Below are 72,089 nucleotides of genomic sequence, written 5' to 3'. Positions count from 1 at the left end.
CTCCAAGCTCGATCCTGTTGCACCTCGGATTTCCAAATTAAAATGTAGCTGCTGAATGCATCAGCCTAGTTGGCTGCCTATATTGCACACGCTCGCAGAGATATAGTTGGTGGGTCGACAAATGAATGGCTTTGTATTTCCACATATTACAGAGATATAGCTATTAGGGTTGCTATATGAATGGTTTTGTATTGCACAAGAATCGAGAGTTACTGGTGGGGTTGACTTATAAATGGCTTTGTATTGCACCACATTACAGAAATGTAGCTGGTGGGGTTGGTATACGAATGCCTTTGTGTTATAATATATTACAGAGGTATAGCTGGTGGGTTTGACATGTGAATGCCTTTGTATTGTACCAGATTAGAGAGACATAGCTGGGAGAATTGACCAATGAATGGCTGGTATCGCAATAACAGAGATGAATTTGGTGGCGCTAACATATGAATGGCTTTGTATCGCGCCATATTATAGAGATGTACCTGGTGGCGCTGATATATGAATGGCTTTGTATTATAACATATTACAGAGATATAGCTGGTGGGGTTGACAGCAAGAATTGCTTTCAATTAGGGTAACACTCACATCCTAATATCTCTATCAATGTGTATCCGCTCCAGATATAGGAAACCTTTAGACACTTGATCTCATCTTTTCAATTTAGGGATGATACGAATTGCACAAATGTTAAATGCTTGAAACTTTTGAAGTATATTGTGGGAACACATAGAGAGATTGACGTAAAAAAAGAAAAAATGTGCCCTGTCAATAGTGACGTATCAAAAATTGCAAAACAATTGACAATCTTCAATAGTATAGAGTGAATATAATGAGCAGTATTGATACATGCCTGAATATGTTGTTAAAATTATAGTTCACTATATAAAAATACCTCCCAGCTTACACCTGGTTGACACTGAAGTTGGTAAGAAAACCAGACAGAATGGTTATCACTAAGGATAGGAATCTAACTTCTCTGAGTATGCCCCATCCTCCAGAAGGAACTGTGTGTAATCTAGATGTACATTTAAACAGCAGTCTTGATAAGCACCTGAACTCGAGGAGTAAAGGATAACTTGCAAAAAGAAAGGCCTCCTAGTGTACCCAGAGTTCTTCCTGGATAAAAAGCAACAGGCCAGGAAAATGTGCATTCCCACAATCACAACATTAAATAACAACCAATGTCTTAATTAGTTCAGCTTCAACCTGGCTTGACCTCATTTTACACATGGTTTGATATGATTCATCATGGAAAGCACAATCATTTTTGCCATCTGTGTACATACAACACTGAAGATCATGTTCTTTGATATTCCCAGACAAGGACTCATATAAGCTCTTATTAAAAAGAAGGCTGAGCACTAAAGAAGAAGGTATAAGACTATGGGACAGATTTACAAGAAACTGAAGCATCTGCAGAGATGTGTTAGTTTCCCTGCGCCAGCCTGCAATACCCTTACGCCACCATGGATGCGCCCGTATTTACAATACAGCGCACCATGGCGCAAGGATTGACAGATGAGTCAGAAAATCTGGCACATCTGTTGACCCAAATGTCACGCAGTGCTGGAGTCGTGTGGCAAGGACGACACAACTCCAGCAATGCATGTTGAGGCCTATACTTATTGTACTGCGTCACTCCTTACGCCTGCTTCAAGCGGGCGTAAGGTTTTGACACAGTGGCATCCAACAGGTGGTGCAGTGAAATCTTGTAGATTTCACTGCGTCACTTTTAGGAGGCTTTACTGCACACCCTGCACACATTATACCTGATGCATTGTTTAGGCCGCCGGCTTCCGCCGCTGTTGCGTCATTTTTGTGACACAGTGGCGGTCTAAACAATGCGGCCAATTTACAATGTGACGCATCTAGGGACATGTGTCACGTGGTAAAGCTCTGCGTCACATTATACATGCATCAGGTATAATGTAACACAAAGGCAATGAGAGGGGCCCCTTAAACACCAAAGGAGTAGGCCACTAATTAGACCGTAGTCAGGAGAAATCCCCTTTGGGCAGCTTTAGTATACCAAGGCAAACACACTCATACAGACAAATATTTCACCAAAACATAACACCACCACCATCAAAGGCCAAGTGCTCACAGATATCAAATTATTTTATTAAAATTAATCTAACATATGGTCTAAATACAATACATTATCATACAATTAAAAAAAAACACTTTGAGTTAAAACAATCTGATATATATTGCACAAAAAGAATTATAGGGAGAACCTGCAAGAAAAATAATTTCTAATCATCAATCAAGGCCCGTACATTTGATCAAGATCATTTGTTCAATATAAAGTTCATATACAAAAAGCTTTAAAAGTGAATGTAACAAATGCCTCCACAATCTACAGTACGCCTTTACACAATTGCGTTGACTCGTTTCGGTGGGTATCACTGCTTAAACCACCTTCCTCAGGACAAGAAATAATATCTTCAACGTGAACATATGGATCTATAGACAATCACAAAAACAAAATAGATATAAAGAATTCAGTTAACCCATGATAGATGTACACTAAATACAGTGATAATGTATGCAGAGTGGGTGTTCCCACGCAGGAAAGCCTCGTAAAAGCGACGCAGTGAAATGTACAAGATTTCACTGTGCCACTTCTAGGATGCCACTGCGTCAAAACCTTACACCTGTTTGAAGCAGGCTTAAGGAGTGACGCAGTACGGTAAGTAAAGACCTCAACATGCATTTGTGGAGTTGCGTCGTGCTTGTGACACAACTCCAACAATGCGTGACTTTTGGGACAAAAGATACATCAGATTTTCTGATGCATCTGTCAATCCTTGCGTCATGGTGCACCGTATTGTAAATACGGTCCATCCATGGTGGCACAAGGGTATTGCAGGCTGGCGCTGGGAAACTGACGCATCTCTACAGAAGCATTCGTTTTTTGTAATCTGCCCCTAAATGGACAATGACACCTGAACCATAGATGTGAAGGACGATAATTAATAAGTCAGGTTTGTCGAAGATTGTGAGAAGTTGGCCTGGTATATGATGTTCACTAGTTAAAGTGACCACCTTGTACCATGCCAAGCAACCCTTATGGTGTGGTTGTAAGTCAACCTTTTCGGACTAGCTGCCCTAGTGGTAGCGTAGGCTAAGCAGTCTTTGAGGCTAAACTCGTGAAACGTGTTAAGCAAGCTGTTTTACCAAATGCAACCCCCTTTTATACCAATGAAAGGACACCACACAGATATATATTCAAAATATATATGTATTTATTTCTCAAAGTAACCCCTAGTCTCTTTGTGAGCACAGGAGCACAAATCGTCAAACAAGATTACAGTAGAATACACAGAAGTTGCACTTTATATGGATAGGCCCTGGTGGCCGCTCAAACCATATACTAAAATAGTGGTATAAGTACCACAAACAGAAAAGGGAAAAGGCCTAGGGCCTCTAGAATCGCTGGGCCTACAAGGAGCTAACTTCAGTTAGTGACCAGGAGGTCCACGGGTTGCGTGTGCAGAGCAAATAGCCACACGCGTGCTCCCATAGGCTTTCAATGGGTGCGGAAAAAGTACGAAGTTACTGCAAAAAGGATCTTCCGGATGGACTATGAACTCAAGATTGGAAACACAGACACTAGAGATGATACTCTACACTGGGGCACCGGAGTGCCAGCTTTACCTCACCCACAGGAAGCGGGTGCGTAGGTGTCGAAGTGCGTCGGGTTTCTTCTATCTGTTCAATGGAGCCTGTGGACAAAGATGCTGCAGGCGATCGGTCCGGAAGAGATGCGGTGGATCCAAGAGTGGATCGGAGTTGTAGAAGACCTGTAAGCAGAGGGGACAGTGTTCACAGTCACTAGCCAGTGACCAGCGTGGCACCAGGTGGGTACCAGGCGATGTCGGGTGCAAACAGGAAGGAAGGTGTAGCTTGTCTCTGCAGCCACGTGGTCCCTGAAGGTCGACGACGTCCAGGAGTCGGTTCACGAGCTGTCCCACGCAGGCTCTCGCTGTCGGCGGTGTCGGCGACTTGATCGAAGCAAACAAGCCTTGGCAAAAGCAATTGTTGTGGAAAACAAAATAAGCTGATGGTTCTGACCAGCAAGGCCAGAGGGATTGCTCCTTTAGAGAGGAGCAAGGGCCAGTCTGGAGCAACCAGACCAGTGGTGTAGTTCTTGAAGTTCGTTGCCAAGATGGCCACTAGCCAGCGGGCCAGCAACTGGTTAGGCGCGTCGAGTGGCAAAATGCAGAAGGGCCCCACGCAGATCGTGGAGATGCTGGAGGACTCACCTTTGGTGCAGATGCTGCTCGGGTGTTGGGCTTCTCAGATCCCAAAGCACAACTTGGAGGGAGCCTCGGTTGTTGCGCTTTCAGCTTGTCGTGGTCTTTTCAAGATGGCTGGCTCCACGTGTCTCGGTGCCTCCACGGGTCTCCTCTTTTCAAGGACTGTGGATCGGGCGGTGAGAGGTCTGGAGGTCCAGGTCTTGTCAGTCTCTGGGCTCGGGCTCCGGCGGGAGGCGGCGGCAAAGCAGACGTTGATTCGCTGGATGGTGCTTGCGTTAGCAAGGTGGTCACTCCCTGACCACAGGGGAGATTGGCTTCAGTCCTCTGTGCGGCAGAGCATCGAAGTTCCCGTCTTCTTCTTAGTTTCAAGTTGATTCCAGGATGTCTGAAGTCTTAGGACACAGCTCCTACCTTTTAGCGGATTCTAGGGGCCGGACTACCTGCTAGGTCCCTCCCTAAGGGTGGGACCAGGAAGGGGGGTGGTTACACCCCCAATCCTTTGTCCAGCTCGCCCCAGGCCCGGGAATGGTGTGCCCCAGGACTGTATTGAACTGGCATTTGCACCGAGGCTCCTTGTGAGCCTCAGGTGTGTCTGGTTTCTATCAAGCCCTACCTGACCAATACACAAAATCCTGTCTGGGGTGGTGCACGCACCTCCCCTGGCAGGAAACCCTTTTTCCACACCTCCCAAGCTGGAAGGACTCCCAGCAGCAGGAGGGCAGACTTGTGTCTGTGGTGGCAGCATCGATTTTGTGGAGCTGAGGCTATGTCTGATTTTATCCGGGTTTCAGGTACTGTACATGTCGTGTCCCTCTAGAAGGGTGGAATGCTAACCCCGTCGCCAGAATTGGCGAGGGGTTAGTATTCCAATTCATATGACACCTTACTCGACATGTTTTGATAAAGCCAAACCAAAGATAGCATTTAACCGCGAGGTTCATAATGCACTTAAGAGTATATGGTATGACGATATCTGGAAACAGTAGAAGGAAGTTGTTCCGACCACTGCAGACAGGCTCAGCTCATGCCAGAGCACCATCTCACATGGAACCAAGCACTCTGCCTTCAGGATTGTTAAGGCCTGCCATAGGAGTGACTTATAGGTTAACATGTGTCCCCTTTAAGGTTAGGTATAGGTATACTACACCTAAGTAAGAGGTGGTTACACCAACTTACCCCAGCTGAGTGATCAGCCAGTTCTGTCAAATTTGTTAGACCAGGCCAGGGGTGGCATAATACATGCTTCAGCCCCTGGTAGGCCTTAGATACACCAATGCCCTGGGTACCTAGTGTACACTGGTACAGGGGCTCACAGGGTGATCTAATTCCAATGGGTTATGCTCCTAGGGTGCATGGAGTCCATTTTAGAGTGAGAGCAGACAGGCTGAGACCCTGAATGGCAGGATCTCAGGCCTACTAAGTCGAAAAACCAGCTAGACACTAGGCAAAAAATTGGGGGTAACCATAGTCAGATATCCACCTTCCTACACAACCCCCCCCCCCCAAACGAAGGGAGATACGGCTGACCTTGACCAGGTAAGCCTATATTGCCCAAGTGGCCATAGAAGGAGGAACCAGCACTGGTATGGTTACCCCCTGTCTCATGGTCCACTAAGCAATCCCTCACCCTAAGGGTATCAGAGGGTCTCCACCAGAGGGAATCTCTACCTTTGGTGTGTCTTGGCAAAGTAAATGGCTGGTGTTGAGATGGAGTACTGAAGTGAGTGTCCTCAAAGTGAGGCCTCAGCTTCCTCCAATCATCCTCCACCATGGATGCCTTTCTTTCCTTAACTGAGTTGCACTGTGCTCTCAGGGTCAGCCTCTGGCTACCTAAAGCTGGAGGCTGGGTCCCTTTTGTGGGCTTACAGGAGGGACAGGTCAGGTTTGGGGCCCTAAGGTCCCATGTTTGCCTGTGCCCAACAGAATCCCTCTGGGGGAGGTCCCTAACTACCTGAAAAGGAGATCCCTCAGGAATGTTTTTACCCATCACCTGGCTAGGGCTACTAGCCAGGCAATCCTCATTCTTTTGATGGGGGGGTTCTTGAGGACAGGGGCCCTCTTGGGGTCCACTGGCCTCCCTGACCTCTGCAGCCCTGGGCTGACTGAGGCAGGGTAGAGAGAGGCAGGCTACCTGCACCAGACTGGGTCCCACCTTGGAAGGGGCCACTGACATCAGAGGCTCTGCCAGGCCAGGCCTGGCTACCTCTGGGGCAGTTCCTTCACAAGGGGTGAGGTCAGATCCCTGAGGAGGCTGACCTTTTCCTAATGTCTGGGGAGAGGGAGACTTTTCTTCCTCCCCACTACTCTCTGTTTGTGTGGAGTGATCCATAGTTTCAGGCTTCACTACACCTATGTCAGTCTGAGTATAGGCTGAGACCATTACAGCCTTGCCAACCTTTTCAGGGAGGCACTCAGTTTGGGTTTGAGCTGTGACTGTCACAGCTCTGCTAGTCTCTACAGGGAAGTCTGTCTGTGCCTGGGCTGTGGCTACCACTGCCCTTCCAACCTTTTCAGGGGGGAAATCTATTTGGACAGGGGTTGTGAATGGCACAACCCCACTACCCTTTTGTGAAAGGCCTACCATTTTAGAATGGGTGTCTTGTTCAACTCCAGCCCAAGCTGAGAGTTCCAAGTCATTCCCCAGTAAGCAGTCTACAGGCAAGGTTGGGGACACTGCCACCCTTTTAGGGCCAGTGACCCCTCCCCAGCTGAGACATACCTCTGCCATGGGATGACTGTTCTGTTTGCCATCAATGTTAGTCACCTGGTAGGAGAAACCAGGCAAAAGCTGAGCAGAGGGAACTAGCCAATGGGCCACCATAGTGATGCTAGCTCCAGTGTCTCTGTAGGCCTCAGCTTTTGTACCATTGATGTAGGGCTCCTGTCTGTACCTACCCAAAGTGTTGGGACAGGCAGTGAAGTTGGCAAACCCCATGCCACCATCACAGACAAGAGTAGTTGCAGTAGGGGAATTGGCTCAGCCAGGGCCCCCCTGTGTTCCCCAAGTAAACCCACCCAGATTTCTGGGGGCACTCCCACCACCTGGGGGATTACTGCTGACAGTAATAGGTGGTGTTACAGTAGTAATTGGAGGAACAGTTTTGTTTTTAGCCTTTGGGCAACTGCTGTCAGTTTTCCAATGCCCAGGAATTTTACATTCATGGCAGTAAGGCTTTTTAGCTGTGGTAGAGGAGGGAGCTTGGGACCCACCACCCTGTGTGGAGTTTTGGGGCCCTGAGGAAGATTTCTCTTTTGCTTTATCCCCCCCCCCCTTCTCTTGAGGCTTGGTGGTATCTTTCTTTTGGTCACCACCCTGGTTTTTAGGCCTGATCCTGGTCCTGACCCATTTATCTGCCCTCTTTCCCAATTCTTGGGGAGAGGTCAAATCTGAGTCTACCAGGTGTTGATGGAGAAGCTGGTTTTGACAATTACTTAAAATCTGCTCTCTCATCATCAAATTGTACAATCCTGTATAATCAGACACCTTACTTCCCAGCAACCAGCCCTCCAAAGCCTTAGTGGCACATTCCACATATTCAGACCAGTCCTGAGTCTGTGTCTTCTGGGTATCTCTGAACATTAACCTGTACTGTTCAGTGGTTAAGCCTAACCCATCAACTAGGACGCTCTTCAGGGCTCTGTAATTTCTGACATCCTCCTAGCTAACAGTGAGGAGTCTATCTCTGCCTCTTCCTTCAAAGGAGAGCCATAAGATTGCTGCCCACTGGTCTTCAGGAACCTGCTGTACTTTGCAGGCTCTCTCAAGAGCAGTCATCCACTTGTGGATATCATCCCCACTTTTGTAGGGGGGCACAACCTTGGACAGGTTCCTATTATCAAAGACCCTATCTTTGTCCCTAGGGACATTGCTGCCACCAGTGGGTATAGACCCACTCTCTCTAGGTTGCCTAGCCTTGTTCAGTTTCTCTTCCATCAGGGCTACCTCTAGCTCCTGTCTCCTGATTCTCAGCTGGGCTTCTTGCATTCTGGCCTCATGCTCCCTCCTCTGAGGGGTGGTCATCCTTCTCCTGGAGTGACCTTGAGAGCCTCTAGAGGTATGAGAAGCATTGGATTCACCTGAGTGATTCCTTTGCCTCCCAAGCCCCTGGTTAAGTCCACTGGGGAGATCCAATGGGGTGATCCCATTGTCAGTCCCCAATAGCCTTAAGTTAGCTGGGCCACGTATAACACTTGGCACTGGGCTAGTTCTCCCTTCATCCTCACTACCTACTGTATCCCCACCACTTTCCTCCTCTGTAGTATGATTCTCATCTAAGGGATGGCTATTGGAAAGGGGTACTTCAGTAGCATCTTCAGAAGGGGGGCCTCCTGTTCCTGTCCCTAAGGGGGCTAACTGGGAGGCTTTCCTGAGAGCTTTCTGATCTTCATCAGCCTGTAAAAGCTCCCTGAGTTCAGCAGAAGTAGGATTCTTGGGCTGTTTAAGGCCCCTGATATTTGCCAACTGCCTGAGCTCATTTTGATTAAGGGTAGCAAAGATGGATGGTGCCCTCTGGGGGTCACTCTCAACAGAGATGGGTACAGTGGACCCCTCTGCCCCAGCCATTGCTCTTAAGTGTGGGTGGATGTGTTGCAATCTACCTACACTTGGGTTTACCTACTAAACCTATCTAGTAGTTGTAGTCAGGGTGTGCTACTCCCTTTGCTCTACAACAACTTAGTTCAGTAGAACTTAAGTATATCTAATCTTGTTTTATATGTACCTACAGGTACCTATGTGATCTTTCAATTGGTAACCAAGAGATTACAATGGTAAAACACAGCAAGCTCAAATCCAACCGCTGCTCACCAATGTGAGAAGTTGGCCTGGTATATGATGTTCACTAGTTAAAGTGACCACCTTGTACCATGCCAAGCAACCCTTATGGTGTGGTTGTAAGTCAACCTTTTCGGACTAGCTGCCCTAGTGGTAGCGTAGGCTAAGCAGTCTTTGAGGCTAAACTCGTGAAACGTGTTAAGCAAGCTGTTTTACCAAAGGCAACCCCCTTTTATACCAATGAAAGGACACCACACAGATATATATTCAAAATATATATGTATTTATTTCTCAAAGTAACCCCTAGTCTCTTTGTGAGCACAGGAGCACAAATCGTCAAACAAGATTACAGTAGAATACACAGAAGTTGCACTTTATATGGATAGGCTCTGGTGGCCGCTCAAACCATATACTAAAATAGTGGTATAAGTACCACAAACAGAAAAGGGAAAAGGCCTAGGGCCTCTAGAATCGCTGGGCCTACAAGGAGCTAACTTCAGTTAGTGACCAGGAGGTCCACGGGTTGCGTGTGCAGAGCAAATAGTCACACGCGTGCTCCCATAGGCTTTCAATGGGTGCGTAAAAAGTACAAAGTTACTGCAAAAAGGATCTTCCGGATGGACTATGAACTCAAGATTGGAAACACAGACACTAGAGATGATACTCTACACTGGGGCACCAGAGTGCCAGCTTTACCTCACCCACAGGAAGCGGGTGCGTAGGTGTCGAAGTGCGTCAGGTTTCTTCTATCTGTTCAATGGAGCCTGTGGACAAAGATGCTGCAGGCGATCGGTCCGGAAGAGATGCGGTGGATCCAAGAGTGGATCGGAGTTGTAGAAGACCTGTAAGCAGAGGGGACAGTGTTCACAGTCACTAGCCAGTGACCAGCGTGGCACCAGGTGGGTACCAGGCGATGTCGGGTGCAAACAGGAAGGAAGGTGTAGCTTGTCTCTGCAGCCACGTGGTCCCTGAAAGTCGACGACATCCAGGAGTCGGTTCACGAGCTGTCCCACGCAGGCTCTCACTGTCGGCGGTGTCGGCGACTTGATCGAAGCAAACAAGCCTTGGCAAAAGCAATTGTTGTGGAAAACGAAATAAGCTGATGATTCTGACCAGCAAGGTCAGAGGGATTGCTCCTTTGGAGAGGAGCAAGGGCCAGTCTGGAGCAACCAGACCAGCGGTGTAGTTCTTGAAGTTCGTCGCCAAGATGGCCACTAGCCTGCGGGCCAGCAACCGGTTAGGCGCGTCGAGTGGCAAAATGCAGAAGGGCCCCACGCAGATCGTGGAGATGCTGGAGGGCTCACCTTTGGTGCAGATGCTGCTCGGGTGTTGGGCTTCTCAGATCCCAAAGCACAACTTGGAGGGAGCCTCGGTTGTTGCGCTTGCAGCTTGTCGTGGTCTTTTCAAGATGGCTGGCTCCACGTGTCTCGGTGCCTCCACGGGTCTCCTCTTTTCAGGGACTGTGGATCGGGCGGTGAGAGGTCTGGAGGTCCAGGTCTTGTCAGTCTCTGGGCTCGGGCTCCGCGGAGGCGGCGGCAAAGCAGACGTTGATTCGCTTGATGGTGCTTGCGTTAGCAAGGTGGTCACTCCCTGACCACAGGGGAGATTGGCTTCAGTCCTCTGTGCGGCAGAGCGTCGAAGTTCCCGTCTTCTTCTTATTTTCAAGTTGATTCCAGGATGTCTGAAGTCTTAGGACACAGCTCCTACCTTTTAGCGGATTCTAGGGGCCGGACTACCTGCTAGGTCCCTCCCTAAGGGTGGGACCAGGAAGGGGGGTGGTTACACCCCCAATCCTTTGTCCAGCTCGCCCCAGGCCCGGGACTGGTGTGCCCCAGGACCGGATTGAACTGGCATATGCACCGAGGCTCCTTGTGAGCCTCAGGCATGTCTGGTTTCTTTCAAGCCCTACCTGACCCATACACAAAATCCTGCCTGGGGTGGTGCACGCACCTCCCCTGGCAGGAAACCCTTTGTCCACACCTCCCAAGCTGGAAGGACTCCCAGCAGCAGGAGGGCAGACTTGTGTCTGTGGTGGCAGCATCCATTTTGTGGAGCTGAGGCTATGTCTGATTTTAACCGGGTTTCAGGTACTGTACATGTCGTGTCCCTCTAGAAGGGTGGAATGCTAACCCCGTCGCCAGAATTGGTGAGGGGTTAGTATTCCAATTCGTATGACACCTTACTCGACATGTTTTGATAAAGCCAAACCAAAGATAGCATTTAACCGCGAGGTTCATAATGCACTTAAGAGTATATGGTATGACGATATCTGGAAACAGTAGAAGGAAGTTGTTCCGACCACTGCAGACAGGCTCAGCTCATGCCAGAGCACCATCTCACATGGAACCAAGCACTCTGCCTTCAGGATTGTTAAGGCCTGCCATAGGAGTGACTTATAGGTTAACATGTGTCCCCTTTAAGGTTAGGTATAGGTATACTACACCTAAGTAAGAGGTGGTTACACCAACTTACCCCAGCTGAGTGATCAGCCAGTTGTGTCAAATTTGTTAGACCAAGCCTGGGGTGGCACAATACATGCTTCAGCCCCTGGCAGGCCTTAGATACACCAATGCCCTGGGTACCTAGTGTACACTGCTACAGGGGCTCACAGGGTGATCTAATTCCAATGGGTTATGCACCTAGGGTGCATGGAGTCCATTTTAGAGTGAGAGCAGACAGGCTGAGACCCTGAATGGCAGGATCTCAGGCCTACTAAGTCGAAAAACCAGCTAGACACTAGGCAAAAAATTGGGGGTAACCATAGTCAGATATCCACCTTCCTACAAAGATAGTGAGAGGCCTTGGGGTAAAACATAATACGGGTCTCTCTTGATGCTTCTTCCATTTTGATCTGGTGTGATAAGCAGCACTTCTGCAAACAAAAATCTGTAAAGCAATGTTGTGAAGGAGAGCAGGTCCAGCATGTGGCCTTAGCAACCTTCCGCCCACCTCCCTTTGTGACAGCTATGCTTGTAATTTATGTTGCCATGCACTGTGTTCATCTTCTCCCTCCCCTTCTATGCTGCTTTATGTTCTCACCAAACGTACATATTGTGACCAATGCATAATAAACATAGGTACAGCGTCCCTGATCAAAATGTCAATCGAATACATGCATATTGAGTCTATCCAAGTTGCATGATGTCACAGCATGAGGTAAAACCCCAGACTAAAACAGGTCACAGCCCTGAAGGGGGATGTGACATTTAAGAAGGGGTTGGTCTATGTAGTGCAGGTGCAACACGAGGAATGACCTATACTACTGGTAGTGGAAAGGGAGGCTAAAACGTGAACTAGAATACTGTCCTTGACAAATTCATAAAGTGTTGTTCAACAAACAATAAACCAAATCAGCAGTCGTGAAGTTGTTTATTTAACAGTTTATATAGCGCCTTTCTCCTTGGTCATATGCAATAACATTGTTACCACGTGTTGGCAGTGTGGAGGACAGCTTTGCCACCTCACACTGGATTTATCTGTCGCTCAGCATGCAGGGCACATCAAAGTGACAAACCTGCAGAAAGCGATGTTAGAGATTTTCCCTTCCACTACATCCAAGAAAGGCCTATTTTTCTGTTAATTGGGATTAGGAATGTAAGAAGACGAAAACTGACCAGGCTCAAATCCTGCAGCTTTTGCAACCCTCTCACTCATCCTCTGACCAGTGGAGCACAGACAATACTGCTAGTGCTTCCCAGACGGGCATAGTTCAGCAGCAATAACATCTGACTGCTCCCAGCTTTGAAACTTTGAGCCAGTCTCAAGATGGTAGGGATGGGCCCATGCCCACCTTGGTTGTTCTCTTGTGTGTTCGACTTTGTGGGATCTCCTCTGTCTATTGTCCGAAAATGGTTCTCCTGCACAGTATACTGTGGTACCCAAACGAAAGTACGGCGGGCCCAGGGTTCCAGTCATACTTCCATCATGGTCTGCGTGGTGGTAATAGCGACTAATCCAGATGTGACTCAGCTGATTGTCTTCAAGCATGTCGATCAGGGTTTGTTTCAGATTTTTTGTTGCTGGCGAAGGATACAATTAAAGGGCCAGTAGGCTATATCTCGATGACCATCTTTTTACTTTGCCATGGGTTTCCGCAGACCCCGGCTTACTTGAAGCAACGCTTGTACTACTGTCACCTTACACAAACAAGGGACATCTAGCAATGTTAGAACATCTTTGTGAGGCCATACAGATGTGTCTGGGTCTGGACTTAATGTTCCATTTGTGGGTGGGGTTGGGCTGATTTTCATATAGTTGACTCCCTTCTGCCTTGGCAGAAACGAGCTAAATGAAGATGGAGTTCTTCCTTGAAGGCTTAAAAGTAATAGTGTAATTATTTAATTAATCGTTGGAGCAAGCATTCCCATCTCATTTTATTCACAGGAAGGGGCACTGAAGCCATAGGAGAAGTCTGATATTTTCAAGTGTCGGAAGGACAACTATAAAGATTATGCAGATCTGTAGGCTGAAGGCTTCACAGAAATATTATTCAAAAGGGTAATCATGATTTCTGTACTGGTGTGGGGCTCAGTTCCAGGTTGCATGTTGTTCTTTAGGGGAGTGAATCCAGTTAGTGGGACTAACCAGACAGTATGAACACCGCAATCTATGAGTTTCCTTCTGTTTGCATGTGTTAAGATTTTATTTTGTCCGATAGAATCAAGTAATCAAGTTATTCTGTTGCCAAGTTTGTGGAATACTTCCCCCCCCCACGCTAATCGATTGATTTGATATAATTTCTATCTAGGACTGGTGTCCTTGCAATAGAGCGCATGTGCTCAATTAGTGGGTATTTAATCAAACCACAGTGGGAGATACACTGTTATACAAAACTACACTTTCTCAATATAGAATAAAGTAGTGGGGAGAGATGGATCCTGCTTCTGTAGACACTGGTACTTACTTCAGCATTAAACAAATTGAACACAGCAATGCTTAAGGTCAATGTTTTGGAAACAGGTGGAAGAGGCATGAAATCTCCTTTACAGTAAGCATAACTCTGAAATGGCCCATGGATCATCAGGTAGTAATACATTCTAAGGTGACGTAAGGAGAAGCTTTGGTGAGCGTGCCATAAGATTTCTCAATTAAGGCGATTAGGGCACCTACTAGGCCATGCCTTTGGAGGGCTCTGTGTGCCCAATTAGATTCAATGCACAAGTCCTAAAAAAAGAAGTGGGGGGACGCTGACGTCTTGACAGGAAGTGACGTCACGAAAGGTGGCTTGCACCATCAGACTCATTGCCTCTCCTCGCTCACCCCTTAGATGCGATTGCATCAGAGAAGCCAGCACGTGAGCAGCGTTCTGAATGGGCTCCGATCTCGCCCCAGAGAGGCCAAAGAGTGAATGTGTGGCTCCATTTGCTCCAGTTATCGAGCTCCCGATAAAATAAGTGGGGGGACGCCGTCCACCCGCGTGGTACCCCAACTAGAGCCCTGGTTAGATTCACTGTCCGTACTTATGGTGGTTCATTTTTAAGACGTGAAATGTCAAGGCCGGCTATGGCATGAGGAGGGCAGCATGTGGGACCTAACGGTCATCACTGTTATGCTTCGCTATATGGGCTTGTAAAGCACGCAGCTACCTGAAGGCTTCCCAGCTCCAGTAGCGGCTCCTGGAGGGAGTAGTGCGGGGCGGTGAGGAGGGGCGGGGGAGGGGCAGGGTGGGGGGTAGTTAACTCCGGATTAAGGCTGAGCGGAGTTCAGTAACTAAATAAATAAATAAACGAATTACATTGCGTGCTGCATCGCCGATTATCGTTGCAGCGCGCGCAATGTAATTCGCTTTATTTATTTATTTAGTTACTGAACTCCGTTCGGCCTTAATCTGGAGTTTACTACCCCCCCCCTGCCCCTCCCCTGCCCCACTGCCCCGCACCACTCCCTCCAGGACCCGTTACTGCCCAGCGCTAAGTGAGTCATAGCCTGCATGCTGATCTAATGCTAAATAAGAGGGCTAGTGGGGTTAGACCCAGGACCTGAGCATTTTCCTGGAGCGCATCTCGTTTGTTTCATTTCTCCAGTCAGCCGGCATTGAGTTCCAAAGTTTTGGGTCATGTATGCAACAGATCCTCCACCCCATCTCACTCTTTGTATTCGAAGGACCTGTAATAATTGAGCTTTGGAGGACCTTGGGTCCTTCTGTCTACTGACACGGCATCAACATGAAGGCGCGGGCAGCCCCTGAGAGTGTTGAGGTAATGTGCTGACCTCTAGTATCATGCCGCTCTTCGAGAGTACATGGCAATGGCGGCACATGTCTGCAGTGACCACTTTATGAAAGGTGCCCAATGTTAACAGGCCAGAGAACAGCTCTGTTGCTGAGAGCGCCATGACTGATGTAGTGATGGCATCTGAGACCTGTGCGCAGGCGCGCAACGCACATTGGGCTCAAATGGCTTCAGCCCCCCCACGTCGTGCGTGTCAGTCTGGGCTGAGACAGCTTACCGGGCACACACACAGCCGCAACCGAGTACTTCACAGGTCTTTGAAAGACCATTTACGTGTTAACGAGGCTTTGTTGCTTTTCACTCCTTCTAAGAGCCCCTGCATCTCCACTCTGCATATTGCTGGAAGAGTCAGAAATATGGCTCTAGTTGCGCCTTTGCCTGTGCGCATCTTGTGTCTTTTGGGTGAGCGCTGCATGGGTGTGATTTTACCTTGTAGTTCTGTCGTGGCAGCCATAGCTGTAAAGGGAACATTGGCTTCATGATCTTATGCATTGCACCGGGCCTATTCAGGAATGGGAGCTTTCGACACCCAGGACACCGATATAGGACCATTTGCAAAGACATGAAAAGACAAAGGTGGGTCATTCAAGGGTGAACTGTTTCTTAAAGTCCAGATTAGATCAAAATAGCATTTGTCTGGCATTTGTCCACAGAAAAACGGTGGGCCTCATTTACAAGCCCATTGTGCCATCGTGCATTCTTTTTTTTGACGCACTGGCAACATAATTAGGCTTGTCCATATCTACAAAGCTACGTAGTGACCCGGCGTGACATTCATGGCCTTGTAAATATGGGTTACTTTCACTCATTGCTCTGCATGAAAGGGGCTTTTCTTGGGTGTTGCTGTGGGTGTTCCCACGCAGCATCCATGGAACCTCACGCATTCCCAGATTTATGTTTTGTAACATTGTGAATGTGTCAGAATCCTACGCATCCCCAGGGGAGGTGCAAGAGTGGCGTAACGTGAAGAAATACTTTTATTTCTCCTCATTTTATTCCTCTTTCCATGCAGCACGGATAGAAAGAGAAAAATGCCATCAGTGATTGTTTTTGCGACGGAAGGTGTCACTTCCTGCACATAAACAATCATCCTTGCAACACAGGTACCCTTGCAACATGACACAAGGGTGCCTGCGCTGGCACATGGCAGCCAATTGTGCACCAGCACAGAGGAAAGCACACAGATGCGTCTTATTGTTGTTAAAACAACACATCCCTGTGCTTTTAAAATGTAGCAGCTTGGTGAAGCAAAATGGCTTGCGGCGCCACGCTGCGTCATTTTGTAGTAAATGAAGCTCTGTGTCCTGACGTCCTGGGAAGATTGAATCAGGGCTTTCCTGGCATTTGTTCATAATGAGGAAAGAATAGATATCGAGGTATTTAATCTGTGTGGCTATGTAGCATTCAGAATGTTCATATTATGCAAAGTGCTTCTAACAAGATAGGTGTTTTGGTTTGCACTTACTGGGGAGTTCACAAGGTTTGGAAATATTATTGAGAAACCTGATGGTTTGTGATGCTTATGTTTTGGCATGATCGTTACACATCTTGCTTTCTATGCATGTGTCGGTTTAGAGAGCTTCCATGTGAGTTAGAACTGTGGTTTTGGAATTTCAGTTTTTAATGATGTTTGTGTGAGCAGATTGCTTTGTGCTGTGAGACAGGCTGGGAAGTTTAAATTATCCACCTGCCAATTATTGGTAGGAAGTAGAATCAGCGGCGGCTGGCACAGGTAAGCATGGTAAGACGGGGTGGGGTGGAAGGGGGGAAGTCGACAGTGGACGGAACAGGTAAAATAATTTTTTTTTTAAAAACCTATTATATTCCTTCATCTGTAGACTTGCCCCTGCCCCGCTCCACCGCCCCACTTCGCTTACCTGCACTGGCCGCGACTGAGTAGAATAGAAACATTTACTTTCGACTGCATATGCTTTGGTATTTTGAAGTCTAGTTTGCACTTTGGGGAGGAAGGTGTAGTACCCATCTCTGTGTTATTGTATAGATACATGTTGGTTGTGTGTGTCCAAGTGTTGCAGAGGTGCGAAAGAGGAGTACCCAGTTGCTAAAGACACAGGTATAGTACACTTGCGTGTGTTGTGCAAACTGATGAATAAGCAGTATCCTTTTGCTAGAGGTTGTATGGGGGAGTACCCTGTGGTATACAAAGTTGTGGAAATGTAGTACCCTATTGCAAGAAGTTGCTTGGGGACTATCTTCTGGGTGCAATATGAGAAATAGTGACTATTATGTTGTGAGCGGGTGCATGTGAGAAGTACTCATGGAATGAAAATATGTGAAAGTGTTCATGGAGATAGCCGCAAGTTTTGTCGACGTGTGCTCTAGGATTAGTCGCTTTTCAGTACCAATGGTAAGATTTACTGGTCCTTCGTACTGGAGGTAGAGTATGTTTCTGATTTTCCTGTGTTGCATTTAATTCACTTTGTGTGGAATAGAGCCCCAAGAGTTGTGTTTATATGGAAGTGTTTGTTGTAGCTCAATTACGTTACAGGTGAGTACTTCTCTACCTGCTGACATGGTCTACTGTCAAGAGTTGTATTGCTGGACCGATCTAGTATTTCATTGCTGTGTCAACCATTTTTTAGTATGCGTCTACTGTGGGCAGTCATCATAGTGTTCAGAAGACTTCCTGACTTTTGCTGGTGCAGTTTCTAGAGGGGTTGGTTCTGCATGAAGTTTAGATGTTTTTTTCAATCTGGTACTTGGTCAAATTGATCTGCCCAACTATTGTGACTATGTATTGGGCATGCTGAAGGTTTGGCCTGCATTTATGTGTGTGAGTGTGGTGGAGTGTCTTGTCCTTCTGGGGTTGTGTGTGTTGCTTGTGTAAGATGGAGCAAATGCGAGAGTTTGCAATCTGTGTCACCTACATAGTTTAGTAGTGTCATTTGGATGTCTAGGGACTTTGTGATTGAGTGTTGTTGTGAGGACACGTTTTGTGTTGGAGTATGGTCAAGGAAGTTTTAAATTAGGGTGATGGACAATTAAACTTTCCATATCTGTTTTGTTTGTGTCCTGAATGTGTAGACTTAGGAATAATGGGGTAACCCTTTGTCGAAAGAAGCCTTTGGGGTCCATGCACTGGCTTTAGTGGCACTGGGTGTCTGTGGCTATATGTCTTGTGTGGTGAAATGTTGTATGGTGTACAGACATGTGGTGTTAGGGCCTCTTGTCTAAAGAGGTTCCAAAACCTGGACATCTGGGACAGGTGGGCAATAGCTGTCATAGCTTGGTTGTTATCTTGTTTCTTTGACACAATGTGTGTGGAGTCTCAAGTCTTGACCCATCAAGGAGTTTTGCAGGTGCTATTTGTTGTCTTGGTGTGTTTGCACAATGGGCACTAGAGAGTTTAACAGATTGTTGTTGGGTGAATGTGTAAGCAAGACCCATTGGAGATTGTGTGATTGTGAATGATTGTCCTAGACTTTACATGGAAAGGAAAGGTTGTTCTTTGTTTTGTAGTTTGTATGAGAGGTAGTCGATAGTATCCTACGTGCCTTCATTACTTTTCTGTCTAAGATGGTGTCTGGAAGGATGAGAGTGAATAATATAACAGAATGGTGGTGTGTGGTCTGCTGTGGAACCTAGGAGAAAGGGACAGTTGAAAGGAGAATGAAGCCCTTCACCCGACCTATCTGCTGTTGCTGTAACAGATGGGCCTAACATGAAACAAACAACTTACCTCCTACCTGAGTAGCTCCAGACTCTTGTATGAAAATCCTGCTCTTTTTATTCGCATCCTACATCAAGCTGTTTGAACGTACTGCAACGTTCTCTTCGGAATGTTTATGCAGTGAGTCAGCACTGCAGAGTCATGGAGTCCTTCGTCTCTTCCTCCTACTAGGCATGTAACCACATAATCAAGGCTGCACAATGTACCGTACATATAGGACTGTGTTCCACATTGGGGAGAACAACTCTATCATTGGAGGGCTCCTTGTCCGGAAGGGTCACTTTTCGGAGATCTTTTGAGGCATGCCGGATAGTGCATGCACCTTTCACATGCACTTCACTACTGTTCTTATATCCTGGTCCTGAAGAAAGCCAACGACCCTAGCGGCAACAAAGGCGTGAAACATGTTGACCGTTTTTATGATACCTAGGCATAGTATGCCACCTGGGATGATACTCTAATTTAGAGTTTTTTATTCTGTCAAGAAGGATGGGACACCATTATAACCGTTAGTAGCTTACCCCTTGTCAGGTTTTTACTCACAATGCACGCAATTTTGTTACCCTCAATATAATAACAAAGCAGAAATGTGCTGATGCACGTTTCGGTTAAGCACAATATGATGAATATTGCAACCATCATCAGGGTACTATATGGAGTACATGTGTTGTGGCAGAAGCAATCCATTCTGGGGGATTCAATTATGTAGATAACTCACATCTATTTTCTTAAAAGGTTTGAAATATGAACAATTCCATAATTATATATATAATACCAATACTATAAAGAAATAGACAGACTAGGCAAGGAAGGGATATTGACAACGAGTCAAGCGAACCCTATGTACCAAGAGACACATAGTGCACTGGTTTACTATAGGTTTGTGCCTAAAACAGTCAAATGTGGATATTATACAGAAAATATTTGTGAATGCTGTTAGGTAAATACAAAGCTACAATAATCTTTCCACAGAGGTGAGGAATAGGTAGAGCTCCTAGACTGAATGGAGCCTAGAGCAGAGAACTATACCTGTAGTGTCAACCTACGAGTTTACTTTCACCATCGGCACCAAGGCCATGCGGTGAGGCTGTTCCTGTGGAATAACGCAAGGCCAGAGAGCCAAATAAGAGAGATGTGAAGCCATTTGATGAGCGCTAAAAATACAGAGGCATATATGAACAGATGAAATTAGTAAAATGAAATAGAGCAAAAAGTCTATGCCAAATGGTTCACCCAAAAATATACTCCTGTCTCGAATGTGTAGATGTTAGAGCAGTCACCGTGTGATGTGTTTACCAATACCCTAGACGATTTGGATTAATATTGTAAGACCATGCCCTGCGTGGTAATCAATAGATACAAATTTTTCCATAGGAAACAGGAGAAAGATGAAACGATTGAAGAATTTGTGTCTGCTTTAAAGAACATTAGAACATTGGAAAGTGGAGCACTCCATTGCAGACAATGGAGTGCTCCGTGCATCTACGGGCCGGTAAAGGCCCGCAGAGCAACATTCCAATGTTGTTTAAACAAATGCCTCTTGGAGCCTGAGGGGAATTCAATCCCCTCAGGCTCCGAGAGGCCTTTGTTTAATTTGTTAGAACATTCTGCCCTCTAGTGGCAGAATGTTCTAATAGTCTTATGGCCCTTTGTAGCTGGGCTATACCGGCTATTAAAGTTCCGCTCCCTTGTTAAAGACCCTTGCCTTCGGCTCGGGCCTTTAACGCTGGAGCAGGCCTTTAATAGCCGGTATAGCCCGCTACAGCGGGCTATAAGGCTATATTGCTTTGACTTGCTGTCTTGAAGGTTCACTTGATGAACTCATATGTGATTAAATTGGTATGCATGCATAGAAATGTAGTATTCAGTATGTAGTATTCAGTATAGCCTTTGGGCTAAGGGACAGTCACCAGTATTGACATAGTTGAGAAGGCAGAAATAATAGGTGCTAAGGCAGTACTCTCTGAAGAGAAGCAAAAAATCAAGAAAGAAAGAGACATGATTGCTAAGATAAATCATGGAAATAAATATCCATCGAAACAACGTGACTCTTCAAGGAGCCTACAGGATAAATAAAGATCCAATAGTAAGAAAAAAACGATTTTTATTGTGCTCGATGGAAGATGTTATAGGTGTGGGAACAGTGGTAATTTCGCTAATGACAGGAAGTGTCCAGTACGCAATAGGAAGTTCTCTGGATGTGGCATTATGGGCCATTTCTTCAAAGTGTACAGCAGAAGGAAGGACAATGCATTGAATCTCCTAAATAAAGACTGTGATTCTGATCTAAATGATATGGATGATAAAGACATAATGTGCATAGTAGGCATTGAGAAAGAGGTTTTGCTGACTAATACTCAGGATACAAAAAAGAAACCCTTGTGTGATATGGATTTTGGAGGAGTAAGATTGAAAATTGTTGCTGACTCTGGTTCTCCTTATACTAGCATCAATGAGGAAGTTTGGACAGATAAATTAATCTCTGCACTGGGAGAACATTCAGGTCCTCCTGACATTTCACGTAAAAGCTCTAGAGGTGAAGCGGTAGACATCAATGGATATAGGAAATACTTTTTTAATTGTCACTGGTAGTATAAGGAAAAAAAATGTAGAGAGGTTTTAATAGGCCAGTGTTCAGCTGAGCATGTGGGCGTTCACTAATTATTTATGTATATTTTATATACATACTGCTGATTTTTTATTTTTTTATTTATTTTATTATTTTGTCATACACATATTTATGTTTATAAATGTTAAGTTACCTAAGTAATATTCGGGAATATTTATGTGTTTTTAAAAATATTTTTTTATTCTGAGCAGGTGAAGCATTTCAATGGTAATTCCACCTGTTTTCTAAGTTAGTCAGCTTTGTCGATAACTTGTCATAGGATTTTAAATCCTCGACCAAAATGTACGCACCTGGTATTACCAGGGGTGGTTAGTTTAGATGTACTATGTTGAGGCACAGAATATCTGATAGTTACACACCAGGAGTTAACGTTTTTTCATTACCGGGTGTGGTAAGTCAAGGTGTGGTGTTGTATCGCATTTTCAATGTGTGAAAATAACACATCTGTTAATTGGCCAAAGTAGTGTTAGTGCTGAACAGATGATAATTGAACTCCTGATGACCTGTAATGAAGTAGAAGAGGCAAGGTCAATGAAGGAAGTCCTGAGGGCAACTAGAACGGCTTTTATAGAGTTGTCAATGGGAGGAAATGTCCTAGGTGATCACAGAGATGTTGTTATAGGTGTCACTGGGAGTCTGAGTCCCAGATTTGCAATGTGTGATGGAGCAGTCAGGTACAGAAGAGTAAAAGCAAGAAGTTTGGGCCAGGGTTGAGTCATGGGAACTGAAGAGAAGGGATAATCATTGGGAGAGTGAACAAAGTACTGCGATGAAAGAAAACTTGCCACAAACCTTCAGCAAAACTTAAATTTGGAAGGTAGTCCTCAACTAGTGTGACACACGTTTTTCCCTTCCACATTGGTAGCTTGGTAAACCAGACTCCCTTAGGATCTGACTTCCTAAGGATCAATCTGGCAGTCCCCGAATGGCTTTCCTGACCAGTCAGTGTGTTGCCCATTTTCTGTGGGCCTGTTGTATGGCCACTAGGACCAGTTTTTACTGTTTAGTTCCCTGATATTACATAAGACATTGCCTGCAGCAAGCACAAATTAGTGAATTTCTCTCTGCCTTGCAAAACAGTGTGTCTTTACAAGTTCAGAACTGCAAATATGATTCGCTAATAGTAGCCACTTTTATTTTGGTGCCCTGGCCTATTTTTTTGTCCCTGTCCTAACCTGAACATCTTAGATCAGGTGTCTCCAACCAGTCCATTGTAAGCTACCAGTAGCTTCCAGGCACCTTCAGAGTAGCTCACAGACTTCAGTTCATTTTTAATTAAGCACAAAGTCATATGTCCCTTTTAAAGTTAAGGGAAGGCTGTATTTATTTTATACTATTATCTTCAGGCTGCAGATAGCAGGGCCTGACAATGAGCAGTGTGCAGTCAGATTTATGACCCAAGCTCAATCTGGGGCACAGAGGTGAACAACTGAAGCACTTAGGTATTTAACTCTTAAAATAATTCCTTGTCAACTCATTATTGGAGCTGTGTACAAAAGGCTGTTTCTGAATGATTTTAAATGGGAGAAATTTTAAATGAAAAGTTACCTTCATGATTAAGTTAACTCTTTATTTTAATTGTCTCCCATTTCAAAGTGTTGCATTTTCAAACAGCAGACACTGTGCCATAAGTATAACTGAAAAATATAGCAATTTTTTTTATATAAGAGAAATTTAAAGAGCAGAAAAATCTTCCATATTATGAACATTTTACAGGACAAATTTTCTGCACTTTAAATTTCTCCCATTTAAAAAAAAAACTTGATGAATGTTTGTGTTATGCATGTAAGGGTGCCACATATAGCAAAATGTATGCCCTGCAAGTACATACAACACAGGCTCTCAGTCATTAATACAAATGTATCCCATTTATGCGCACACATGTTCATAACCCCTCAAAGACCACGCTCTCACTGACACATATGGCAGCCCTGTAGTAGTGCTCTTAGGCAAAGTATCTTGTTCAAATCATAGTATTTGGCTCTATGGACATTAGGCTTCAAGTCAACGAAGCTGGGCATTGGGGTGTCTAATAACAATGTGCAAGTTGCATGACCTTCAGTAGTTCATGATGATTTTCACTGATCAGAATTAGTTCTCACTAGAGAAAAGGTTGGAGACGCAAAGGGACATATTTACAATGAGACATCGCCACCAGAATGTCTCTTTTAGTGATGTTTTGTTGGCGATAACCCCTTCCCCTTATTTACAAAGTTGCATTAAGCCACTTAGCGTGAAAGGGGCGTGCAATGGGTGTTGCAGTGGGCGTTCCGCCGCAACACCCATTGCTTTTTGACGCTGCCCCATATTTACAAGGATGGGGCAGGGCCAAAAACTAAGACCAGGTAAAACCTGGTCTTGGGATGGCGGTACGAGGAGAAATGATTTATTTCACCTTGTATTTGGTTCTTCTTTTTTTTTTAAATCTCTTTATTGTCATTTTCAATCTAAAAGGCTTTACATATGTTGTAGGATTCAGTTATGTGCATATTCGTACAGTGGTACAACAAACACATCTTGATAAACTGACATGCAATAGTTTATGTTAGCAAATTGCACCATGTGTCGGCGGCCATAGAGGGATATCCAAGAAAAGGGAGTAATATCAGGATAGGAGCCCATACATTTATATCATATAGAAATAGCCAAGTTTCAATACACCAATAAAGCATTAAAGAACAAAGAAAAGGGAAAAAAATCAATAACTCCTATAACTGTCTGGCTGGTGCTGCTCAATGCAGCTAATGGGGACCAGGAGGATGTGAATGATAGAAGCATTTCATACCATACGAGGTGGGATGTAACGAATGCCCTCTGGGGGCAAAGGTGTACAAAGGATCCCTCATATATTGCTGCCCCTGGGAACACTGGACCCCCTCTAGTGTGCGAAGCATGTGCATGGAAACGGTTAGGTCACCTAATGTATTAGCTTAGTTAATTATCTGGCTGTCCGAGTTGGGGGTCCATGCCGGGGGGGCGGTGGATTCAAGCTATCAAACAACTTTAGAACATTGGTGTCCCACATCATGTCTACTCCACCCCCTCTTCGCACCTTATGCTCATGTGTCATGACATCTGCTTCAGCCATGTTATGTGTCACCTGTAACCAGGTCTTGATCATGGGAGGATGAGGGGCCTCCAGTTCATGTCACTAAGACGTTTAAAGAGGATCTATGCCAGGTCCACGAATTTTAAATAAGGATTAGTACATTTGGTGCATTGCGTAATCCCCAAAAGGCTAAGGAGTGGGTCTGAACATCAACCATGGATGACACCTGGGCTAGTACCTGAATCCACACATTCAGCAGCGGAGGGCACTCCCAAACCCTGTGTATGAGCTTGGCATCCATATGGCCACATCTTAGGCTTGCAGGGTACATAGCTGGGAACATTTTGTGGAGGCAGTGCAGTGTGAGGTAAGTTTGATGTACATAATTGAACTGAGTGAATTTTAAACGAGCATCACGCGAGACTCGCTTCACCTGCTTTTTTGCTCTTTTCTATGTGTGCTGCATTTTGTAAACAGCAAATCGCCTTTACAGATTGTTTATGTGCAGTAAGGTGTCCCTTCCTGCTCATAAACAATCACTCCTGCAGCACAGGCACCCATGCAACATGGCACAAGGCTGCCTGCGCTGGCGCTAGGCAGCTTTTTTAGTGCTTGGGGAAACGCAGGGATGCGCTGTATTTTTGTAAATACGGCACATCCCTGCGTTTAAAAAATGTTGGAGCGCGGCGTTGCCAATTTTGGAGTAAAACTGCGCTCTGACATTTTATTGTAAACATCCCCCAGTCTCCTACAAGTGTCTTCCTGTAAGGCACATACTCTGTGTAAACGATTTTCTTATCTGCTTCCACATTTCCACCTCCACCAAACCACCTTAATCATTGACACTCAGTAGATAAAATATTGAGAAAAACACATGGCACTAACTAACTGTGGTTGTAAAATAACCAGCAAGACAAACTATAGAAGAGGGAAAACACGTTATATATTTGTTTTCAAAATGAACATAAAAGTGAAGGCTCGGTTAAGAACATAACGTCTGCGTCACGACTGTGCTGATAATATATTGACCTCCGACCCCTCCCCATAGTTCTCTGAAAGATAACTGCACTTGTTGTTGGAAATGTCAGTCTGCCAGCAAAGGTTTTGACAAACAGCTTGTTGTGGCGGCTTTCCTTCCTTGAAAAAGTGTGAAAGGGCAGCACGTTCACGCAGTTGCGTCACGCACCTGAAGGGGGCGTTCACGAAGCTGCATTCAGGTGGCTTGGAAGACGTAAACATGAGTCTGGCGCCGAAGCCGAGGGTCGGAAAAACACCCAAACCTTACCAAGTTATTTTGTTATTTTGTTCTGACCTAGTTTTTTTTGTCAGTCTTTTCTCAATTTACACTTATCTAAACCGGGCCACTGGTGGGTTTCCAAAAGAAATGAGAGTCACGGAGTCAGGCCCGGCTCCAGGAATTTTAATTTAGGTGGGCCAAGGGTGCATTTGGGTGGGCCATTGCGGGCTCAATTTGTCGCATATATGTCTGGGCAGGCCTGCTTCAGGGCCCTCCTTTATCTCTTCTTAGTCTTACAAGGCCCAGTAAAACACACTCTTTTCCAAATCTCTTTCTAAATGTTATCACTCTCACAAAAGTGTTTTTTCCATGTAATGTTCCTTTGATGGGAAGAGGAGGTTTCTGAGGTGGGAGTATCGGGCAAGTGACACTTCTCGGGCTCCCTCTGTGGGAGCCTTCAGGGAGAATCCCTCTTCATTACTACCTCCACCTGACCCCTGACTCTGCAGCGCAATCCCTTACAAGCTTGATTATCCACTGCTCCTCTCCAGGGCACCTTATCTCACAGCTGACCTTGGGCCCCAGCCCCATATCAGGTACCATTGGGCTCCACTTTCATTTTTCCCGGTAAAAACATTAGTAAAATCACCTTCAAACTTAAAACATTGAATATAGCAGTAAATATAATTAGCACGCACTTTAATGTATGTTCCACAGTATCCCTTATGACCCGACTGCTAATTAAATAAACAAAAACAGAAAGGCCATGACAAACTGATGCAAAAGTTTTTTTGGGCGCCACACCAATAACCTCTTTCTTTGTAAATACCTTTACTATCACCTTCCTACAGTGCCCCTCATCCCTTCATGCCCCCCCCTATTGACCTCCACCTTGGATTCCCTCACTGCCACACGCCACAACCCACAAGTGCCCCTCATCTCCCCATAGCCCCTCCCCCTCATGACCTCCTCCTCGGATTCCCTCACTGCCACCCTCCAACAGTGCCTCTCATCTTTACGTAGCCCCTCTCTAATCTGCATTTCATTCGTTGTATAGTGCTACTCATATCAGTGTAGTGTGTGTCAGTACTTTACACCATGCACACATTATACAGAGACAATGAATCATAGAAGTATGTAAATCAATCTGCAGGGAATGTCACATAAGCCAATGAGGATTACAAGGTGTAGGAATCACATGTAATCCATACTGGTGGGCCGGATATTTTAAGAAGGTTTCGTCTGGGGAAACAGAACCTTAGGATTTAAAGATTATTCCATGGGGGTCAGCTTTACTGATAAAAATGTAAATCTGCCCAAACATACTCCTTTTAGCAACATTAGAATAATGAAAGACTGAGGAAGTTTTAACTGTATCACAAAACAAAAAAAGCAAAGTTCTAACTATACCATTCATATTTGTTTGCAGCTCTTTGAAGACAGTTCATTGGTCACTGTCCTATGTTAGGATTGTAATTTCTGAACTGCAAGAAACACAAGGATCTCTGAGACAAAGGGAGTAACCTACTGAGCTATCCACATAAAATACCGTTCATCTGCATTTAAAAACTACTAACAGACAAATGATTGCTCTCCAGCAGGATCATTAATCACCAGCGTTATCTGGGCATTTTGTATTGTCTTATTGTTGTCCTGCATCAGCCATGATAATGATAAAAACTATTTAAATGAAGCATAAATGAAGCACACACGAAGTATGTGCCCTGCTGGGCCTGTGCAGATTTTAAAAAGAATAACAACTAGTAACACATTCTCTTACCTACTCCATTCGTCAAACTTTGTGTCACAGCCTGATGTGATAAGCTGCTACAGGGGTCAGGAAAGGTGAATAGGAATAAACAAAGCCTCGTTAACATGTATATGGTCTTTTAAAGACCTGTGAAGTACTCGGGTGCGGCTGCGATAATCTCAAAAACTGTCTGTGTGTGTGTGCGCCCGGGAAGCTGTCCAGCCCGGGCGCACACACACACAGACAGCCCTTTGAGCCCAACGCCGTTGCGCGCCTGCCTTCAAGCCCTCACTTCGAGGGCCAAGGCTCCTGTTTGGGTGGGTCAGGCTCATGTTTGGGTGGGCCTGGCCCTCCCGGCCCACCCGCTAGAACCGGGCCTGCATGGAGTACAGTTCCTCTGTGAATATCGTGCTTCAGTTTTGCGTAGAACAAGTGAGGCCAGTGTTTCTAGGCACTAAAAAACGAAGCAGCATTGTAATCAGTGTTCAAAGATAACAATGAGAAAAAGAGAAAAACGATCTAATGGCAAACCTTTTAGCATTCAGGTCTGAATTCTGTGTTGTATGGAGTTTACCGTATCCTGTAATTAACATTACATCAGGGCTTTAAGTGGGATGAGAAAACTGGGGGGTCTCCCATAGGGGCGTGGCTTAAAACACTTAAGCTAAAAATCAGTGCTAATCATAGTGTGCAGCCCCACTGGTATTTTGCTGCTTCTGTCCATTCATCCAGATATATAACACAACAAGTAACATTACACCTACAACAAGCCTGGACTATTGGCTTTGTCAATGGTTGTAAGTTGCATAAGATAAATAAGCAACAACTATCACTTCATTGTATATAATATTGAAAATGCTACTCGATCTTGTGGGCAAGGTTGTGCCATAAGGCTAGAGCAGCCGACCTTCGAGCTGCGACAGGTTCGAGCCTGACGTCCTGTGGTTCAAAAAATGAATATGTCCCTGTGTAATGCAACTGGTGCTCATGTAAAGCGATCCAAGTTTGCGCAATATAAAACTGAAAAAGGAGTCTCTTTGAAGTTACATCAAAGGCAGTGATGGGTTGTACTATTGCAGAGTTAAGCTATTTTTTTTTTTCACCCGAGGATAAAAATGAAGAGCCTGATAGGGACTCGTCTCGGCACCTGCTTTTAAAACTGACGGACCGTCCCGCTTAAAGCCATGCATTACATGCAATGAGGTGTGTGTGCCTTTTCTCTGCATCCCCAGGGCACGGAAGCCATTACACAAGGGCTGTAAACAGTTATATATATATATATATATATATATATATATATATATATATATATATATATATATATATATATATATTCACTAAAAAAACTGTAGGTTTCACACACGTTATAGTTAGGAATTAGCATTTAAAAAACTTTGCAAATTCACTTAAAAAACCATAGGTTTCACACAAGTTATAGTTAGGTGGACATTTCACTCGTAAAAAACCAATGAAATTCCCCCGTTATAGTTAGTTCAGATAACTATAACGGCCATTTTGAGTTTTAGAGGCAGAAGAGAGCTAAAAACACAAGTGGAGAGCGTGAAAAGGGGGCAGGGTCCCCCTGACCCCCTAGGCCTTCTGAGGGGGACCATGAAAGACCCCTTAGGTCACACAAAAAAAAAAATTAAAAAAATATCGCCGGGTGCGCGCACGGTGCGCGTACGGTGCGCGCACGGCGGCAAAAAACCCCAGAAAAAAATAGAATTAAAAATCAAGTTTAAGTGTTTAGATGTTGGTTGGCTCTAAAAAGAGCCGTTGTGTTCATTGAATGTTTTTTTGTACCTACAAGTAAGTACCGATGCAGAGTCTAAAGTTCAAGAGGAAGACTCTGTTGCCTTCATCTGTGAAATGAACACTGTCTCCTCTATAAATGCCTTGCATGTTGTAACGCAAGTTGTTGTGGTATATAGAACCCATACCATAGTCTCTGAGGAAAGCAGAAACAGACTTATTGAAGTGCTTTCTTGCTTTGTCAATCTGCGGACAATATTGGTTGGACCAGTTCCACTTTTGCCTTTGGCATATATTAGAATATACAAAGGTAGTTTGAGGAAAAAGTGACATCAATTGCACAAAGGTGTCCTTAACAAGCATTTCCAGACCTACCCCAGTTAAAGCGCCTAGGTCATTTCCACCACAGTGCACAATTATAAGGTCAGGCTGTGGGAGATGTAGAAAGGATTTCACCAAAGGCATTAATTGGTTCCACTTTAGCCCTCTCTGACCAATCCATTTAATGTCTACATTTGGCAAAGCAAGGTCTTTCACAATACCTCTTTTTTCTGCATACTTTTCACTCCAGGAGACATAGCTATGACCTACAATCCACACTGTGGACATCTTTCAAGGAGATCTGGATGCACTCAGAAGGTGTCTTTCAGTAGATTGCAATATGAAAAGAAAGATAGTTGTAAAATGGAGGCTTACATACTTTTTTTTAAAATAAAAAGAACTCATTGGCTGTTTCAGACCATTCAACACTAAAAACTAGGCTGCATGTTTAAATTTTTAAAAGCATGTTTTGTATTGGTTCAGAAAAATGTGTTCCCACAGAACATTACTTTGGATTTGCTGTTAGGTTTGAAAAGTCAAGCACTCTTGCTCTTTGGATTAGAAACATTGTGTGCTGAACTTCTGACCTCTCTGCTCACACCAGTGTTCCATGACCTGTTGCTATGGTAGCAGGCAGAAGTCATGTTGGGGGTAGGGATCATTTGGAAAGGGTTTGAAATTTGCAACCAATAGAAATGTGTGTTCCCATTTGAAAAAATGTGGGAAGCACTGTGATTTGAAGTTAACATGTATATGTGTGAAAAAAGAGAGGGAAAGATTGCCATTTACTGGTTCTGCTGAGAGGTGTACAGTTCAGAGATTCTGGCTCTGATAATCTGCTGTGTGAGTGCCACATTTCTTTCTCAACTAACTACTTTTAAAGGTGAGTTATGAATTTGAGAGGGGATGTATGTGGTGCATTTTGATATAAAAAATATAAATGTGATTCTTGTTTTAAAGTTGTGTTTTACATTTTATGTTTTGGAAGATATTTAACTGCCTTGAATTTGTAAGATATTATGGAGTATGTCTTCACCATAAGTTAAGGTGTACTGGTATCACTCAGGAATACTGTTTTCTGCCTAGAATCTCACCATGAGTCTGTGTGCACAAAGGAATTGTTGTCAGAGATTTAATTTGTGGTGGTCTGGTTCTGTAAGACTTGCATTTGTTGTTTTCTTGAAGTGTGATGGCTAGCATTCAGCACAAATCAATATCTCACAAATGAGAGGCAAATGCTAACACATTTGAAATCAACATGGTAGATTTTCCTTCCACTCCTGCAATGGGTGAGGTAGTTCCTACATGTTACAAACTCCAATTAAAACTTACCACACATGTACTCTTACATACATCTGTGCAGTCTTCATGCAGTTGTGCAAGTGTCCATGCAGATCTCTCTTGCACCTGACAATACACAGTCTCCAGAAGTACGCTCTTAGCACACAGGCAGCTGCTTCTCCTGCACTCCCATGCTAAGTATTCAGCACTGTGTGGTATTTTAGTTAGTAGTGTGTAACGCTACCACATTCAACATCATCAAGGCTCATTTCCTTTGCTCTAGTCTAATCACTCACTCAGGTTCCACATGCTCATGGTCTCAAGTAGCTGTTAGGACATGTGCTCTTTTCTGCTTCTCTAAACTATAATGAAAATGTGTCAGGCTGTTAAAGTAATTATCACTTGCAAAACCACAGTAGTAAATGTACTTTGAAATTGCCAATCAAATATCGTTTTCTGCCTAGAATCACACCATGAGTCTGTGTGCAGAAAAGAATTGTTGTCAGAGATTTAATTCATGGTGGTCTGGTTCTGTAAGACTTGCATTCGTAGGAAAGGGGCAGCTTGTTTTCTTGAACTGTGATGGCTAGTATTCAGCACAAATCAATATCTCACAAATGAGAGGCAAATGCTAACACATTTGAAAACAACAGGGTAGATTTTCCTTCCACTCCTGCAATGGGTGAGGTAGATCCTACATGTTCAAAACTCCAATTAACCCTTACCCCACATGTCCTCTTACATACATCTGTGTAGTCTTCATGCAGTTGTGCAAGTGTCCATGCAGATCTCTCTTGCACCTGACAATACACAGTCTCCAGAAGCACGCTCTTAGCACACAGGCAGCTGCTTCTCCTGCACTCCCATGCTAAGTATTCAGCACTGTGTGTTATTTTAGATAGTAGTGTGTAACGCTACCACATTCAACATCACCAAGGCTCATGTTCATGTTCTCAAGTAGCTGTTAGGACATGTGCTCTTTTCTGCCTCTCTAAACTATAAGGAAAATGTGTCAGGCTGTTACAGTAATTATCACTTGCAAAACCACAGTAGTAAATGTGCTTTGAAATTGCCAATCAAATATCGTTTTCTGCCTAGAATCACACCATGAGTCTGTGTGCACACAGGAATTGTTGTCAGAGATTTAATTTGTGTTGGTCTGGTTCTGTAAGACTTGCATTCGTAGGAAAGGGGCAGCTTGTTTTCTTGAACTGTGATGGCTAGCATTCAGCACAAATCAATATCTCACAAATGAGAGGCAAATGCTAACACATTTGAAAACAACAGGGTAGATTTTCCTTACACTCCTGCAATGGGTGAGGTAGATCCTACATGTTCAAAACTCCAATTAACCCTTACCCCACATGTACTCTTACATACATCTGTGCAGTCTTCATGCAGTTGTGCAAGCGTCCATGCAGATCTCTCTTGCACCTGACAATACACAGTCTCCAGAAGCATGCTCTTAGCACACAGGCAGCTGCTTCTCCTGCACTCCCATGCTAAGTATTCAGCACTGTGTGGTATTTCAGATAGCAGTGAGTAACGCTAACACAATCAATATCACTAAGGCTCATTTCCTTTGCTGTAGTCTAATCACTCACCCAGGTTACACATGCTCATGCTCTCAAGTAGCTGTTAGGACATGTGCTCTTTTCTGCCTCTCTAAACTATAAGGAAAATGTGTCAGGCTGTTACAGTAATTATCACTTGGCAAAACCACAGTAGTAAATGTGCTTTGAAATTGCCAATCAAATACCGTTTTCTGCCTAGAATCACACCATGAGTCTGTGTGCACAAAGGAATTGTTGTCAGAGATTTAATTTGTGGTGGTCTGGTTCTGTAAGACTTGCATTCGTAGGAAAGGGACAGCTTGTTTTCTTGAACTGTGATGGCTAACATTCAGCATAAATCAATATCTCACAAATGAGAGGCAAATGCTAACATATTTGAAATCAACATGGTAGATTTTCCTTCCACTCCTGCCATGGGTGAGATAGATCCTATATGTTCAAAACTCCAATTAACCCTTACCACACATGTACTCTTACATACATCTGTGCAGTCTTCATGCAGTTGTGCAAGCGTCCATGCGGATCTCTCTTGCACCTGACAATACACAGTCTCCAGAAGTACGTTCTTAGTACACAGCCAGCTGCTTCTCCTGCACTCTCATGCTTACTATTCAGTACTGTGTGGTATTTCAGATAGCAGTGGGTAATGCTAACACAATCAATATCACTAAGGCTCATTTCCTTTGCTGTAGTCTAATCACTCACCCAGGTTACACATGCTCATAGTCTCAAGTAGCTGGTAGGACATGTGTTCTTTTCTGCTTCTCTAAACTATAAGGAAAATGTGTCAGGCTGTTACAGTAATTATCACTTGCTCTACCACAGTAGTAAATGTGCTTTGAAATTGCCAATCAAATATCGTTTTCTGCCTAGAATCACACCATGAGTGTGTTTGCACACATGAATTGTTGTCAGAGATTTAATTTGTGTTGCTGTGCTTCTGTAAGACTAGCACTTGTAGGAAAGGGGCAGCTTGTTTTCTTGAACTGTGATGGTTAGCATACAGCACACATCACTATCTCACAGATGAAAGGCAAATGCAAACACATTTGAAAACAACAGGATAGATTTTCCTTCCACTCCTGCCATGGGTGAGGTAGTTCCTACATGTTCCAAACTCCAATTAACCCTTACCATACATGTACTCTTACATACATCTCTGCAGTCTTCATGCAGTTGTGCAAGCGTCCATGCAGATCTCTCTTGCACCTCACAATACACAGTCTCCAGAAACACACTCTTAGCACACAGGCAGCTGCTTCTCCTGCACTCCCATGCTTACTATTCAGCACTGTGTGGTATTTTAGATAGTAGTGTGTAACGCTACCACATTCAACATCACCAAGGCTCATTTCCTTTGCTCTAGTCTAATCACTCACCCAGGTTCCACATGCTCATGCTCTCAAGTAGCTGTTAGGACATGTGCTCTTTTCTGCCTCTCTAAACTATAAGGAAAATGTGTCAGGCTGTTACAGTAATTATCACTTGCAAAACCACAGTAGTAAATGTGCTTTGAAATTGCCAATCAAATATCGTTTTCTGCCTAGAATCACACCATGATTCTGTGTGCACACAGGAATTGTTGTCAGAGATTTAATTTGTGTAGCTTTTATTGTGTAAGACTTGCAGTCGTAGGAAAGGGACAGCTCATATGATAGGTTTTGAAAAGCTCATAAAAAAATATAGTAATATATTTAAATTACATAAAGGTATTTTTTTTTGTAGTTTCTTTCAGGTATTGCTGAACAACACTGAAATAAATTAAAGATGCCTATAAAATCAAGAAAGAGAAAAGAACAGCAACAACATCTATATTTGAAGACAACTGGACAACAAAAATTAGTCCAACCTTATGTTGGAAAAAATTAAAAGCCTTCTGGTAAGCAGACTAAGGATCTTATAAAAAAATATCCTTAAGCAAAGAAAAAATGTAAAAAAAATATAGCCACTGGAAATAGTGTTTCAAGTAGAAAACAACAAGACAATCGACAGAATATACTAAATGCTAATGTACAATCAGAAGTAAGAAAGAATGACTTAAAAAGAAAAATAGATTTTAAAAACATTCGTAGAAAAATGTTTCAGAGAAGAGTGATGTTCAATTTGCTAAAGGATGTGAAAAAATATAGGAAGACAGCCAAATTTTATAAGAAAAAGAAAACTATTGAATCAATTGTTGCAAAGGCTTTGGAATTAAAAAGAAAACTATTCATTTTAATTTTGAACAGGATCCGTACATTAGATAAATTAGTGAATGTAATGAAGTCAAAAAGCAAAAGAAAAAGAGAAGTGAAAAAAAAACTTTTGTAAAGTGTTCTTAGGAGAATGGAAGCATAGTTCAAGTACTAAACCATTTTTTAATGAAAAGAGTCATCTTCAAAGTAATAGTTTGCTGCATGCAGTTGACACCAATGGTCGAGCATATGAAGTTAAAGATGGTTGTGTAATGGAAAAGGAGAAAATGGTTCCAAGAAATGAGGAAGAAGTGTTAGCTGATGAGGTTATGGGGAGACGTCCTAAAGCCCCAGTGTACACTTGGAATTGTAGTTGTATTTGTACTGTACGACAGGAATCTATTGATAAATTTTGTGACTTTCTAAGAGAATATAGTAAAAAAAAGTGTTAAACAGAAGATTAAGGTGCTTCAAAGACTAGATCCATGCAGAGTGAGAGAGAATACTGGTTTGCAAGGACATTCTCTGGCTTGTCTTTCTAGGAAAGTTTGTCAAAGTGTTTTTCACCATTTTAGGATGCTGGCAGTTCATCATACTGAAATGAGAAAGTTTGTGAGAAGATTGTATTTTGCTAAAAGTCCAGCACTAAAGTTACATGAGTTGAATAGTGCTCTGTTCCGTGGATCTGTATCAGATGTGAAGAAGGTTTGTGAGGATATTGAGTTTTGTTACTTTGGTCCAGAGCAAGAAAGTGCAGGAAATGACAAAGTTATTGAAGAAAATGTGGAAGAGAATGTAGAACCCACTGTTAGTAAAACATTTGAAGATCAAATGACAAAATTTACTATCATCTCTAATGAAAGACCAAATATTACTTGTATTTGTTGCCGGAGAAGCCATTATAAAACTCAAACAAGGAATGTTGATCTCTATAGAAAAAGAAAATAATTCTAAGTGGAAGGATTTTGCTACATATTTGTTTCTGGAAAATTGTTTTGATTTGGGTGAAGATCAGCATATTTGTAAATACTGTTATAACAAGTTGGAAGAAAATAAAATGCCAGCTAGAGCTGTACATAACAATTTAGAATTGGTTGATATTCCTGCAGAACTTAGTGATTTAAATACGTATGAGTCTATACTCATTCAATGTGTCCATCCGTTTCAGACTATAGTTCGTATGGAGCCCAAAACAGGTAAATTACCTCCTTCAGATTTACAAAGAGGTTTAAAAGGAAGAGTTGTCTATTTGCCATTAGATTTGAAAAACATATTGAAACAATTGATGCAGATAGTTTGGAAACTGAACCATTAGTTATTCTGGTTAATGGTGTACCTACAAAGAATAAGAAAATTTGGCAGGAGCTGGTAGATGTACGAAAAGTACAAAGAGCAAATTTATATTTGAAAAGAAATAATAAATGGTATGAATCAATTTATATGGATGAAGATGAAGAAGTTTTACTAGCAGACACAGGAATACCAACTGGGCAAATTGTAAAAGTGGATAAGTCAAAAGAAGAAGAAATTTATGAACATTTCAGCATACATCCTCTTCATTCTAAAGAAGTTATGGGAAACACTATTGATTTGTTTCAGATGAAAAAAGCAAAAGGAACTCCCGTGAGTGTATGGGAGGAGAGCTTGGAAGCTCGTTGTTTTCCCCAGCTGTTTCCTACAGGAAAAGGTGGACGATATGATGAGCGTCCAGTACAGATTCCTGCTTCTGAGTATCGGACTACAAGATTATATGCAGAAGATCCAAGATTTCGTCAAAGTATTCCTTATTTGTTCCATCTTTTATTTGAAAGTGACTTATCTGCACTATCTTATGCAGTAAATCACATTTTAAAAACTGGAGTACATCTACATAATGTGTCTGCAAAGGATTTTCTGAACAAAGTGCAACAGCGAGATGATCATTTGGAATCTCAATTGATAAATCTGATGGCTTGTCAGCGTGGGACTAATGAATATTGGTACCAACGCCATGGAGAATTGAAATGTATGTTACGGAATTTAGGAACTCCTACATGGTTCCTTACCCTAAGCTGTGCTGAGTACGCTTGGGATGATTTACTGGATTTTCTTCGAGAGGCAAATTCAAATATTGAAAACATCCAATACAAGACAGCAGGAGAATTGTGCTCATTGGATCCGGTTAATGTTTGCAGATATTTCAATCATAGATTTGAGGCTATGATGTCCTTCATCTGCAATAAAAAAAATCCACCTCTTGGAGAAGTTGTGGATTTCTTTTGGAGAAAAGAGTACCAAGCAAGAGGTGCTCCTCATATTCATATGCTGTTGTGGATCAAGGATGCCCCAAAATTTGGAACAGATTCTGATGATGCAGTTTTATCTTTCATTGAAGGATATGCAACATGTGCTATACCTAAAAGCACAGAAGAAAAAAACTTAAAAGAGCAAGTTTTACGTTTCCAAAGTCATCGGTGTGGAAAATACTGTCGACGAAAGTACAAGAGTAAAGATAAATTCTACACAAAATGTCGATTTGGATTTCCACGACCTGTTCTTTCAAAAGGAAGAGTAAACAGTTTTATGTCAGCTGTGCGACATACTATTACAAGAAAATCGCCTAAAAATACCTACAATCTAAGAAGAAAAGAAGAGTTAAAATATATAAATGACTACAACCCAGTCATTTTATCCATGTGGAATGCTAACATGGATATTCAGTATGTAGCTAACAATTCTATTGCTGTTGCTCAGTATGTCACATCTTACATCACTAAATCTGAGAAAACGGAATTGAAAGAAATGTGGGAAGAGATTTCTCACAAGAAGACTGTCAGTAAAAAGCTATACAGTTTCAGTTTAAAGATGTTATCGCATTGAGCAATTGGGTCATACGAATGCTCAGATAGGTTATCATCTGCAAGTCTGTACTCCAAATCCAGAAGAATAATTTGGGTAAGTTTAGGCCTTGCAGGAATGCAAAATCGGGTATTGAAATCTATTCGAGAAATTGAATATTTAGCAGAGTACGAACCAGAAAGTACAGAAATTTTAAGAACAAACATGTTGGACACATATTACCCAAAGAGAAGTCATCATCTTGAGAACATGTGTCTCTATGAAGTGCTGCAGAACTACATTTTTAAACGGAATACCACAGAAGACATCAACAATGGAAAATATAAAGTCATTGGTGAGGAAGGATGTTTGGTTAAACAAACACAAGGAAGTTTGATTAATCACAGAAAGATGAGTTGCGACACTACTGACAAGAAGGAATTTTACCACTTAGCACTTTTACAGTTGTTTAAACCATGGCGTTCAGAGGATGAATTACTTGGACATTTTCAAAGCTATGAAGATTCCTTTAATGCATGCAAAGATACCATTGAATGCAGTACTTTCACAACTTATGTACAAATGTTAAATGAAGAAATTGAACAAGAAGCAACAATTGCAGCTGAAGTAGCTAGAGACAGTTCTCAAGACAGTCAAAGTTCTGGGACGCTCAGTCAAGATCCTCTAGGACAACCAATCGTAGAAAATGAAGCTGCAATCGCCATGACTGAAGTGGAAACAGCTATGAATAGAGCTCAGGAAGATTTAATAGACTTACTACATTTTGAACAACAACTGAATGATGAACAACAACAAATTTATGAGGAAGTCACAAAACTAATTGATCATGGATTACTACATGAAAATAAAGAGTGCTCATGCACATCATTTGAACCAATCAGAATGTATGTGAGTGGACAAGCTGGAACTTGAAAAAGTTTCTTAATTAAAGTAATTAGAAGCTACCTACAGAAAAAAACTGATTCAACTTTGTCTTGTGCTGTTACTGCTCCAACTGGGTTAGCAGCATATAACATAAAAGGAATTACCCTCCATCATTTGCTAATATTACCAGTAGAGCATGAGAACAAAATACAATACCACAAGCTAACAGGAGAAGCATGTTTTGAAGTTTCAAGAGTATTGAAAAAAATGAAAGTTCTCATTATTGATGAGGTAAGCATGGTATCAAACTTAATGCTTGCCTTTGTGCATTTAAGAATGCAGCAAATTCTAAAGACAAACTATGACGTGCTATTTGGAGGAAAACATGTTATAGTTTTTGGGGATTTACTGCAGCTCACTCCAGTTAAAGGACAACCAGTATTTCATACTCTTACACATGAAGACACGAAAAAGTCGTTAGGAAGTATAGGTAATGTGAATATTTGGACATACTTTGAGTACAAAGAACTCATTACCAATATGCGGCAAGCAAATGATGATGATTATGCAAGTATTCTCAAAGATATCAGAATTGGACTACTCACAGAACATGGCAGAAAAGCTTTACAGAGTCGATTGCTATGTAATTTGTTTCCAACAGAACAAATAGTTCCAGAGAAAATATACAAGAAAATTGCTGGAAAAAATACTGTAATCTGCTTAATGCCAACACTACATGAATGCTCTATATTCAATCAAGAACTTTTGAAATTGGAAAATGAAGAGATTATAAAACTGGAAGCTGTGGATAAAATACAGCATGAAGGAATAACTATTATATTGACAAGCAAATTGATAACTAAATTGGATTCTCTAGAGAAAAACATATCAAAAACAGCTGGTTTAGAAAAGAATCTTTATGTATGTATGAACTGTCGAGTAAGTTTAAGACGTAATTTGGATGTAGAAAAAGGTTTAGTGAATGGAGCTATGGGTAAAGTTGTGGGTTTTGTTAATTACCAGAAAAAAGATGGAATTGAATTATTAAAAATAAAATTGATTGAAGAGGTTAAAGACATTAGTCGTTGTTCAGTTCGTTTCTTGCTTGTGAAAGACTTATATGTAAGTAGGAAGCAGTTTCCGTTTTCTCTAGCATATGCTGTAACTATTCACAAATCTCAAGGATTAACTGTAGATAGTGCTTTTGTAAACATTGGATCTAGTGTGTTTAAAGAAGGTATGGCATATGTTGCTTTGTCACGCGTGAAAAAAATATCTGGTTTATTCATGATAGACTTTGATGAGTCAAAAGTTAGTGCTGATGCAAACTGTGTAAAGGAATATAATAGATTAAGAAGAAGCTATGCTTCTCATTTAGGTCAGTATCCTGTGTTTGAAAAACGTGTTGTTTGTCGGAAAAGGAGAATTGAGAATATCTGTAATGAGCATGTACAGAAGAGTAAACAAATAGAGACTGATGTGATTGCAAGCAAAAAGAAAAAGGACAATGCTGAAGAGGTTGTTGGTTGTCATTTTGAAAATAGCTCTGGTGTCATTTGCTACGCTAATGTTATGCTGAATGTTGTATGTTATCTTGAAAGTTTGCCAGAGCAGATAATACTAAATCATGAAAAAAGACTCTGTTCTCTGCTGAGTTTCCTTTATGAGAAGCTGAGTAATGATAAAACTAAAATAGAAAGTGCTTTTGATGTTAGAAATCTTTTAGATGTATGTTCTGGATGTATACATTTTACAGAAAATGTCCAGCAAGATGCACAGGAATTCTTAATGTATATGCTTATGGTACTGGAAGATGAAGGGGTAGAAATAGAAAATATGTTTGGTCTCTCTTATAAATGAGAACATTCTTGTGAAAATTGTTTGAACACATGCAGCACTAATGTTGATTCTGAAAGGTTCATATATTTAACATTACCAGAGAGTAAATCAGTGACTTTTAGTAAATTAGTTAAAGATGCAAATCACAACATGGAATGTTCTCAATGTAAATCAGAAATGTTATCAATGTTATTTTTAAAGAAATATGGACAGTATGTAATTTTAATGATGCAACGTTGTAGAGCTGATGGAACAAAATTGGACACTTTAATAAAGAAGTTTACAGGAAATCAATTATCAATATCAGGAAAAACTTTTATTGCAGTTGCAATAATTTTCCATGATGGACCTTCTATAACTTCTGGTCATTACACAGTTTATCTAAAATGTGAAAAAGGCTGGACACTGTGTAAGCATTTACAATTGATTTTCAAGCAAAGTTTGCCTGCAGAATTACCAAATTCCTACTTAATTTTTCTAAAACCAAAATTTTAGATACAAATTGCAGCATCTGAAGAAATCATTATTTCGATTGTATAGGATTACCATTGGATATTTCACCTAAAAAGAATTTTAAAATTACCATTTGGCCTCATGGAAAGGTAACTGTTTCTATTGTGGACTTCTTTGACAGATATTATTTTGGTGTATGGGCTTAAGTAACAAGATTTACAGACGTTATTTATTGCAAATAGTTATTGTTCTTAGATGATATTTTTAATATATATGTTACATTTATATCAAGGTATGTTTTACTGAGGAGAGATTCAGGGCTTTTTTTAAACAATCTTTTAGATTGTTAATTTTTTGCCTGCTGTTAAGTGATGAATGCAATTGATTTCACAATTTGCAGTGAAATTCAATATATTCTGAAAACAGCAAAAGAAGGGCAAAAAATTACTTTGTTAAATATGAAAATATGTGTACTGTATTCTAAAATGTATTGTTAAATATTACTACTTTTTTTCTTTTTTTTCAGATCGAGAAAGAAAATTTAGGAAATGTAATCCATTCTTCTAGCAATTAAAACAAAACATTTATTTATAATTAAGTTATTTTGTTGGTCAGGTAAGTTTGAAATATCTGTATTTCTCACCCCTTCACTTTCATGCTCCCTTTTCTTCTCTTCTCCTCACTCTGCTTTTCTCATTCCCCTTCTCTCTCTCTTCTTCCTTTACTGCTCTTTCGTAACTCCCTCACTCCTTCTATACTACTCCCCTAGGTTTACTGCCTCCATCACTACTTTTTCAACCATGTATTTCTCCCTGTCTCCATGTGTCTCAGTTATTCTAACTGCCTTACTCCTTCTCAGTTCCTTGCTCTCTGTCTCTGTTTCTGTCTCTCTCCCTTTGTCTGTCTTACCCTTAATTTACTTAACATCTCTGGGGAAGATTAACAAGGCCCCTGCGCCACCACTACGTCACTTTTCATAACGTACTGGTGGCGCAGGGAGCTCCTCCATATTTACAAGGAGAGGAAAAGCCACCCTGCATGACTTTTCCTCTCCACATAAATACAGCCACTTCACACGCAGCACTGTGCGTTGAAGGGGCGTTCCATGGGTGTTGTTGTGGGTGTTCCCACGCAACACAGAAAGAACAAGACACATCTCCAGGTTTACGAGAAATCGTACCTCTGGAGATGCGTGTGAATGCTACGCCACCCTAGAGGTGGTGTTGCGAGGCACAACGAGGAGAAATGTTTTTATTTCTCCTTGTTTTTTCCTCTTTTAGTGCGTGCTCCATTCTACAGCACGTATTGAAAGAGGAAAAAGCCTCTTGTGATTGTTTTTGTGCAGGAAGGTGTCCCTTCCTGCACAAGAACAATCTCCCCACCACGCAGGCATCCTTGAACCATGGTGCATGGGAGCCTGCGCCGGTGCATGGCTGCAGTTTGTACGCCTGCGCAGGGGAAGCATAGAGATGCGACCAAAAAATCGAATAAAAATAGAATTAAAAATAAAGTTTAAGTGTTTGGATATTGGTTGGCTCTAAAAAGAGCCATTGTGTTAATTGAGTGTTTTTTGGTACCTATAAGTAAGTATCGATGCAGAGTCTAAAGATCAAGAGGAAGACTCTGTTCCCTTCATCTGTGAAATGTACACCGTCTACTCTATAAATGCCTTGCCAATCCCCTCACTATTTCTTCTTATTTTGTGGGACAAGGAGCAGAACAGGTATCAATTTTAGTTGTAAATGGCAGAAGAGCACTCTACTTCAGGGAGTGAGGAGGACATCTGGATGCACTCAGAAGCATTGGTTCATAGTAGTTTCTCTTTCAGAATCTTCATACACCATAGCCACTCCCCTCACTATTTCTTCTTATTACCTGGGACAGGATGCTGAGCAGCAATCAATTTTAATTGAAAATGGTAGAACAGCAGTGTATTTCAGGGAGTGAGGAGGAGACCTGGATGCACTCTGAAGGTGTCTTTCAGTAGAATGACAAAATGAAATGAAGAGAAAGGTAGTTGTAAAATGGAGGCTTATATACTCTTTTTTTTTTTAAAAGAACTCATTGGCTGTTTCAGACCATTTTAAAATAAAAACTAGGCTGTATGTTTAAATTTTTAAAAGCATGTTTTGTATTGGTCCAGAAAAATGTGTTCCCACAGAACATTACTTTGGATTTGCTGTTAGGTTTGAAAAGTTAAGCAATCTTGCTCTTTGGATTAGAAACATTATGTGCTGAACTTCTGACGTCTCAGCTCACACCAGTGTTCCATGATCTGTTGCTATGCTAGCAGGCAGAAGTCATGTTGGGGGTAGAAATCATTTGGAAAGGGTTGAAATATGCAAAAAAAAGAAATGTGTGTTTCCATTTAAAAGAAAGGTGGAGAATGTGAAAAGGGGGCAGGGTACAGAGTTCCTGACCCCCTAGCTTTTGTCAGAGGGTCCCTGAAGGACCATGAAGGGTGAAAAAAACATTTTTATTTATTTTTTAAATCGCGGGGTGCGCGTACCGTGCGCACACGGTGCGCGCACGGCGGGAGAAAATACATTAAAAAAAAAGAATTACAAAACAAATGTAAGTTTTTAGATGTTAGGTGTCTCTAAAAAGAGCCGTTGTGTTAATTGAGGGACAGAGGAAAAAAAAGACATGGCAAAAATTATAGGGTGCCGCACGTGTGCTGCTGTATCTTGCTCTCTATTGGTGTCCGCATAAGAGAGAAGAGCATTACACGCATTGCACCGTATATGCACCCTCTTAAACAGAGGGTATATATACAGAGGAACCAAATATGGTGAAGCTGCCACCGCAGATGAAGTGCTCGGCTCAGCTGCCGATGATGTGCTCGGCTGAGCTGCTGCGGATGTGCTCGGCTGAGCTGCTGGAGTTGTTTTCTCTAGCAGCTCGAGCATAAGCCACAGGATGTACATCTCTAACGTGCCTGATCATAGTGAAGATACTAAAAGAGTATTTCTTTTTAGGATCTCCTCTTGATAAGACACAATCACAAAGAGTGCAGGTGACTTTGGGAGCATTCACTTTCTTCTGCTCCTGTGGAAATGTAAAAAATTGCCATATAAAAGAGTCTTTCTGTTTCCTCTGTCTCTGTCTCACAAGGGTCTCCTGCTCACTCCCAGAAGATGACTGCTGCTTTGCCATTCTGAAGTACTTAAGTACTTGAAAAGCTGCTCAGTGATGTCATTTGAGATGTCATCAGTGATGTCATCAGTGATGTCACTGACCATGTCATGAGTGATGTAATATGTGACGTCATCAGCAGTGGATTGCGGGCGCGCGAGTTATAATTAGCTGAACTAACTATAACGGGGGAATTTCAATGGTTTTTTCGAGTGAAATGTCCAGCTAACTATAACGTGTGTGAAACCTATGGTTTTTTCAGTGAATTTGCAAGGTTTTTTAAATGCTAATTACTAACTATAACGTGTGTGAAACCTATGGTTTTTTCAGTGAATATATATATATATATTACCTACTGGCGGTCGCCAGTAGGTAGTTATAATTAGGACCTATTAGCCATAGGAAATCCGAAACATTCTATTTGGAATAACTTTGGTGCCGGTTGACGAATCTCCGCAAAATTTTCAAAACTCATGACCCGCTCCGGTCCGCTCCTATCCTGAAAGTCTCGGGGTGATTCATCAAGCGGGGGCCGAGAAAAAAGGGGGGTCCCAAAACATGTTTTCCCCTTGCAATTTTCCATAGGGACCGTTAGTCGCAGCTACAGCCCGAACTGCTGAACGGAATTACACCAACTTTGGCAGAATGTTAGACCTTGGTTCAGAGTCATGCCTTTTGCTTAAATGGTGTAAATCCGTTCAGTAGTTCCTGAGAAAATCAAGATCAAAATCACATATATATCTATGGCCGTGCTGGATCCGCGCACCCTGCCGTGCACGAGCTGTATTCCAATTGGCTGTCAACACTCCAAATCAGGAAGTGTTGGCAGCCATCTTGTGCCTCGGTAGAACCGAGCCACAAGAAACCTAATTAAAAAACGCACAAAACGTGAAAAGGGGGAGAGGGTAGAAACACCCTGACCCCCTAGGCCTGCTCAGGGAATCCCACAAGGACCCCCAAGGCCCAAATGTATTTATTTTTTTTCAAAAAAATCGGCAAAATCCGCGCTGGGTGCGCGGATCCTGCTGATCAAAAAAAAAAAAAACGAAGCGCGGGCTCCCGCGCTTCAATGCTAATTAGCCTCCGGGGGGCCAAATCCTGGGGGCATGATAAAAATAAAATGGGGAGCCCAATCCCCCCCACACTGCCCTGGGGACCACTGGGGCAAAGTATGAAGAATTGTGGGGGGCACACGGCCTCCCCGCAGCCCCAGGGACCACCACCCCTGGGGCTTAATAGTTGAATGTGGGGGGCCTCTAAGGCCCCCATGAGCCCCAGGTACCACCAACCCCGGGGCTTGACTTTATTAACATTGCGGGAGGGCCACACAGCCCCCCGCAGCCCCGGGGTCTGCTACCCGGGGCTTTATTTAAATAAATAAACACCTTGTATGGGGGGCTCAAGCCCCCTCACATGCCCCGGGGACCACCACCCCCCGGGACTTTGTAAAAGATGGGAGGGGGCCACGCGGCCCCCTCCTGGAGCCTTGTTGAGGCTCCAGGAGGGAGCTGCATCTATTAGCCCAGCACTGACCCTGAAAAGTAATTCTAACCGTACTTACCAGTAACTTGTATTTCCTTCAATAGGAATCCATTGTCTGGTTTTCACCAGAAAAGTTTCCAAGTGTCAACTTTTAAAATACAATAATATTCCTTAAAAATCACTAGTGTAACCAAAACGCTTTTACTCAACTGTTTACAGGAGATGTCCCAGGACTGAATCTAGGATCCAGTCCTGTGGTTAGAAAAGTAATCCATAAAGTAACTAATTGCATTTAACTAGAAATTCCCATTGAGCTCAATGTTGCATTGGGTTTGAAATTGTGTTGGCCATTGCAACAACTGTAACTACTGTACTTAAAAGTCTATTGCCTATTTGCAAAGTATTTAAACTAAAGTAATTCATTCTGAGAAAGTATATTTATTAATGTAATGTATAATATAATTATAATGTAATTTAAAAAATAAAATATCTAAACATAAATAGTTTGAAAAAATTTAGTAAATCAGTATCAGAAAAATAAATATAACAATTAATACATTGAAAAATTGTCATTTACAAAACCTTTGAAATTTACTGATAAAACCATAGGCTTCAGACATGTTATAGTTAGGAATTAGCTTTTAAAAAACCTTCGAAATTCACTGAAAAAAACATAGGTTTCAGACATGTTATAGTTAGGAATTAGCATTTAAAAAACCTTAGAAATTCACTGAAAATACCTTAGGTTTCAGGGGCATTATAGTTAGCTGGACATTTCACTCATACAAAACCATTGAAATTCCCCCGTTATAGTTAGTTCAGCTAATTATAACTCGCGCGCCCGCAATGCACTGCTGATGACGTCACATATTACATCACTCATGACATGGTCAGTGACATCACTCATGACATCACTCATGACATCTCAAATGACATCACTCATGACATCACTAATGACACCATCCTTGTGATAGAGTGGCAGACCTCCTCTCACCCTAATATAAACTTTGATACACACACTCAAAAATAGAAACTAACATTTTCTAAACAATGGTCATACCAATACCAATTACAACAACCTATTCAGTATTTCTAAGATCTACATACACATCCACTCATACACCAACAGTCCTATATAGTCACTCATATATGTACTCACTCATCATATGTACTCATACACCTATACATCCTGTTACACACCGCCACTCATCCATAGAGTTACTCACACACATAGTCACTCATGCTTATAAAGAATCAAACATCCATTTACTTGCACATACAGTTATACAAACACCAGCACACTTACTTCTACAGAAAGTTACACATACTTACTCTTTTAAAAAATCAATTAAAGAAACACATACTTATTCATACAGGAAATCTTCCAATCTCTCACTCTCACATATACAGCAATACTCACATATACTCATTTAAAACATATGTAATGACTTATAAAGACACTATTGAGACAGTCATTCACTCACTAACACACCCATACACACACTCATCCACCCATACAGTCCTGCACACATGCTGTCTTCAACACATACAAATAGTGACGTACTCATTCATGCATCTATGCACTAAGTAATACCCTCCACTAAACCATACAGACACTCAGACACTCATACTGATACTTGAAAAACCAAGTAATAACCCATATAGACACTCATGTAGCTACTCACCAACCCATGCAGTCACTTATACACAAAGTGAGAGACTGATACAGATATTTACATATTTAAACATTACTCAGTAACCCATGTATTCACTAAGATACACTTAATCAGTCCGTTATACAATCAATTTTACACAAAAAAATTGATCCATTGAGACACTTATATACCTATTTATTCTTCCATCGACCTTGAGACCTACCTATATAAAATTTTTTTTTTTGAAAGACACACATTTACTGGATGATGTCATTAGTGATGTCATCAGCGATGTCATTTGAGATGTCATCAGTGATATCATGAGTGATGTCATTGACCATGTCATGAGTGATGTAATATGTGACGTCATCAGCAGTGAATTTTAATGGTTTTGTTAGAGTGAAATGTCCAGCTAACTATAACGCCCCTGAAACCTATGTTTTTTCAGGGAATACATATATATATATATATATATATATATATATATATATATATATATATTTCTATATATATTATCTACTGGCGGTCGCCAGTAGATAGTTATAGTTAGGACCGTGTTTCCATAGGAAATCCGCAACATTCTATTTGGAATAACTTTGGCACCGGTTGACGAATCCTCGCGAAATGTTCAAAATAGGTGGGGCGCTCCTACCCTGAAAGTCTCGGGGGGATTCGTCAAGCGGGGGCTGAGAAAAAAGGGGGTCCCAAAACGCGTTTTCCCCATGCAATTTTCCATAGGGACCTTTAGTCCAAGGTACAGCCCGAATGGCTGAACAGAATTACTTGAAATTTGGCAGAGAGGTATTCCTCAGCTCAGGGAAGTGCCTTTTGCAGGTCTGGTGTCAATCTGTTCAGTAGTTCCTGAGAAAATCAAAAGTAAAATCATATATATATGTGGGCGGAGCCTAACCAAACATCTCATCCTGAGATCTGATTGGCTGTCAGCACTTCATCCAAGAAGTGTTGGCAGCCATCTTGGGACCAATATACATGATAGCACCTCATTAAAAAGCATTGCAGTTAATAGAAGGTTTTAAGACTTTAGTTACATTATAAATCATTTGTTGATGGTACCATACTCATTTTAAGAATTGTGGTGTGTTCTAAGGTGATTTCACCGTGTGAAAAAGCCTTCTGCTGAGATATCATGATTGAGAGAAAAATATTTTCTCATGCTTTTCCCACAGAGGTTTGGAAGGTGATCTATAAGCTAAACTGAGAGCTTATTTTCTGTAAATTCACATTATCTTTCTCAGTCATGTGAGAATGAAGTCTGACATTCTCAGTAAAACATGTACATCCAACAAGGGCAGAGACTGTCAGTTGATTCCTTTGTGTTCTACTGCAGCTTCCCAGAGTGTTCCAAAGAACAACTAGAGCGCTAACAGTCCTACTTATGATAAACGTATGGCACACCTGAAGCCATCTTGCTTGGATTAAAGTGGTAACTCTTAAAACATTTAATTTAAAAAGGAACAAAATGAGGGGGTTCATTTTTCCATAACAAGTATGATTAGTGCTGCAGAAAGAAAAACTAGGGCACATTTTGACTTATGAAATCCTCTTTTATTTCATTAAAAAATTCTGACATGCAGACTGAAACATGCACTTTCAATACCAGCAGCAGTTTTCCCTGTTGAGCAGTAGCTTTACTACAGTGATCTAATGAGCAAAAAGAGTGCTAACATTCTGAATTTATGGCAAATGTGTGACACATCTGAATGCCTTCTTGATGGAATCAAAGTAAAAAACTGAAAGTATTTCCTACTGAGGAGACTGCAGTAAATGAGGAAATTAGGAAACTTCATAACAAATAAGTCTCCCAAGATGGCCACCAGAGACAAAAGAGCCCAAATGTAGCCTAAATATCACCCAGATGTAGCCCAAGTATAGCCCAATGACAGAATGTCCCAGAGTGTTCTTAAAAGCAACTAGAGCGCTTACTGTCTTCATTATGACAAAAGTATGGCACACCTGAAGCCATCTTGATTGGAATAAACTGGTAACACTTAAAACATTTATTTAAAAAGGAACACAATGAGGGGGTTCATTTTGCCATAGAAATTATGATTAATGCTGAAGAAAGAAAATGAGGGTACATTTTGAGTGACTTCTCAAATCCTCTTCTATTTCATTAAAAAATTCTGACATGCAGACTGAAACATGCACTTTTAAAACCAGGAGCAGACTTCCATGGTGAACAGTAGTTTTACTAAAGTGATCTAATGAGCAACTAGAGTGCTAACTTTCAGAATTTATGGCAAATGTGTGACATATCTGAATACCTTCATGATGGAATCAAAGTAAAAAACTGAAAGCATTTCTTACTGAGGAGACTGCAGTACATGAGGAAATTAGGAAACTTCATAACAAATAAATGTCCCAAGATGGCCACCGGAGACAAAAGAGCCCAAATGTAGCCCAAAATCACCCAGATGTAGCCCAAATATAGCCCAATGACAGAAGTGTGCAAAACACTTATTATTTTGTGTTTTTGCAGTGTTATATAGTGCAGACTTGTCAGGTATTGGAGTGCTTTACATGAGCATTGGTTACATCACACAAGAACAAATTCATTTTGGTTGTAGACATGGGGAGACTAAGTGATTTGACCAGAATCACAGAATGTCGAGCTGAAGCAGAAACTCCAACCTGGTTCCCCAGTTGCAAAGTCTGCAGTTCTGGAAGTAACACCACATCCTCTCCCCTAAGTGCAACATTTAATCAAGTGATCAACTGGATAGAAAAACATAAAGATAACAAATAATTTAAAAGTGCTTTGTCGCTATTTGAACTCAGAAAATATGTCCTTATTTTAGTCTTTTAGAGCACTAACCATAATTTTGATGCCAATAAGACCCTCTCATATATGTAATTTCTAAAGGAAATGCTCTAGGTATTACAGTTTTGATTACATCAAGATGACGTCAGGCGTTCCACACTTTTGAAATAAATATAGAATGTTAGCAATCTAGTTGTTCATTAGGATACTGTTGAGAGGCAGAGGCCAGGGGCACGGACTCTGAAAATTGAAGGCAGGTAGGAGGGTGCAAAGGCAACAATTTAACCACACTCAGCAGGCAGGAAGGGCCATGGCAGCACAACAGACTATGGAGGGCAGTGGAAAGGGGGGCAGGGGCAACAAACCAACAATACAGGACTTGCAAGAGAGGCTGTGGCAATGTAATAGACCATTGTGGGCAGAAGGAAGAGGCAATGGTAGTACAACCATACATGCCAACAGACCCGATTCAGCCAGGAAACGTCCAATGTTTTTAAGCTCAAATGGGCTTTATTTGATCTGTCTCCTGTCTACAATCTCCTCTTTTTCAATGTAACTCAAAGGGGAAAATCAATACCCCATTTTTTTTTCAAAATCTCCCTCTTACCACGTTCAAAATGTTCGCAAGTAGGGTACATTGGATCATGGAAGGAAATGGGGTAGGGACATGGACTTGGATAACAGAGGACAGGAGGGACATGGAGAGGTGCACCAAACTGACCCTGCAGGGCAGGCATCAGGGTTTGCAGCAGCACAATACACCACACAGGGCATGCGGGACGGGAGTGCAGCACAACAATCCATAGAAAGCAAGAGGGAGGGGACAGGACCATGCACATGGACAACAGAGAACAGAGGGGCAAGAGGCAATGGTAGCTAGCTGACCATAATGGACAGACAGGAGAGAAAGCTGCAGCATAACAGACCATAAAGGGCAGGAGGGACGGATCAGGGGCATTACAATGGAACAGACAAGCCAGGAGGGAGGGAGTAGGGGTCTGCACATGTAAACAGAGGGCTGGGGGCAAGGGGGCAGGGCAGGAGCAGCAAGATAGCCATGGAGGTCAGGCAGGATGGGCACTAGAAGCAAGACACACCATGAAGAGCCACAGTGAGACTGTGATGGCATACACACAGACCATGGAGGGAAGGTGGGAGGGGGTCAGGGGCAGCTAACTGACCACACAGGGAAGGTGGGAGGGGCCATGGCAGCACAGAAGACCATGCATGGCAAGTGGGAGGGTTAGTGGCAGCACAATGGCTATGATGGGCAAGAAGGAGGGTGCAGGGGCATGCACAAAGGACGATGGAGGATAGAAGGGAGGGTCAGGACCTGTGCACAGACAAGAAAGTTCAGGGGAATGGGCCTCACAACAGACCGCACGGGGTAGGCAGGAGGAGCAGTTGCAGCACAACAGACCAGGGAGGGCAGAAGGGTGTGGCAGTACAATGGACCATGTAGGACAGGAGGAAGAGGATAGGGGCATGGCATGTGGACAGGCAGGGTGGAGGTGGCAGGGACAGGTTAGTCATCTGACAATGCTAGGCAGGTGGGAGGGGAGTGGCAGCTCAACAGAACACTCAGAGTAGATAGGAGTGGCAGGTCCATGGAACATGGTGGGCAAAAAGGATGGAGCAGGGGCATGCACAAAGACATCGGAGGGCAGGGGGAAGGAGAATAGGGGCAGCAAGCTAAGCACAGAGTTTAAGCAGGAGGTCAATGATGGGGAATAGAATTGGGCAATGGAGGGCAGGAGGAGGGGACTGGTACATCATACTAAATTGAGGGCAGTGGCAGCACATCAGACCATGCATGGCAGGAGGGAGGAGGCTAGTCCATGGATTCACACAACAGAGGATAGGGAGGAGGGGGATGGGGCAGCAAGCTAACTGTTCAGAGAAGGCGGGTATTAGGAACTTTACTGTTTTTAAAACGTGTGTCTGTGCGAACTACTTAAAATATGAACAAGTATGCAGCATAATCTCACTTTTATTCAGGAAGAAGAGGACGTTTGTGACTGTGACTCCGGGCTCACTTGGCAGAAACACCCCCTGACCCTCCACCCCCTATCGCAAAATGTAATGCCCATGAAAAGGGTAGGTGAACACAGTGTTATATAGAACATAGTCCTGAGAGCACGATTGAAAATGAAAACTAGATATAGTGTATGGTATAAACTATGCACCAAAAAGTGTGATATAAGATGAACCGGGCATGAAATATAATATGCAATACATTGTGCGCAATGACAGATTCATTGGGGAGCGTGAGATAGCACAGGCACTAGCGTGTGCTATGCGATGTGCGCCTTGGAGTATAATATGCACAGGGCAGTGTTGTGTAACCTAACTAGCCTCTAAAGTTGTAATATAAAATATGTGCTGGGGAGTGTAACGGTGCATATGCACTGTGACAAAGATATGGATCCCAGATTGTATTATGTATGGCATAGCACTGTGCGTTATAACATAGACATCGAGGAAGGCACGTTAGATGGGGCAATATAACCCGTGCAAAGACAAGTGTGGCATGACATATTCACGGGGTGGTGTTACAGTGCACATGGGCTAGAGAGTGTCATAGCATATGCACTAGCTGGTGGAATACAACACAGAGGTGTGTGGCACTCGGCAGGCAATGGTGGGTGTAACACAGCATTGGGCTCTGCCAGGGGCACGCTGTGACTCTCAAGTGATGTTCGTTCCCTTTCCAGAGAGTAAAATAAAAAGTATTACACATCCGGCAGTGGATGTGTGGTATATTAACCGTGAGGGGGGTTTCTTACATAGTTTTGGTCGAATTTTTGTCGAATCCCCTTTGAATGGCTTGGTGTGCATGTGTATTAAATGTGCCCGTCAATAGCTACCCATGTTTGTATAAATAAACGACAAGGGTGTCTACCGGGATTAGGCACGGTAGGGCATCAGACATGTCAGAGCTTCACTAGTGGTGTAAATACATTCCACATGGATTCATTGTATGCATAGTCGCCTTTTAATGAATATCACTCAAATCGTCATGGTGATAGGTAAGTACGGTTTGTCCAGCATGTCCTAGGTGTGTCTATAAATATATATTTTTTTAAAATAATAAAAAACAGTGGCCGGCCCTGGGGATTGGGGTCAAAAAAATATAATTAGGAGACAGGCCCTGGGGGATGGGGTCATCAGGGCCAATAAATTAGAATAAGAAGGGGAACCACACAGCCCCCCTTCTTAAAAAATAAAAATAAATAAAAGACTGGCATCGTGCCGGAGGCCACGCCCCCTCCTTGCAGCACTCTGCAAATGCGCCCCCTGGCGAGTTGTAAGTTGGGGAATTAATTGATCTTCAATACTGAGGGTCCCTGAGGGCCAACTAGCCCAACAGGCATCTCCAGTATGCGCCAGGGAGCTGCGCTGCAGACAGGTGTTCTGAGGCCAAGCCCCTTTTTACACCTCTCTGCAACGCAGCTCTGTGGCGCTCACTGGAGGTACCTAGTGGTCTAGTTTGACCCTAGGGACCCTTAGGATTCAAGGGGACTTAATCTCTCAACTCAGAACAGCCACAGGGCGCGTTTACACAGTGGTGAAGGGAGGGGACGGGGCCTGAGGTGACGTGTGCAAACACGCACTATGGCACGTTTTAAATTGGGGATATAATTTCCCTTCAATACTGAGGGCCCCTGGGGGCTAACTAGCCCACCAAGTGCTTCCAGTAAGCGCCACTGAGCTGCATTGCAGAGAGGTGGTCCAGGCTGTGCCACTTTTTACAACTCTCTGCAACGCAGCTCTGTGGCACTTACTGGAGGTACCTAGTGGGCTAGTTGGACCCTAGGGACCCTCAGGGTTCAAATGAACTTAATCTCCCAACTAAAAACGGACACAGGGCGTGTTTACACAGTGGTGAAGGGAGGGGACGGGGCCTGAGTTAACGTGTGCAAAAACGCCCTGTGGCCTTTTTTAAGAGGTAGTTTTAATCCCCCTGCCCTATTATATACTAGGGGCTTACAGAGGAGGTCATGCTAATCACATGGGGACCCCAACGCATAATGTTCCCTAGTGTATGTAGGTGTTTTCACTGTATTCTAAGTGCCTTTTAACATAGCACTGGCTCTAGGACTGGTTAGTCAGACTCAGTTACCACCAGTATCCGTCTGAATAAGTTGAGGGTACAGGATGATTTTGCAACAAGGATTCTTTCTGCTCTTCTTTTTGTTCTTTCTGCACGTTATCCTTCTTCCTGCACTTTTCTTCGTCTTTGAGGACTTCTGTTGCTTCTTTCTGCACTTCTTTTTTTTCTTTCTGTGCATTTTTTCTTCTTTCTTCACATGTCCTATCTCTGTAGGCATAGTTAGAAATTAGCATTTAAAAAACCTTTGAAATTCACAGAAAAAAAACATAGGTTTCAGGCACGTTATAGTTAGGAATTAGCATTTAAAAAACCTCAGAAATTCACTGAAAAAACTACAGGTTTCAGGGGTGTTATAGTTAGCTGGACTTTTCACTTGTACAAAACCATTGAAATTCCCGTTATAGTTAGTTCAGCTAACTATAACTCGCGCGCCCGCAATGCACTGCTGATGACGTCACATATTACATCACTCATGACATGGTCAGTGACATCACTCATGACATCACTGATGACATCTCAAATGACATCACTGATGACATCACTGATGACATCATCCTTGTGATAGAGTGGCAGACCTCCTCTCACCCTAATATAACCTTTGATACACACATTCAAAAATAGAGACTAAAATTTTCAAAACAATGGACATACCAATACCAGTTACAACAACCTCTTCAGTAATTCTAAGATCCACATACACATCCACTCATTCACCAACAGTCCTATACAGTCACTCATACATGTACTCACTCATCATATGTACTCATACACCTATACATCCTGTTACACAATGCCACTCATCCATAGAGTTACTCACACACATAGTCACTCATGCTAATAAAGAATCAAACATACATTTACTTGCATATACAGTTATACACACACCACCACACTTACTTCTACGGAAACTTACACATACTTAGTCTTTTAAACAATCACTTATAGAAACACATACTTATTCATACAGGAACTCTTTCAATCTCTCACTCTCACATATACTCACTTATATACACCAATAGTCACATATACTAGTTTAAAACATATGTAGTTACTCATAAAGACACTATTGAGACAGTCATTCACTCACTAACACACCCATACACACACTCATCCACCCATACAGTCCTGCACACATGCTGTCTTCAACACATACAAACAGTGAGTCACTCATTCATGCACCTATGCACTACGTAATACCCCCCACCGAACCATGCAGACACTCAGACTGATACTCAAAAAACCAACTAATAACCTATATAGACACCCATGTAGCTACTCACCAACCCATGCAGCCACTTATACACAAAGTGAGAGACTGATACAGATATTTACATATTTAAACATTACTCACTAAGCCATGTATTCACTATGATACACTTAATCAGTCAGTTACACAATCAATTTTTCAAAAACAAATCATCCATTTAGACACTTATATACCCATTTATTCTTCCATCGACCTTGAGATATACATATATAAAACATATTTAATTTTCAGAAAAACAGACATTCACTGGATGATGTCATCAGTGATGTCATCAGTGATGTCATTTGAGATGTCATCAGTGATGTCATGAGTGATGTCACTGACCATGTCATGAGTGATGTAATATGTGACGTCATCAGCAGTGCATTGCGGGCAGTGAAAAGTCCAGCTAACTATAACACCCCTGAAACCTATGGTTTTTTCAGTGAATATATATATATATATATATATATATATATATAAATTCACTGAAAAAACCATAGGTTTCAGGGGTGTTATAGTTAGCTGGACTTTTCACTTGTACAAAACCATTGAAATTCCCCCGTTATAGTTAGTTCAGCTAACTATAACTCGCGCGCCCGCAATGCACTGCTGATGACGTCACATATTACATCACTCATGACATGGTCAGTGACATCACTCATGACATCACTGATGACATCTCAAATGACATCACTGATGACATCACTGATGACATCATCCAGTGAATGTGTGTTTTTCTGAAAATTAAATATGTTTTATATATGTATATCTCAAGGTCGATGGAAGAATAAATGGGTATATAAGTGTCTAAATGGATGATTTGTTTTTGAAAAATTGATTGTGTAACTGACTGATTAAGTGTATCATAGTGAATACATGGCTTAGTGAGTAATGTTTAAATATGTAAATATCTGTATCAGTCTCTCACTTTGTGTATAAGTGGCTGCATGGGTTGGTGAGTAGCTACATGGGTGTCTATATAGGTTATTAGTTGGTTTTTTGAGTATCAGTCTGAGTGTCTGCATGGTTCGGTGGGGGGTATTACGTAGTGCATAGGTGCATGAATGAGTGACTCACTGTTTGTATGTGTTGAACACAGCATGTGTGCAGGACTGTATGGGTGGATGAGTGTGTGTATGGGTGTGTTAGTGAGTGAATGACTGTCTCAATAGTGTCTTTATGAGTAACTACATATGTTTTAAACTAGTATATGTGACTATTGGTGTATATATGTGAGTATATGTGAGAGTGAGAGATTGAAAGAGTTCCTGTATGAATAAGTATGTGTTTCTATAAGTGATTGTTTAAAAGACTAAGTATGTGTAAGTTTCCGTAGAAGTAAGTATGGTGGTGTGTGTATAACTGTATATGCAAGTAAATGTATGTTTGATTCTTTATTAGCATGAGTGACTATGTGTGTGAGTAACTCTATGGATGAGTGGCATTGTGTAACAGGATGTATAGGTGTATGAGTACATATGATGAGTGAGTACATGTATGAGTGACTGTATAGGATTGTTGGTGAATGAGTGGATGTGTATGTGGATCTTAGAATTACTGAAGAGGTTGTTGTAACTGGTATTGGTATGTCCATTGTTTTGAAAATTTTAGTCTCTATTTTTGAATGTGTGTATCAAAGGTTATATTAGGGTGAGAGGAGGTCTGCCACTCTATCACAAGGATGATGTCATCAGTGATGTCATCAGTGATGTCATTTGAGATGTCATCAGTGATGTCATGAGTGATGTCACTGACCATGTCATGAGTGATGTAATATGTGACGTCATCAGCAGTGCATTGCGGGCGCGCGAGTTATAGTTAGCTGAACTAACTATAACGGGGGAATTTCAATGGTTTTGTACAAGTGAAAAGTCCAGCTAACTATAACACCCCTGAAACCTATGGTTTTTTCAGTGAATTTCTGAGGTTTTTTAAATGCTAATTCCTAACTATAACGTGCCTGAAACCTATGGTTTTTTCAGTGAATTTCAAAGGTTTTTTAAATGCTAATTTCTAACTATGCCTACAGAGATAGGACATGTGAAGAAAGAAGAAAAAATGCACAGAAAGAAACAAAAGAAGTGCAGAAAGAAGCAACAGAAGTCCTCAAATACGAAGATAAGTGCAGGAAGAAGGATAACGTGCAGAAAGAACAAAAAGAAGAGCAGAAAGAAGCCTTGTTGCAAAATCATCCTGTACCCTCAACTTTTTCAGACGGATACTGGTGGTAACTGAGTCTGACTAACCAGTCCTAGAGCCAGTGCTATGTTAAAAGACACTTAGAATACAGTGAAAACACCTACATACACTAGGGAACATTATGCGTTGGGGTCCCCCTGTGATTAGCATGACCTCCTTTGTAAGCCCCTAGTGTATAATAGGGCATGGGGATTAAAACTACCTCTTAAAACAGGCCACAGGGCGTTTTTGCACATGTTAACTTAGGCCCCGTCCCCTCCCTTCACCACTGTGTAAACACGCCCTGTGTCCATTTTTAGTTGGGAGATTAAGTTCATTTGAATCCTGAGGGTCCCTAGGGTCCAACTAGCCCACTAGGTACCTCCAGTAAGTGCCACAGAGCTGCGTTGCAGAGAGGTGTAAAAAGTGGCACGGCCTGGACCACCTCTCTGCAATGCAGCTCAGTGGCGCTTACTGGAAGCACTTGGTGGGCTAGTTAGCCCCCAGGGGCCCTCAGTATTGAAGGGAAATTATATCCCCAATTTAAAACGTGCCATAGTGCGTGTTTGCACACGTCACCTCAGGCCCCGTCCCCTCCCTTTACCACTGTGTAAACGCGCCCTGTGGCTGTTCTAAGTTGAGAGATTAAGTCCCCCTGAATCCTAAGGGTCCCTAGGGTCAACCTAGACCACTAGGTACCTCCAGTAAGCGCCACAGAGCTGCGTTGCAGAGAGGTGTAAAAAGGGGCTTGGCCTCAGAACACCTGGCTGCAGCGCAGCTCCCTGGCGCATACTGGAGATGCCTGTTGGGGGCGCGTTTGCAGAGTGCTGCACGGAGGGGGCATGGCCTCCGGCACGATGCCAGTCTTTTATTTATTTTAGTTTTTTAAGAAGGGGGGCTGTTTGGTTCCCCTTCTTATTCTAATTTATTGGCCCTGATGACCCCATCCCCCAGGGCCAGTCTCCTAATTATATTTTTTTGACCCCAATCCCCAGGGCCGGCCACTGTTTTTTATTATTTTTAAAAAATATATATTTATAGACACACCTAGGACATGCTGGACAAACCGTACGTACCTATCACCATGACGATTTGCGTGATATTCATTAAAAGGCGACTATGCATGCAATGAATCCACGTGGAATGTATTTACACCACTAGTGAAGCTCTGACATGTCTGATGCTCTACCGTGCCTAATCCTGGTAGACACCCTTGTCGTTTATTTATACAAACATGGGTAGCTATTGACGGGCACATTTAATACACATGCACACCAAGCCATTCAAAGGGGATTCCACAAAAATTCGACCAAAACTATGCAAGAAACCCCCCTCACGGTTAAAAAAACACACATCCACTGCCGGATGTGTAATACTTTTTATTTTACTCTCTGGAAAGGGGACGAACATCACTTGAGAGTCACAGCGTGCTCCTGACAGAGCCCAATGCTGTGTTACACCCACCATTGCCTGCCGAGTGCCACACACCTCTGTGTTGTATTCCACTAGCTAGTGCATATGCTATGACACTCTCTAGCCCATGTGCACTGTAACACCACCCCGTGAATATGTCATGCCACACTTGTCTTCGCACGGGTTATATTGCCCCATCTAACGTGCCTTTCTCGATGCCTATGTTATAACGCACAGTGCTATGCCATACATATTACAATCTGGGATCCATATCTTTGTCACAGTGCATATGCAACGTTACACTCCCCAGCACATATTTTATATTACAACTTTAGAGACTAGTTAGGTTACACAACACTGCCCTGTGCATATTACACTCCAAGGCGCATATCGCATAGCACGCGCTAGTGCCTGTGCTATCTCGCGCTCTCCAATGAATCTGTCAATGCGCACAATGTATTGCATATTATATTTCATGCCCGGTTCATCTTATATCACACTTTTTGGTGCATAGTTTATACCATACACTATATCTAGTTTTCATTTTCAATCGTGCTCTCAGGACTATGTTCTATATAACACTGTGTTCACCTACCCTTTTCACGGGCATTACATTTTGCGATAGGGGGTGGAGGGTCAGGGGGTGTTTCTGCCAAGTGAGCCCGGAGTCACAGTCACAAACGTCCTCTTCTTCCTGAATAAAAGTGAGATTATGCTGCATACTTGTTCATATTTTAAGTAGTTCGCACAGACACAATGTTTTAAAAACAATAAAGTTCCTAATACCCGCCTTCTCTGAACAGTTAGCTTGCTGCCCCATCCCCTTCCTCCCTATCCTCTGTTGTGTGAATCCATGGACTAGCCTCCTCCCTCCTACCATGCATGGTCTGATGTGCTGCCACTGCCCTCAATTTAGTATGATGTACCAGTCCACTCCTCCTGCCCTCCATTGCCCAATTCTATGCCCCATCATTGACCTCCTGCTTAAACTCTGTGCTTAGCTTGCTGCCCCTATTCTCCTTCCCCCTGCCCTCCGATGTCTTTGTGCATGCCCCTGCTCCATCCTTTTTGCCCACCATGTCCCATGGACCTGCCACTCCTATCTACTCTGAGTGTTCTGTTGAGCTGCCACTCCCCTCTCACCTGCCTAGCATTGTCAGATGACTGTAACCTGTCCCTGCCACCTCCACCCTGCCTGTCCACATGCCATGCCCCTATCCTCTTCCTCCTGTCCTACATGGTCCATTGTACTGCCACACCCTTCTGCCCTCCCTGGTCTGTTGTGCTGCAACTGCTCCTCCTGCCTGCCCCGTGTGGTCTGTTGTGAGGTCCCTTCCCCTGAACTTTCTTGTCTGTGCACAGGTCCTGACCCTCCCTTCTATCCTCCATCGTCCTTTGTGCATGCCCCTCCACCCTCCTTCTTGCCCATCATAGCCATTGTGCTGCCACTAACCCTCCCACTTGCCATGCATGGTCTTCTGTGCTGCCATGGCCCCTCCCACCTTCCCTGTGTGGTCAGTTAGCTGCCCCTGACCCCCTCCCACCTTCCCTCCATGGTCTGTGTGTATGCCATAACAGTCTCACTGTTGCTCTTCATGGTGTGTCTTGCTTCTAGTGCCCATCCTGCCTGACCTCCATGGCTATCTTGCTGCTCCTGCCCTGCCCCCTTGCCCCCAGCCCTACTCCCTCCCTCCTGGCTTGTCTGTTCCATTGTAATGCCCCTGATCCGTCCCTCCTGCCCTTTATGGTCTGTTATGCTGCAGCTTTCTCTCCTGTCTGTCCATTATGGTCAGCTAGCTACCATTGCCTCTTGCCCCTCTGTTCTCTGTTGTCCATGTGCATGGTCCTGTCCCCTCCCTCTTGCTTTCTATGGATTGTTGTGCTGCACTCCCGTCCTGCATGCCCTGTGTGGTGTATTGTGCTGCTGCAAACCCTGATGCCTGCCCTGCAGGGTCAGTTTGGTGCACCTCTCCATGTCCCTCCTGTCCTCTGTTATCCAAGTCCATGTCCCTATCCCATTTCCTTCCATGATCCAATGTACCATACTTGCGAACATTTTGAACTTGGTAAGAGGGAGATTTTGAAAAAAAACTGGGGTATTGATTTTCCCCTTTGAGTTACATTGAAAAAGAGGATATTGTAGACAGGAGACAGATCAAATAAAGCCCATTTGAGCTTAAAAACATTGGACGTTTCCTGGCTGAATCGGGTCTGTTGGCATGTATGGTTGTACTACCATTGCCTCTTCCTTCTGCCCACAATGGTCTATTACATTGCCACAGCCTTGAAGGAGGGTAGATTTTGTATCACAGGGGGCCCCTGGCCCGTTCTGTCCACACCTGAAGTATGAGACCCTTGTCCTTGCCCTGCCAGCTGCATTTGTAGGCCGTATTAAATTGACCAGCGGGTCCTGTGTTGCTATATAATTATCCTGAGACATCCTTACCACTCAGCCAGCATAAAACCCCTGTGTAGGCCCTTCTGTTCAATATGTAGGCCTCTTTGTTAAATTGACCATAGCTCTGCAATTTTAGTGTATAGCAGTCTGAAGGCAGGTCTGCGAGGCCTTCTGATCCAAACTAGTAGCCCCCACCCTACCCGAGTGCTCCGTGCTCGGTATCAAAGTTCAACATCCCCCTGAAGCTGTCGACATACAGTAGGCTGCATCCTGGACTGGTACTTGCTTCCTGGGCAGGTTTCCCGCTTTTAAGGAAGTGGCAACCGCAGAGCGTCAAGTTAGGAGAACTGAGGAGATTTTATACATGAATATATTGAATTCCCGTACAATACCCATTATTTTCTGCTTGCTCTATGGAACTTACGATAAGCGATTGGCCTGAGAGACTGACCTTTTCACCCAGTCCATTGTCAGCATTAAGTGGGTAAATGACGAAATGTCTGGTAAAATCTGCAGACGAAGCTTTTGGGTAGCATACGTAGGTAGATGTAGCGTGCAAAGGAGCCCACAAAATGATATAAAAAGGGAGCACCCACAGATATCGACGGACTACCTCGCCGTCTGTATGTAGGTTAACAGGCAGTGCAGGTTTTCCCCAAGAGCTGGGAGCTCTTGTCTTCCTTTGCTTAAAATGTCTTGCTCTGCTTTGCTTGAAGTATCTTATTCTATTTTACCTATATGAAATGTCATGTTATGTTTAACCATTGTTCTCTTTACTTTTGCATTTAAAAGATTTTGTATTGTAATTGCAGGAATGCTTGCTCTAAGAGTAAACGTGAGTGTTCCTAGGTAACATTTTCCTTGGTGTAACTTGTTTCTCATGATGCATTTATAGATGTGTTTTCTCTCTCTCTCTGTCAGTACATTAATTGAGATACAGAGAATATTATGACAGCTGTATGATTATCTGGATTCTGTATTTTGTACTTTATGTCTCTATTCTGCGGTTTCTTTGAAGTTGCATCTTCTCATTAAACTGCCATTGTATTCTGCCTCCAATTCCATGTCTCATATGTCTGTTTTCTTCATTTTTGGAGCAAGCGTTCCTAGGCACCCCGGCTCAAATTAAGGTGCCCCTTTTGTCCCTGACTCACTCTCCTGCTCAGTTCTGTGGTGGCTCCCGGGGATCTGGGGACCGCCCCTAGCTTCCTTGACCCGTAATAGATCTTCCCTCCAACAGCCTCTCTTGCAAGTCCTGTATTGTTGGTTTGTTGCCCCTGCCCCCCTTTCCACTGCCCTCCATAGTCTGTTGTGCTTCCACGGCCCTTCCTGCCTGCTCAGTGTGGTTAAATTGTTGCCTTTGCACCCTCCTACCTGCCTTCAATTTTCAGAGTCCGTGCCCCTGGCCTCTGCCTCTCAACAGTATCCTAATGAACAACTAGATTGCTAACATTCTATATTTATTACAAAAGTGTGGAACGCCTGACATCATCTTGATGTAATCAAAACTGTAATACCTAGAGCATTTCCTTTAGAAATTACATATATGAGAGGGTCTTATTGGCATCAAAATTATGGTTAATGCTCTAAAAGACTAAAATAAGGACATATTTTCTGAGTTTTCAAATAGCGACAAAGCACTTTTAAATTATTTGTTATCTTTATGTTTTTTTATCCAGTTGACCACTTGATTAAATGTTGCACTTAGGGGAGAGGATGTGGTGTTACTTCCAGAACTGCAGACTTTGCAACTGGGAAACCAGGTTGAAGTTTCTGCTTCAGCTCGACATTCTGTGATTCTGGTCAAATCACTTAGTCTCCCCATGTCTACAACCAAAATGAATTTGTTCTTGTGTGATGTAACCAATGCTCATGTAAAGCACTCCAATACCTGACAAGTCTGCACTATATAACACTGCAAAAACACAAAATAATAAGTGTTTTGCACACTTCTGTCATTGGGCTATATTTGGGCTACATCTGGGTGATTTTGGGCTACATTTGGGCTCTTTTGTCTCCGGTGGCCATCTTGGGAGATTTATTTGTTATGAAGTTTCCTAATTTCCTCATGTACTGCAGTCTCCTCAGTAGGAAATGCTTTCAGTTTTTTACTTTGATTCCATCATGAAGGTATTCAGGTATGTCACACATTTGCCATAAATTCTGAATGTTAGCACTCTAGTTGCTCATTAGATCACTGTAGTAAAACTACTGCACCATGGAAGTCTGCTCCTGGTATTATAAGTGCATGTTTCAGTCTGCATGTCAGAATTTTTTAATGAAATAGAAGAGGATTTGAGAAGTCACTCAAAATGTGCCCTCATTTTCTTTCTTCAGCATTAATCATAATTTCTATGGCAAAATGAACCTCCTCATTGTGTTCCTTTTTAAATTAAATGTTTTAAGTTTTACCAGTTTATTCCAATCAAGATGGCTTCAGGTGTGCCATACTTTTGTCATAATGACGACAGTAAGCGCTCTAGTTGTTTTTAAGAACATTCTGGGACATTCTGTCATTGGGCTATACTTGGGCTACATCTGGGTGATATTTGGGCTACATTTGGGCTCTTTTGTCTCTGGTGGCCATCTTGGGAGACTTATTTGTTATGAAATTTCCTAATTTCCTCATTTACTGCAGTCTCCTCAGTAGGAAATACTTTCAGTTTTTTACTTTGATTCCATCAAGAAGGCATTCAGATGTGTCACACATTTGCCATAAATTCAGAATGTTAGCACTCTTTTTGCTCATTAGATCACTGTAGTAAAGCTACTGCTCACCAGGGAAAACTGCTGCTGGTATTGAAAGTGCATGTTTCGGTCTGCATGTCAGAATTTTTTAATGAAATAGAAGAGGATTTGAGAAGTCACTCAAAATGTGCCCTAATTTTTCTTTCTGCAGCACTAATCATACTTTTTATGGAAAAATGAACCCCCTCATTTTGTTCCTTTTTAAATTAAATGTTTTAAGAGTTACCACTTTAATCCAAGCAAGATGGCTTCAGGTGTGCCATACGTTTATCATAAGTAGGACTGTTAGCGCTCTAGTAGTTCTTTGGAACACTCTGGGAAGCTGCAGTAGAACACAAAGGAATCAACTGACAGTCTCTGCCCTTGTTGGATGTACATGTTTTACTGAGAATGTCAGACTTCATTCTCACATGACTGAGAAAGATAATGTGAATTTACAGAAAATAAGCTCTCAGTTTAGCCTATAGATCACCTTCCAAACCTCTGTGGTAAAAGCATGAGAAAATATTTTTCTCTCAATCATGATATCCCAGCAGAAGGCTTTTTCACATGGTGAAATCACCTTAGAACATACCACAATTCCTAAAATGAGTATGGTACCATCAACAAATGATTTATAATGTAACTAAAGTCTTAAAACCTTCTATTAACTGCAATGCTTTTTAATGAGGTGCTATCATGTATATTGGTCCCAAGATGGCTGCCAACACTTCTTGGATGAAGTGCTGACAGCCAATCAGATCTCAGGATGAGATGTGTGGTTAGGCTCCGCCCACATATATATATGCTTTTAAATGCTATTTTCTCAGGAAATACTGAACAGATTTACACCAGACCTGCAAAAGGCACTTCCTTGACCTTATGGCTACCTCTCTGCCAAATTTCAAGTAATTCTGTTCAGCCGTTCGGGCTGTAGGGTTGTCTAAAGGTCCTATGGAAAAATGCATGGGGAAAACGCGTTTTGGGACCCCCCTTTTTTCTCGGCCCCTGCTTGACGAATCCCCCCGAGACTTTCAGGGTAGGAGCGGAGCGTAGCGCCCCACCTATTTTGAGAAATTCGCGAGGATTCGTCGACCGGCGCCAAAGTTATTCAAAATAGAATGTTGCGGATTTCCTATGGAAAAGGGGTCCTAACTATAACTACCTACTGGCGACCGCCAGTAGGTAATATATATATATATATATATATATATATATATATATATATATATATATATATATATATATATATATATAAGGTTTCCTGCTACGATAAGCAAAAACACGCTCTCAGAAAGGTACAGCTAGTGGGAGTTTATTCACAAGATAACGCCGTTATCTTGTGAATAAACTCCCACTAGCTGTACCTTTCTGAGAGCGTGTTTTTGCTTATCGTAGCAGGAAACCTTATTGACTTTAACTCGGCGGTGGGATTGGCCGAGTGCAACACGCCACCTGACAATGGGACATGGATCCCGGAAACGAATCCTCTTGTGAAGCGACTGGATATATATATATATATATATTCACAGAAAAAAACAGTGAATATATATATATATATATATATATATATTCCACCAGGGCAATTGTTGGAATATATATATATATATATATATATATATATATATATATATATATATATATATATATATATATATTTTGTATATCAATACGCCCTTGCGCTTCAAGAGGGCACTCGACGCTGTCCTCACCTTGCGGTATTATTTGCCTCATGCAGCTCGCTACCATTCAGTCCAACATTATCTCCATGCTCGACGCGTCTCGAGGCACCACGCCTCTTAATCATGAGCTTGAGTATAAAGGCACAGACACGATCACCTGTTTCTTCATTAATTTATTTGTTTAGACTGCCTTTAGTGGGCGTGGCTATCAGTAGTTGTCCTATGGCATGCTGGTAATCGTAGTCCATCAGGTGAATCATAGTGAAACCTATAGTAGGCGCCGTGCCTCTATATCAATTAAAAGCTTTGTTGTCCTTTAGTAGGAAGGGACTTTTCTGTGCGGGCTTGTATTTCGCATAGGGCAGCGTGCTTCACACGGAGGGATCATTGCCCACCACAGCCTTTCCATTCGGAAATGGTGCTCCTCTTGTTCCCGCGGCTCGGGCAGCCGCGTTCAAATTTTGTATATCAATACGCCCTTGCGCTTCAAGAGGGCACTCGACGCTGTCCTCACCTTGCCGTATTATTTGCCTCATGCAGCTCGCTACCATTCAGTCCAACATTATCTCCATGCTCGACGCGTTTCGAGGCACCACGCCTCTTAATCATGAGCTTGAGTATAAAGGCACAGACACGATCACCTGTTTCTTCATTAATTTATTTGATTAGACTGCTTTTAGTGGGTGTGGCTATCAGTAGTTGTCCTATGGCATGCTGGTAATCGTAGTCCATCAGGTGAATCATAGTGAAACCTATAGTAGGCGCCGTGCCTCTATATCAATTAAAAGCTTTGTTGTCCTTTAGTAGGAAGGGACTTCTTCTGTGCGGGCTTGTATTTCGCATAGGGCAGCGTGCTTCACACGGAGGGATCATTGCCCACCACAGCCTTTCCATTTGGAAATGGTGCTCCTCCATCCTTTGAGATGTCATCAGTGATGTCATGAGTGATGTAATATGTGACGTCATCAGCAGTGCATTGCGGGCGCGCGAGTTATAGTTAGCTGAACTAACTATAACGGGGGAATTTCAATGGTTTTGTACAAGTGAAAAGTCCTGCTAACTATAGCACCCCTGAAACCTATGGTTTTTTCAGTGAATTTCTGAGGTTTTTTAAATGCTAATTCCTAACTATAACATGCCTGAAACCTATGGTTTTTTCTGTGAATATATATATGTATATATATATATATATATTTCGCTGAAAAAACTATAGGTTTTACAGACGTTATAGTTAGGAATTAGCATATAAAAAAACCTTAGAAATTCACTAAACAAACCATAGGTTTCAGGAGTTAGTTAGTTAAACATTTGAATCATATAAAACCAGCAGCAAGGCTATTGCTGGATGTCCCAAGAGATCGATCAATCTCAGAGGGTATCATGGCACTACACTGGCTTCCGGTCCGTCTGCGTATAGATTTCAAAGCTATTTGCCTCGTACACAAAGCTGTCTTCGGAGGCGGGGCTAGTGATGTTCAGAGGCTGTTCACGCCTTATACCGCCGGCCGAGTGTCAAGATCCAGCACTCAGGGTCTCATCAAGATCAATCGGATCAGGAAAACCAGATGGGGCGGCAGAGCCTTCTCGTTTCATGCCGCCGGACTCTGGAATAAGCTCCCCCACTCTCTCAAATCTATATATAACCATCAGACCTTCAGAAAAATGTTAAAGACACGGCTCTTTCAAGAGGTTGGTATCTGAGGATTTCTTCTCCCCTTTGTGTGGTACTAGCGCCAAGACGCTTCGGCATTCGCTGCGCTCTACAAATACGTATCCTATCCTATCCTATAAAACCAGAGAAATTCGCCTGTTACATTTAGTTGTGCTAACTATAACTCGCGCGCCCACAATGCTCTGCTGATGATGTCACATATTACATCGCTCATGACATGGTCAGTGACATCACTGATGACATCACTGATGACATCTCAAATGACACATAACGTCTGTTTTTTTCAGTGAATTTCGAAGGTTTTTTAAATGTTAATTTCATATTTTAATGTTTATAAAAACCTATATTTTTTCTATTATATTATTAAATATTTTGGAACTCTATTATACTTCTTGTTTTTAACTTTAACAATCATTTGTTTTTGGGAGAAAACTGCACCCCATACCGGTAGCATACCAAGCTCCATCACCACACGAATCCTATCCCACATATTGCTAAACTCGTAAATGATGCGCATTTCGTATCTGACGAGTTCGTGGCACCGCGTCCTGCGTAACATCATATATGCATGAAGTCACCCCAGGTATTACTTTGGTATCCGACGGGTACGCAGTACCAAGCCACGCATTACGTCATGTATGTATGGGGTTGCGCCTGCTGCGTGTTGCGTATTCGACGAGTACATGCTGCCAGGCCCTGTGTTACGTCACAGACGTATAGTATCGCGCCGGGTATGCCATTCCCTTTTTTTTTTGTCTCAAAAGTATATCTAAATAACTTTAAACAGTATATGAGAGCACAAGAAAATCTAAATTATTTTAAACATTTATATATTTCTAACTTATATTATGATAAATATATTTTGTCAAAATCGCGTTGGGTGCGGCCTCCTTGCGTGCTCAGTGCACGATTGCCATGTGACCTTAAAAAAAGCATTTGATTGGTTCATAACATTTCCCATTGTAACAGTTGGACGACCCCGCCCATTTTACTCATTCTCTCTACAGCGTTTGATGAGAGACACCTCTTCTGCTTAGAAAGCTTTTTTGAAAAGTGTTTTCCTGTATACACATATCTTATACTACACACAACATGCAACAATCATCTTGATCTATATTCATACTCTGTACATTAGCCTTCCATGTGTGATTGCCATGCATCTCAAACGTTCCATCAAAAAACAAATATGTGTTATACGATGCCCCTGGTGTGTGTGTCTGCACATTATTGTGCTGCCTTTCGGCCTGGGTATTGCTGGCTCTAAGGAGCATCATCAGCCATGGGCAGACTGCACATCCTAGATCACATGCCATCTCATTAACGATAGTTTCCGCCCTCCCGGCACATGCTACACTAATCTAAATTGCACACTCTGCGAGGTCAAAACTACAAAAGAAACACACATAAGTACACTTCCTGGCCAGTCAGGAACTGAACAACGCCCAAGTCCCCTGAATAATTATTCACACCCCTATGCTGGCCTGGCGTACGCAAGCCCAGCCCACTTTGCGTACGTATAGATAGGATAACCACGACGCCACATGTCCCTCTTCTTCCACACTACCTCAAATTATTTGCCGCATCCACCTCGCATATCACAATGCGCAATAAAAAAAAAAAATGGATCCATGAGGTGTACTCCATCCTGGCAATCAACATGGGCTCTAAATTGTGAAACCTACTGCCCGTCGTCTACGAAAGGGATCCATGAGGTGTACACTCTCCTGCAATCAACACTCCATCTGAATTGTGAGCACTGCTGCCTGTAGTGTTTGCTCACACAACAATGACAGCAGGTAATCAGAGTGGCCTGGGTGCACAGGGCCTCCAATTGAGCGCCCTGCGGCGAGAGGGGTGGGGTGCTTCGGCCTAGCTGCGCAGGTCCGAACAAACGATATTACCATGTGTTATGATGTGATCTTTGACCTCATTCAGTCACATCTTTGTCTCATTTTAAAGACCTGCTGGACTGTACTGTAGGCCTGAGCCAGCGGGCAGCGCTTCCCTACAGGCACCTCTTCAGTGAGGTACTGCGGGAGGGATGGGATGTATCAGCCAGACTGCGCACGTGCGAATAAGCGATATTGCCATGTGTTATGATGTGATCTTTGACTTCATTCAGTCACATCTCTGTCTCATTTTAAAGACCTGCTATACCATAAGGTAGGCCTGAACCTACGGGCAATGCTGCCCTACAGACACCTGTTGAGGGCGGTTCTGCGGGAGGGGTGGGGTGCATCATCCTGAGTGCACACATGCGAAAAAGCGATGTTGCCGTGCATAATGATGTGATCTCTGACCTCATTCAGTCACATCGGTCTAATTTTAAGGACCTAGTGGACCGTACTGTAGGCCTGAGCCAGCGGGCAGCGCTGCCCTACAGACACGTGGCGTTGGCTTTTAGGGCACTGTAGTGAGCTCCTTACTAAGTGTACATGCACACAGGCTCACGCCACTGCATTACATGTGCACATTATGCTTCTAACATGCGCTCTGTTCCTTTGTATGTGAACGTTGGCATAACATATTATTATTTAACCTTGTGTATTCTCGTGCACTTCAACTCCTCTTTGAACCACGATTACCACTAACAGTTGGTAGATCGTACTTCAAAAACGAAGGATGCACTCAACTCCTATTTTCTATCAAGCTTGAAATAAACCTTCATTTACCTCCAGACGTTTCCACCATTAAATTATTTCTCCCTTTTCAGACATTCCATTGATTGCCACAAGAAGGGCGGAGCAGGAGCTGACCCCGCAATGATGCCCTGGCATTCTGACACCTTCCATCGTGGTATCAAGACACCGTCCCCGACCGGAGACCTAGCCTATCGTACAAACATACCCCGGACTAGGAGCTTGCACCAACACGTCGTGGGACACACCAGTGGTGGCAGGTGAGCAGTGACGCATCGGTGTGCAAGACCTACAAGTGAGCACAGCGCGGGGGAAGGGGTTGGGGTACAGCACCCTGGGTGCACAGGTGTATGCAAGCGATTTTCCCGTAGCTAATAATGTAGGACTATATTATCAAACAAAGGCGATAACATTATCACCACTTTAGCGACAGGACACTGCCTCTAAAGCGACGATAAGGGGTTGATAATATGCCACCCACCGCAAGAGTGTGCGATCACGAACACGTCATTTTCCACCGCGAGAGAGAGCGTGAGGTCGTAAACACGTCAATCTGCACCACGACAAAGAGCATGAGATGGCGAACACATCATTTTGGACGCGCCATCGACATCCGGCGGAAGTGTGTTGAGGGTCACGAACGCGAAAACGCCAAAGTTTCAGTTGGGAGAAGAATATTAACTCTAGCTGCATAAAATCTTCTCTAAATGATGATTTGGATGGAAAAAACTCCTCTGATTGACATTTGACTGTCCTTTTTTCTGCAAGGAGTCCTTTAAAAAAAAGAAATTGGAGGGGGGGAGAGGGAGGAAGTTCCACAGAGTCTCCAACTTCCTGTTCCTGTCCATCAGGCTCCTCCCAGTGCTTTGTCCATCTCCTGTTCATTCTCCCTTTGGATTTCAGCTGGAAGGATAACTCTTTGTGTCTACTGCATCATTATGATTGGATTTGAGGACTTTTGAATTTGATATTTTACAAGTAAGTTGGTATTGTGTCTGTTTGATGGGGGGCGTAGCAGTTGCTGCAACCACAATTTTGGTACTTATCATTCTTTTTTTAAAATTGTTGGGGGTAGCCAGTAGGCCCAGAGCTAGTCATGGGTGGGTGCATGATGAAGCAACTGTTCCTTTGGTGTGTGTTGAATGTTTTTCAAACATCATTTAGGGCATGGATGGCAATGGATTGAGTTGGAAAATGTGTTTTTTGGGGGGTATTTCTGTTTTTGGGGGTGTGTTAAAGAAATGCCTTTGTTGTGTGTGCCTAGGGTGTTGGTGTGCACCCTGCAGACCTTGTTTTGCCCTGTGGATTTTCGTTTTTGCATTTTATTGCATTAAAAAGGCACAGCAGTGTGGTTTAGCATGCATCTTTTGCCTGGCTCCTTTATAGGCCTTTTGGCAGTTCATTGTTTCCCAGGCCTCCAGCTTGTTGCTTGTGATTTGCAAGTGTCCATGTGGCTGTGGGCCTTTTCTGGTGGGAGTTATTAGTGTACTGCTTTTGCCATATATAGGCCTGCATGGTATTCCTTTGTGGCCTAGGCTTCTTGTTGTGGGCCTGGCCATGAGGCTGGCGGCTATTATGAAGGAAGGCAGTGTGCTTTTTTTCAACAGGCCTGCATTGTCTGTCTTCTGTTTCTTGTAGTTGGGTGGGCCTGGCCATGTGGCTGGCGGCCATTTTGAAGCCTAGGCCTGCAAGCTTGTGTGGCCTTGTCTGCCCACGGGCCTGCCTTCATCCAGTAGGCTCAGAGCAGGTAGCCACAAGTGCATTAAACAAGTGTTTATCTGTGTATTCTTTTGAATTTAAACATCATTTAGGGCATGGATGGCATTGGATTGAGTTGGAAAATGTGTTTTTTGGGGTGTGTTAAAGAAATGCCTTTGTTGTGTGTACCTAGGCTGTTTGTGTGCACCCTGCAGACCTTGTTTTGCCCTGTGGATTTTTGTTTTTGCATTTTATTGCATTAAAAAGGCACAGCAGAGTGGTTTAGCACGCATCTTTTGCCTGGCTTCTTTTATAGGCCTTTTAGCAGTTCATTGTTTCCCAGGCCTCCTGCTTATTGCTTGTGAGTGGCCATGTGGCTTGTGGCCTTTTCTGGTGGGAGTTAATATGGGCCTGCATGGTTTTCCTATTGGCTTACTTCTTCCATCCATCCCCTTTGCCAGCAGCAGCTCCCTTCCATTACATTTGTATTTTTGTGGTTGTTCTTATTCTTTCCTATCCTTCCTGAGAGTGTAGTGTGTGTATGCTG

The sequence above is a fragment of the Triturus cristatus genome, chromosome 7, assembly GCF_964204655.1.
Source record: "Triturus cristatus chromosome 7, aTriCri1.1, whole genome shotgun sequence".
NCBI lineage: Eukaryota > Metazoa > Chordata > Amphibia > Caudata > Salamandridae > Triturus > Triturus cristatus.
This window is presented reverse-complemented; position numbering follows the sequence as displayed.